This window comes from Hevea brasiliensis, chromosome 10 (assembly GCF_030052815.1).
Source record: "Hevea brasiliensis isolate MT/VB/25A 57/8 chromosome 10, ASM3005281v1, whole genome shotgun sequence".
Classification (NCBI taxonomy): domain Eukaryota; kingdom Viridiplantae; phylum Streptophyta; class Magnoliopsida; order Malpighiales; family Euphorbiaceae; genus Hevea; species Hevea brasiliensis.
The window spans coordinates 4,481,674-4,553,762 of NC_079502.1; the positions used below are offsets into that span (position 1 = coordinate 4,481,674).

At 33.4% G+C, this 72,089-nt stretch overlaps 3 protein-coding genes, 1 non-coding gene and 3 pseudogenes across 4 annotated transcripts in view; 4 read left to right on the forward strand and 3 right to left on the reverse strand.

Moving 5' to 3' along the window:
- The first annotated feature begins 8,316 nt into the window (after nt 1-8,316).
- LOC131169605 (high affinity nitrate transporter 2.5-like) lies at nt 8,317-23,324 on the forward strand (annotated as a pseudogene).
- Nucleotides 15,118-15,225, forward strand: LOC131170108 (small nucleolar RNA R71). The gene has a single exon (XR_009141051.1). It is a non-coding gene; the product is annotated as a small nucleolar RNA R71 (small nucleolar RNA).
- A 9,551-nt stretch (nt 23,325-32,875) lies between the features above and the next one.
- On the reverse strand, nt 32,876-35,503 carry LOC110631678 (polygalacturonase At1g48100-like). Its single transcript, XM_058128696.1, has 8 exons — nt 35,192-35,503; nt 34,980-35,108; nt 34,598-34,765; nt 34,467-34,502; nt 34,138-34,345; nt 33,573-33,654; nt 33,377-33,485; nt 32,876-33,280 (listed from the first exon to the last, which is right to left on the reverse strand). Exons 1-8 carry the CDS (start codon nt 35,450-35,452, stop codon nt 32,876-32,878), a joined length of 1,398 nt encoding a protein of 465 aa, XP_057984679.1. The 5' UTR covers nt 35,453-35,503.
- A 1,629-nt stretch (nt 35,504-37,132) lies between these two features.
- On the forward strand, nt 37,133-38,518 carry LOC110631650 (high affinity nitrate transporter 2.5-like; annotated as a pseudogene).
- Nucleotides 38,519-46,560: 8,042 nt separating this feature from the next.
- Nucleotides 46,561-49,118, reverse strand: LOC131169465 (polygalacturonase At1g48100-like). The gene is made up of 8 exons (XM_058128697.1): nt 48,858-49,118; nt 48,646-48,774; nt 48,264-48,431; nt 48,133-48,168; nt 47,807-48,014; nt 47,258-47,339; nt 47,062-47,170; nt 46,561-46,965 (listed from the first exon to the last, which is right to left on the reverse strand). The coding sequence occupies exons 1-8, from the start codon at nt 49,116-49,118 to the stop codon at nt 46,561-46,563; spliced, it is 1,398 nt and encodes a 465-aa protein (XP_057984680.1).
- Nucleotides 49,119-62,315: 13,197 nt separating this feature from the next.
- Nucleotides 62,316-64,188, forward strand: LOC131169466 (high affinity nitrate transporter 2.5-like; annotated as a pseudogene).
- Nucleotides 64,189-69,983: 5,795 nt separating this feature from the next.
- The window catches only part of LOC131169467 (polygalacturonase At1g48100-like), a 2,581-nt gene continuing 475 nt past the window's right edge, over nt 69,984-72,089 (reverse strand). Inside the window, exons 3-8 of the mRNA XM_058128698.1 lie at nt 71,710-71,877; nt 71,579-71,614; nt 71,254-71,461; nt 70,681-70,762; nt 70,485-70,593; nt 69,984-70,388 (exon numbers count right to left, since the gene is read on the reverse strand). Of these exons, the coding sequence (XP_057984681.1) occupies nt 69,984-70,388; nt 70,485-70,593; nt 70,681-70,762; nt 71,254-71,461; nt 71,579-71,614; nt 71,710-71,877 (1,008 nt within the window). The remainder of the gene's footprint in view (nt 70,389-70,484; nt 70,594-70,680; nt 70,763-71,253; nt 71,462-71,578; nt 71,615-71,709; nt 71,878-72,089) is intronic.

The window sequence follows — 72,089 nt, forward strand, 5'->3', positions numbered from 1 at the left end:
TTATTAAGTCTCTCATACCATGCTCTAGGAGCTTGCTTTAATCCATAGAGAGCTTTAGTAAGCTTATAAACATGATTTGGAAAATGAGGGTCTTCAAAACCAGGAGGTTGAGCCACTTAAACTTTTTCATCAATATATCCATTTAAGAATGCACTTTTAACAACCATTTGATAAAGCATGAAATTCTTAAAACATGCAAATGCACACAACATTCTAATAGCTTCAATTCTAGTAACCGGAGCAAAGGTTTCATCAAAATCAATACTTTCCTCTTGGTTGTATCCTTTAGCTTCTAGTCTAGCTTTATTTCTAATTACATGTCCTTTTTCATCCATCTTATTCCTAAATACCCATTTAGTTCCAATAACAGAGTGCTTTTTAGGTTTAGGAACAAGTGTCCACACTTTGTTTCTTTCAAATTGATTTAATGCCTCTTGCATAGCAAAAAGCCAATTTTCATCATTTTGAGCATCATCATATGTTTTGGGTTCAAATTGAGAAACAAAAGCAACATTACCAAAATATCTTCTAAGTTGAGCTCTTGTCATCATTCTTTGTGATGGACTATCAAGAATGTCATCTTTGGAATGATTTCTATGGTACCTCCATTCTTGTGGAATATCTTGATGTTGAGGTTTCTCAATTTGTAGTTCTTCCACATTTGGTTGGGAGTCTTCTTGAATTTCAACATTTGTGGAGCAAGGTAGTTCTTCTTCTTTGTCATTTTGATCATCCTCCACTAGTTGTTTTGAATCAAGCTCATCTTTATTTGAATTCTTTGAATTTAGAATCTGCTCAATTTCATCATCACAAGAATCTTTCCTTTGCAAGGAAGTGTTAGCATCATCAAAAAGTATATGTATTGATTCTTCCATGGTCAATGTTTTTCTATTGAAAATCATATATGCTTTGCTATTTGTTGAATAGCCTAGAAATATTCCTTCACAATATTTAGCATCAAATTTTTTGAGATTGCTGTCTTTGTTATTCAAAATGTAACATTTGCAACCAAAGACATGAAAATATGCAATATTGGGTTTTCTTCCTTTCCATAGTTCATAAGGAGTTTTCTTTAAAATAGCTCTAATAGAAACTCTGTTCAAAATGTAGCATGCTGTATTTACAGCTTCTGCCCAGAAATATTTTGGTAAATTGTTTTCATTCAGTATTGTTCTTGCCATTTCTTGCAAAGATCTGTTTTTCCTTTCAACAACTCCATTTTGTTGTGGAGTTCTAGGAGCTGAAAATGTATGATAAATACCATTTTGAGATCAGAAATTTTCAAACAAATTATTTTCAAATTCTTTTCCATGATCACTCCTCAAAGATGTAATGCAATATCCTTTTTCATTTTGAGTTCTTTTGCAAAAAGCTTCAAATATATCAAAGGTTTCATCTTTCTGAGCAAGAAAGAAAGTCCATGTGAATCTTGAAAAATCATAAACAATTACAAATGTATATGCCTTGCCTCCTAGACTTCTAGGTGTGATTGGACCAAAAAGATCAAGATGTAATAATTCCAATGGTCTAGACATAGTTACAACATTTTTTGATTTAAAAGATGATTTTGTATGATTACCAAGTGCACATGCTTTGCATTGAAATTCTTTTTCAAATCTTAACTTTGGAAGTCCTCTAACAAGGTTCCTTCTAGAGAGTTTAGCAAGTGTACTCATGCTAGCATGTCCTAATTTTCTATGCCATAACCATGCACTATCATCTGAAGTCATAAAGCATGTTTCATAATTTTCTTCAAGACCTATTAAATCAAGTAGGTAAATATTATCTATTCTAGCACCAGTAAACATAACATTGTTTCCATGAATCTCACAATGTGTAGAAGTAAAAATGACTTTAAAACCATTTTCACATAGTTGACTAACACTTAAAAGATTATACTTTAATCCTTGAACTAATGCAACATTCTCAATGTAAGGATTTTTACCAATAGTTCCACATCCAATAATTTTAGCTTTACTTTTATCACCAAATTTGACATAACCTTCTTCTTTTAAAGTAAGAGAGGAAAACTTGCCTTTATTTCCTGTCATGTGCCTAGAGCAGCCACTATCAATGTACCAATGTTCTGTTTCCAAAGATACTCCTTAGCGGACACAAATCGATTAATCGTTCTTAGGTACCCAAGCAACTTTGGGTCCTTGTGTGTTAGTAATATTAGGTAGGGTTCCTTTAGGCACCCATACTTTCTTTGCCTTAAAGGTTTCTTTCCTAATAGGACAAGCATTAATCATATGACCTTTATGATTACAATAAAAGCATGTAATACTTGGTTGAGAAAAGGATGTAGCTTTAACAAAAAATTGTTTGTATTTTCCATATTTCATAAATCCATCATAACCAATTCCAAATTTTTCATTTGTGGATCTTTGATTCCCAAGAAGTATATCAAGTGTTTCTTTTCCTTTTGTAAATTTAGTTAAATCTCTTGTCAAAGATTCAATTTTTGCTTTAAGAATTCTGTTTTTCTCAAGAAGTTGTTCACACACTTCTTTTGATCTTTGTAGCTCATCATTAACTTCCTTAAATAATTTCATTTGTGATTTGTAAAATTCATTTTCCTTTGAAGCCATACTCAAGGAAATATTTTCTAATCTTAAAACACAATTTTCATGAACCAAAATTTTGCATTTATTTTTAAAAGTTCTATATTTATCATATGTCTTTATAAATGCAAGTTCTAATTCATCAATATTTGAAAGTTCAAGATTTACCTCATTTTCACTATCTTCGATGTGTGAGCTTTCACCTTTTTCTTCAATTGTGATGCGTCCCAACCGCAAGTGCACGGGTCGTACAAGTAGTATAGAAAAATATCGATCCCACGAGGAGTTGTGTTAATGATTGAATTTTCGATATAAAAGTTGACTAAATTGAGGTATTTATGAAATTAAAATAATGAATTAATGGGTAATGGAGTATGAAATCTAAATGTGCAAATTTAATATTCTATTCAACAATGTATTAATTAAACTAAAATTGCATCAAATAGAAATAAGCAAGTTCAAATATGGCAATATTTAAAATGGTAAGCAATTAATTTCGATTAGAAATTAACAATGGTAAAAAGGTGATTTCGGAGTTCGGGATTTCATATTCGAGCTATTTTGGGATTTTAAATTGGTTATCCAATCTTATGAAACTTATGGGTTTTAAGGAGATTAATTCTTAAATCCTTTGAATTCCCTTTCGAGTGAGACAAAGAGTGCCTTAATCAAACTAATCCTACTTTCGTGGAGTTAGAATTAATTAAGACCCATTAAGTTCCTTAATTAATCTGTGAATCCTCTTAATCCTTAGCCTATTTCTAGGTCTAAGTTAATTAAGTCCAATTTCTTGATTATCTATCACAAGGCCTTCTCCTTTCGGTGCTTCAACCATGGATTAAGAACATTACTCAATGGGATCCTACATTAAGCATGTCATTAAGCATACAAGAAATGAATAAAACTCATTAAGACCACAAAATATGGATTACCCAATCAAAATCCACAAAATATCTCAAATATTACAACCCTTACTCCAGAATCAAAAGTAAACTACTCACTATCCATAATGCTTACAAGATTTGATGAGTTTAAATGGAAATAAAGCTTTAATCTAAGCTAAGAAGTAAGAAATTAAACACTAGAAATGTAAAAAAATGTAAAGGAAGGAAGAAATCTGCAAATCTTAGTTGAAAATGGTGTGGAAGGTGAAAATGACTCCTCAAATTCTGCTTAGCCTCCTCCTTTTCTTCTTTGCTCCTTGTCTCCCCCTTTTAAATGGGAAAATGAGACTATATATAGCATTTTTCTGACATGGAGCCCTAAAATAGTATGTTCTAGGAGGAATTATTTGAGGGAATCTCCTGCCAGCTCATTAATGAACTCTTCAAGGGACTGCATAAGTGGACTGCATAAGTTATGCAGTCCCTTATGCGCTTCACTGGTTCTGGGTCACTTATGCGAAGCTGCATGACTTGGTGCATAGGTTATGCACAATTTCGTGAATGTGCATAAGGGAGGCGAGAATGTGCATAGGCTATGCAGTCTCCTTATGCACATTTCGGTTGGTTCTGGAACAGTGATCTTTCTCCTTATGCAGATCTGCATAGCTTATGCGGCAAGTTATGCACAGTTTGGTCAATGCATATTTCAGCTTGAAAACTTGTTTTTGACATCTTTGGGCTGTGGAAGGCACTCCTCAATGGCAAAATTCTCTTCAGTCCTTCAAAAACACCATTTTTCCTACAAAACAAAGTAAAAATTACAAATTAATCCAAAATTGACAATTATGGAAAACTAACTAAATAACTAATGAAATTAGCTAAAAGTGACTAATAATCAAATAAAATAGCTATGAAATTAGACCTAAATGACTATGCAAAATGTGTGCATCAAATACCCCCAAACTCAAGCTTTTGCTTGTCCTCAAGCAAACTTTAAAATGTGGTGCAAAGTTTTTAGGGGTGCCTTATCCAAAGAGTTATGAAAATCACTCATTAAGGTAACTTAACACACCTTTAGCCATACCAACAATCCATATACCCATCCTTCAAAATGCAAAGAATTTAATGCTTATCCAAGCTTTCACCGCTTAGCCATCAAGTCAATTATCATTCAAATCCCCAAACCAACCAATCAAAAGAGAGAGTCATGCTCAAAAGGAATTCTAGAACAATCAATAGTCAAAGTGTCTCTATATAGAATGATGGAATTGAATGAATGAATGAATAGTTCTCCAATCCCATAGGCAAATTCCCTACCCCTATCTCCACTAATGTAGCAAGTACTTTCAAGAGATCAAAGGTCTTTTTATGGATGTAATGGGGCCATGGGATTCAAAAAGAGGCTAAGAAGAAAAATGGGTAAAAAGTATTCAAAGCATGAGAATATGTTGCAATTTTGAAACATAAGGTACACTTTATTATATATATATATATATATATATATATATATATATATATATATATATATATATATATTTTTTTTTATATATGTGGGAGAGAGAAATACACAAGTGCTAGCATAGTTTACAAAACACATAAAAATGGAGGGACATTTTGATACTTTAACTTGTATTTTGCATTTTCTTTTGATGATTGTCCCTAAAATTGCCACCCCCAAACTCATTTCTTTTAATACTTTGGGTGGATTTCTTTCATTTTGAATGACAATGGTGAAAAGCACATATACTAGCACTTTTACAAGGTGACAAGCATTTCTTCTCCCTTTTATTGTATATTTTTTTTCTTTTCTTCTTTTTTTAATTTTTTTTTATGTACCTAATATTATGAATAATTATTCTCATGAAAAGGGTTGGAGTGTTTGGTTCATTGGCTAGGTAGCAATAAGGGTTTCAAGAAAAATTAGGGATAAAAAGGCTCAAAGGGGTTTTCAAAGGTCAATTTTAATTGGGAAAAAGGGCCAAAGGTTTAAAATGAGAAGGTTTAAATCAAAGAATGCCTAATCATCTCTCTTTTCAAGTATAAGCTGATATTTCGCCTTGAAAGGTTTAGAAAATTTGTTCTAGGATTGGGGAGACATCATTTGACTACCTTATATCCAATAATTCCCTCTAAACACTTCCATCTCCAAATGACTAGTTGGGTGGCTTTTTGGCTAAGAAGATATAGGCAAGGGATAGACACTTCAAAACCTTGCACCTTTTAGGAAACTTTCAATCCACAAACCCAACTAAAAGGTGAGTCAAATCACTCTCATAGGCACATTTTCAATACTCAAGGGATTTGGCAAAAGATTTTAATGCATGGTGCATGATTCCTAAAATGAGTAATGCATGAACTAAATGGAAGGAGTCTATTTGTATGCAATTTGTACAATTTCTAAGTGATGTATAATGTGTGTGTAAATGTGTAATGAATATGTATGTATGGATGTATATGTAAAATATTTACAATATATGTAAATGAAATGGGATGGGATGCTCTTATACTCAAATGTGAAAAATAAAGCTAAAAATCAAAATGTGCACCCCCAAACTCAAAATTGGACATTGTCCTCAATGTCTCATGCAATGTGTTATCAAAAGTCAAAGTAAATGGTAATTACCAGGAATTGTAAAGATTAAGAGCAAAAAGAAAGAGTTACCTGGTATGTAGCAGATGAGAATTCAAGATAAAGGGATGCATAAGAAAGCGCACGAGTTATGCAGAGTTAAGTCTTTGTCGAGCATGTGCATAGGTAAGGTGCATAAGCCATGCGGTCTTTGCATAAGAGGCAATATATATTTCATAGGCTATTCATGACAGTTGCATAAGGGAAATACAACACATGCGATTCTGAAGTAGCAGAAGGAGTTGCACAGGCTATGCAAAAGTTGTGCATGAGGAAATTCATAGCTGTGCAGTGTATACAAAAGCTGCTGCATGGGAATTGGCAAGGGGAAATGTACAACCGGCAGTAAAAGTATGGAAATATATATAGAGTATGGGCAGATATGTACAAAAGGGCAATAAGTGCAATAAAAATCAAAGAAGACTAATGTAATAGCTATCCAATAAAACTTCAAAAGAAACAGAATTTAAAACAAACTAATTCAGAACAAACAAAGATAATCCAAAACAAACTATAAATGTTTGAACATATTTACAAAGAAAAGGTCCTACAAGATTGAACAAAAGTAAAATAAACACTAATCTATGTCTATTGTTTTTCCTTTGTCCAAGGATGTTGCTAAGGGGCTGGTGGCTGCTGCCGGCTGTCGAAATGATGGTGCTGGAGGAGGTGATGGAGGTGGGGGTGGCATGCCCAAAAAGATCATGAGTTGCTTCACCATTTCCTTCAGTTCTTTTTGTTTGTCCCTGGTTTCCATGACAAGGTCAAATAGCTGATCATGACGATCCTTTAGTGTATCAAGACCACTGTCAAGCTTCCTATCCACAAAGTAGATATCATCACTAAGCCTGTCAAGGTAGGTGAATAAGGCTTTAGTGTTGAATGCAGGAGGTGCTGTGGATGAGGTAGGTTCAGCTGTAGGAGGTATGGGAGCAGGGTAGCTGGAATGTCCCTGAGTAGGGTGAGGGTGGGGTAGGTGTAGTAGGGTCTTTGTGGGGTGGTGTGAAAGGTTGGGTTTCTGGTTGTGCAATAGGCTCAGTTTCTGCTGCAGGGTGGCCAGTATCAAAATATGATAAATGGAACCCTGTTTTGGTTAAGTGTGCAGTATCAAAATAGGAAGTGTCCTCGAGTGCTGGTATTGAGTGCTCTGCAGGATTAAAACCAAAATGCTTGGCTATGACAGTAATGAGTCCACCCAAAACAATGTCACCAATGGATTTGGTGGCAATATGCAGCACATGTTCACAAAAGAAGTAACCAGGAGATACCTTAACTTTGTGAAATGCACACCATAACATAAATAGTTCAGATTTGCCCACAGCACCAGAACTAGTCCCTCTGCCCAATATGGTGCTAGCCATCAGCCTATGAATAAACCTAAGTGCAGGGTCAAGGATTTGGGATGTTTTGGATCTACCAGCAGAGAAAGTTTGAGGTTGGTTTGTTATGATTCTCCAAAATTGGGCAGGATTCCAAATGCCCTTGTTGGCTACCTCTACTCCAGTATGTGGTACTCTAAAGAACCCATCAAGTGCGAAACCAAAAATGCCATGAAATTGGTCTAATGACAGTTCTCTATTTTGCCCCAAGCATCTAAATGTCATGATTGGTTTATGGTCTACATCATGCAAGTTGAGGGTGGCAGAGAATGAAGAAATAAACTCCAAAACTAGAATTGGATAAACTACCTCTTGCTTATGCACAAATTCTGTCCAACCCATACCGTCAAGAAATGAAACTACATTGTCAAATAAACCAAGAGATTGTAGAGCATCAGCAGATATATACCTAGTAGGTTGTACCCTTCTATCTTTGAGTCTCTTGAAAGCGGCTTTTTGGATTGTATCAGGGAGAGGCCAAGGTAGCTTTGATACAAATGGGGTTCTTTGAAATTGTCTTTTTCTTTGGAAGAAGGTGTAGAGGCTGGAGCTTTTGGCTTTTTAGGAGGTGGTTCGAAAATGGGGTGGGTGGGTCTTTGCGTTTGGACAGAGGTGGAGCTGTGGACATGGGTCGCCGCAGTTTGGATCAGATTTTGCGTTTGTATGTGGTTGGTGGAGGTGGTGGGGGTGTCGTTTGTGGTGGAGGATTGGGCGTGGGATGTATCGATGACAATGGAGAGACTTCGAGAGGAGAGGCGGGGCGGGAATGTGGAGGGGAATCCATAGCCGATGGAGAAGAGAAAGGGGGAAATGAAAAAGTAGGGGGATTTAGGGTTTCGTGATGAGAGCTGGAGTAGAAGATGGGAGATAGACGCAGAGAATGCCGGAAGGAATGGAGGTTGAAGGGCGGTCGTGGGGTGAAGAGTCGGGAAGTGGAGGTGGTGGGAATTTTCTTTGCCGAAAATGAATTTGAATCGGGTTTGTAGGAGACTGCATAAGGGGAAAATGATTTATGCATAACCTGTGCACTCTTTTGTACATGTTTTAAAATGATTTAAACTTCAGAGAAATGCTTATGCACAAGTGCATAGGTTATGCACTGTCCTTATGCATGTTTCGGTGATCCTTGAAATGTTGAGGAGCGAAGTCATGCGGGAGTGCATAAGTTATGCACTCCCCTTATGCATCTCTCGGCAGAAGTGGTTTTTCAGAAAATTGGGTCATGCAGAAGTGCATAGGTTATGCACTCTGCTCATGCACTGTTCGGCAATTTTTGGAATTTTGGTTGGTGGTCATGCAGATGTGCATAAGCTATGCACTCTGCTTATGCACTCTGCGGTAGGTTTTGAAATTCAGAATTTTGGTTATGCAGAAGTGCATAGGCTATGCACATTGCTTATGCAGGTCTCGGCAACTTTTGGGATTTTCTGATTTCTGGTTATGCAGAAGTGCATAGGTTATGCACTCTGCTTATGCACCCCTCGGCAAGGTTGTATTTTTGGAGTTCTTGGTTATGCAGAGGTGCATAACTTATGCACCTTCCTTATGCACCCCTCGGCAAGGTTGAATTTTCTGGGTTGTTGGTCATGCAGAAGTGCATAGGTTATGCACTCTGCTTATGCAACCTTCGGCAGAATTGGAGCTTTGGATTTTTGGTTATGCAGGAGTGCATAAGTCATGCACTCTCCTTATGCAAGTCTCGGCAGAGAGAGAAAATGAAGGATTTGAAGTTATGCAAATGTGCATAAGTCATGCACTCACCTTATGCAAGTTTTGACAGATATGAAATTTGACAAAATAAGGTTATGCAGAGTTGCATAAGCTATGCACTCTCCTTATGCACTTGCAATAAAGGTGAAAAATGGCAAGAATTTTGGTTATGCAGGATTGCATAAGCTATGCAGTTGCTTATGCACAAGTTAGCAAGATCAAGAATGCAATAGAACATGGATTGCAAGTGTGAAAAATACCCTAGAATGAGGAAATATAATTCCATGAAGCATAAACCATGAGAAGTTTCAACAAAAACACATCAATATATACAAAGTATATCAAAAAGGCCTCACACAAGCATGTAAAAATGGATCCAACATAAAAGACCTTTGAGAACTATGCCATTTTAAGACAAATTCTGCAAATCAACATTTAGCACATAAAACTCCATAAAAATCTGCATGAAGTTGCATCTAACCACAAATGAGAAATGAACTCTCCAAGATTTGCCAAGAAAATGCAACATTTCTACCTTGAATCCTACAACCCCAAAGGAGCTCGAATCTGCAAAAATGACCAACTGACCACCATAATATCATTATAAGCACAAATATTAGAAAATTACCCACCCAACCTCACCAAAAACACAAGTGATCTGCTGCAGATTCTATTTTTCTGCTCTGCAGAATGTACTTTTCCTCTGCAATAACCAGATTGCAGCTTTCAGCAGTTCACCAACCTTCCTCCATTTAAATACATCCAACCTCATCAAAAACATGAGCCATTTGCTGCAGACACCCTTTTTTTTTTTGCTGCAGAATGTATATTTCCTCTACATAAACCAGATTGCAGCTCCTGCACAGGTTATGCAGCAAAAACTTATCAGTTCTTTTGAAGGACAAAATTTTTCAAGTTAAGAATTACTTTCCCAACAGTTCACCAGCCTTTCTTCATTGAATTACATCTACAAGAGACAAAATTTAACAATGTCAAAATTTTAAATTTGGGGAGATTTAAGATAAAAACAAAATTAATGAAAATGAAAGTAAATCAACAAAAGCAAAATAAAAGGACTTGGGATGCCTCCCAAGAGGGCTAATTTATAGTCCTTAGCTGGACTCTTCATGAATTTTACTGAAAAGAGGTGAGGGATTGGAGAGCTTGTAACAGCTTGCTCCTAGTATTGGGTCTCCAGTTATGTAATGCTTCAATCTATGCCCATTGACCTTAAAATTCCCAGAATTTTTACTCCAAATTTCTATTGCTCCATAAGGGAAAACCTTAGAAACTCTATATGGACCAGTCCACCTTGACTTGAGTTTTCCAGGGAACAATTTCAATCTTGAGTTGAACAACAAAACTGAATCACCTTCTTTGAATTCCTTTTTCCTCAGATGCTTATCATGCCAAACTTTAGTTCTTTCTTTGTAAATACGGGCACTTTCATAAGCATCCATCCTCAATTCCTCAAGCTCATTAAGTTGTAACAACCTTTTCTCACCAGCTTGCTTAAGATCAAAATTCAAGGTCTGAATGGCCCAATATGCTCTATGTTCTAGCTCCACAGGTAAATGACAAGACTTACCATACACCAACCTAAAGGGAGTAGTTCCTATAGGGGTTTTGTAGGCAGTCCTATATGCCCATAGAGCATCATCTAGTTTGATAAACCAATCTTTCCTAGAATTGTTCACTGTTTTCTCCAAAATATGCTTGAGCTCTCTGTTAGAAATTTCAACTTGTCCTGAAGTTTGAGGATGGTATGGGGTAGCTATCTTGTGCACTACACCATACTTCCTCATTAAGCTCTCAAATTGCTTATTACAAAAATGGGAACCCCCATCACTAATTATAGCCCTAGGAGCTCCAAATCTGCTCAAGACAAATTTCTTCAAAAATTTTACTACCACTCTAGCATCATTAGTTGGAGTTGCAATAGCTTCCACCCACTTTGACACATAGTCAACCCCAACTAAGATGTATCTATTACCATATGAAGGAGGGAATGGCCCCATAAAATCTATTCCCCAAACATCAAATAATTCCACTTCAAGAATATTATTTAGGGGCATTTGATCTCTTTTTGACAAATTTCCACTCCTTTGACATTTATCACAATTCAACACAAATTTCCTCACATCCTTAAAAAGATTTGGCCAAAAGAAACCAGCTTGCAAAATTTTACTAGCTGTCTTAGAGATTCCAAAATGACCTCCATAATCAGAAGCATGGCAATGATGCAAAATACTCTGGACTTCCTCTTCAGGAATACATCTTCTAATTAGACCATCACAACATCTCCTAAAGAGTAAAGGGTCATCCCATCTATAAAATTTCACCTCATGCAAGAACTTTTTCTTTTGTTGCCATGTCATACCTAGAGGTAAAATTCCACAAGATAGATAATTCACAAAGTCTGCATACCAAGGTAGTTTAGCAACAAGAGAGAAAAGTTGTTCATCCAAGAAAAACTCATCAATAGGGATTTCATCCAATTCTTCACCATCCAATTTCAACCTACTAAGATTATCAGCAACTACATTTTCAGCTCCTTTCTTATCTCTAATCTCTAAATCAAATTCTTGTAATATCAGAATCCACCTAATGAGCCTCGGTTTGGCCTCCTTTTTACGGAGCAAATACCTGATGGCTGCATGATCTGAAAATATAACCACCTTTGAGTCAATAATGTAAGGTCTAAACTTTTCCAATGCAAAGACAATTGCCAAAAATTCCTTTTCAGTTGTTGCGTAATTTGTTTGAGCCTCATCCAGTGTTCTACTAGCATAATAAATAGCATAAGCCTTTTTGTCCTTTCTTTGACCAAGAACAGCCCCAATTGCATAGTTGCTAGCATCACACATAATTTCAAAAGGTAGGCTCCAATCAGGTGGTTGCATGATTGGTGCAGTGATAAGAGCTTGCTTCAACCTGCAAAAGGCATCCAAACACTCTTGGTCAAATTCAAATGGTGTGTCATTACTTAACAAATTAGACAAAGGTTTAGCTATTTTAGAAAAATCCTTAATAAAGCGTCTCAGAAACCGGCGTGTCCTAGGAAACTTGAATTCCCTTGACATTGGTAGGAGGAGCCATCTTCTCTATCACTTCAACTTTGGCTTTATCAACCTCTATTCCTCTATTAGACACCAAATGTCCAAGCACTATCCCTTCCTGAACCATGAAATGACACTTTTCCCAGTTTAACACAAGGTCGATTCGCACATCATTGCAAAATTTTAGAAAGGTTAGCCAAGCATATATCAAATGAAGATCCATAAAGCAGAAAAATCGTCCATAAAAACCTCCATTATGTCTTCAATGAAATCGAGAAGATTGCCATCATGCACCTCTGAAAAGTGGTGGTGCATTACACAACCCAAATGGCATCCTTCTATAAGCAAAGGTTCCATATGGACAAGTAAAAGTGGTTTCTCTTGATCATTTGGATGGATAGGGATTTGAAAAAAACCTGAATATCCATCTAAATAGCAAAAGTAAGAATGCCTAGCTAGTCTTTCCAACATTTGATCAATGAAGGGAAGTGGAAAGTGATCTTTTCTAGTGGCAACATTTAATTTTCTGTAATCTATGCACATTCGCCAACTAGTCACTCTACTGGTGTGAATTAATTCATTATTTTCATTTTTGACAAGCTGTCATTCCACCTTTTTTGGGACAACATGTACTGGGCTCACCCAAGTACTGTCTGAGATGGGATATATGATCCCTGCATCAAGCAACTTCAAAATTTCCTTTTTAACAACTTCTTTCATATTTGGGTTCAACCTCCTTTGATGTTCAATAGATGGTTTACAATTTTCTTCCAAACTGATTCTATGCATGCAAAAGTGTGGGCTTATTCCCTTAATGTCATCTATGGTGTATCCCAAAACTTTCCTAAATTGTCTCAACACTCTTAACAACTTATCAGCCTCTAAAGTACTCAAATTTGCATTTACAATTCTTTGGATAAGTGTTATTAGTGCCAAGAAATTCATACCTGAGCTGAGAAGGAAGTTGCTTAAGTTCTACCTTAGGTGCATCTTCTTCCTTGAATGATGGTTGCTTAAATTCTGCTTTTTCCTTTTGTGTGAGTTGAAAAACTGGAGCAGAAATGAATGGTGGACTTCCCTCTAAGTGTTGAGCATATGCAGCTACATGAGGGTTGTTATAATCTATGCCTCCTCCATGAACTAAACAATTTTCAAGTGGATCTTCTGGATATTTCTTTCTGAAGTGTTCTTCAACTAGCTCATCAATGATATCAACTCTCAAGCAAGTATCAGCTTCAGAATGATGCTTCTTCATAGAGTTATTAATATTGAAAATTAATTGCTCTTCACCAACTCTAAGAGTAAGCTTTTCTCCTTTCACATCAATCAATGCTCCTGCTGTAGCTAGAAAGGGTCTCCCCAAGATAATTGGAATATTAGAATCTTCCTCCATGTCCAAGATGACAAAGTCAACAGGTATGTAGAACTTTCCAACCTTCAGGGGCACATTCTCCAAAATCCCTTCAGGATACTTGATTGTTCTGTCAGCTAACTGAAGAGAAATGTGGGTTGGCTTTAGATCTCCCATGTTGAGCTTCTCATAGATAGAAAGGGGCATAAGGCTAACACTAGCCCCTAAATCACATAGAGCTTTTGTAGAACAAGACTCTCCAATGTGGCATGGAATTGAAAAACTCCCTGGATCCTTAAGCTTTGGAGGAAGTTTCCTTTGGAGGATAGCACTACATTCTTCTGTCAAAGCTACAGTTTCATCATCTTCAAGTTTTCTCTTGTTTGAGAGAATTTCTTTCAAGAATTTTGCATAAGAGGGCATTTGTGAAAGAGCATCAACAAAAGGCACATTTATGTAAAGTTTCTTCAAAACCTCTAAGAACTTCCCAAATTGCCTATCAAGCTTGGCTTTGTGAAATCTTTGTGGAAAGGGAAGTTGTGGCTTGTAGGGCTCAGGAGGTATATACTTCTCTTCTTTTTCTTCAAATTTCTCCTTACATTTTTCTGCACTCTCTTGTTTTTCACTCCCATCAGTTCCTTTTTCATTTTCTCTCTTCTCACTGTTTTCACTCTTCTCATCATTTATAACTTTTCCACTTCTTAAAGTAATAGCTTGACACTGCTCTCTCGGATTTTCTGGTTGACTTGGAAGCTTTCCAAAAGACTTAGCACTTGAGGAGGATGCTTGTTGTGCAATCTGGTTTTCCAAAGATTCATTGTGTGTTTGCATCTCTGCTCCACCTTGCTTTCACCTCTCTCATCTCCTCATCATGCTTATTTTGGTTGGCAAGAATCTGTTGCAATAAAGCTTCAGTGGTGGAATTTCGTTCTTGCTGTTTTGGTGGAGAGTTCATATTTTTCTGCTGAAAATTAGGCAATGGTTGCCTATTTTGCTGATATGGAACTTGACTCTGCTGTTGTGGTTGAAAATTCTGATTTTGAACTTGATTTTGCTGATTTCCCCATGAAAAGTTGGGATGATTCCTCCAATTTGGATTGTAAGTTTGAGAATAAGGATTCCCCATTTGCTTGTTTCCATAATTACCAACGTATGCTGCTTGTTCTCCATAGTCTACTCCACAGCTGGTTGTTTCCTCTGCATAAGCCACTTGTTGTGAACTTCCAGCTGATGATGTTGAACTAACCAACATACTCAAATCTTCCATCTTCTTAGCAAGGACATTTGTAAGTGCATCAAACTTTGCATTAATCATGTTGAATGGATCAAGATCATACATTCCAGCAGCTTGCCTTTTCTGAGTTGGAGCTGGTCCTCTTGGACTACTCCAAAGATGAGTATTCTTTGCAATTTTCTCCAATAGCTCATAAGCTTCATCTTCATGCTTAATAATAAATTCTCCTCCTGTTTGAGCATCAATAATTCCTCTGATTGCAGGAGTGACATTGGTGTAAAAATTCTGATTTATCATCCATTTTGGAATGGCATGATGTGGGCATAATCTTTCCAATTCTTTCCATCTCATCCATGACTCATAAAGAGTCTCATCTTCTCTTGGTCTGAAAGCTGTCATTTGATTCCTCAACTCTTGAGTTTTTCCAGGTGGAAAATATTGTGCAAGAAATGCATCAGTGAGTTGCTCCCAATTTGTAATGGAGTTGTGAGGTAAAGAATCAAGCCAATCCAATGCTCTATCTTTCAAAGAGAATGGGAATAGCTTCAATCTTGCTGCATCATCAGACACTCCAGGTTGTTTTTGCATGTCGCAAATCATAGCAAACTTCTTCAGGTGTGTGTGTGGATTTTCAGAAGGATGTCCTCCAAATTGAGAGTTTTGAATCATTTGAAGAACTCCAAAATCCATCTTGTAACTGTTTGCATCAATCCTTGGTCTTGCTATGCTCTCTCTCAAATCATCAAAACGTGGAAAAGCATGGTCCATCATACTTCCCCTAGGCACGTTTGCATTAACAACTTCTTCCCCTTGGGCTTCATTTTCATTGTTTTGACCATTTCCAGCATTACCAACACCAATTCTAATTCTTTCATCAGCCATATCTGCTTCTAATTCAGTTTCTCTCGAAGCTTCCTTCCTTCTTCTGGTTTCTTTCTTGTTGGCCTTACAAAATTTCTCAATTTCAGGATTGAACAGTAAGGTTGTATCACTTGAGCTTCTAGCTCTTCTCATAAAAGATTAAAGTACCTGAAAAAGAACAAACAAACACAAAATGAAAAGATAACAAAGATAAAACTAAAAACAACTAAAATAATCAAGAATTCAATCTTAAACAAACAACTCCCCGGCAACGGCGCCAAAAACTTGATGCGTCCCAACCGCAAGTGCACGGGTCGTACAAGTAGTATAGAAAAATATCGATCCCACGAGGAGTTGTGTTAATGATTGAATTTTCGATATAAAAGTTGACTAAATTGAGGTATTTATGAAATTAAAATAATGAATTAATGGGTAATGGAGTATGAAATCTAAATGTGCAAATTTAATATTCTATTCAACAATGTATTAATTAAACTAAAATTGCATCAAATAGAAATAAGCAAGTTCAAATATGGCAATATTTAAAATGGTAAGCAATTAATTTCGATTAGAAATTAACAATGGTAAAAAGGTGATTCCGGAGTTCGGGATTTCATATTCGAGCTATTTTGGGATTTTAAATTGGTTATCCAATCTTATGAAACTTATGGGTTTTAAGGAGATTAATTCTTAAATCCTTTGAATTCCCTTTCGAGTGAGACAAAGAGTGCCTTAATCAAACTAATCCTACTTTCGTGGAGTTAGAATTAATTAAGACCCATTAAGTTCCTTAATTAATCATGAATCCTCTTAATCCTTAGCCTATTTCTAGGTCTAAGTTAATTAAGTCCAATTTCTTGATTATCTATCACAAGGCCTTCTCCTTTCGATTGCTTCAACCATGGATTAAGAACATTACTCAATGGGATCCTACATTAAGCATGTCATTAAGCATACAAGAAATGAATAAAACTCATTAAGACCACAAAATATGGATTACCCAATCAAAATCCACAAAATATCTCAAATATTACAACCCTTACTCCAGAATCAAAAGTAAACTACTCACTATCCATAATGCTTACAAGATTTGATGAGTTTAAATGGAAATAAAGCTTTAATCTAAGCTAAGAAGTAAGAAATTAAACACTAGAAATGTAAAAAAATGTAAAGGAAGGAAGAAATCTGCAAATCTTAGTTGAAAATGGTGTGGAAGGTGAAAATGACTCCTCAAATTCTGCTTAGCCTCCTCCTTTTCTTCTTTGCTCCTTGTCTCCCCCTTTTAAATGGGAAAATGAGACTATATATAGCATTTTTCTGACATGGAGCCCTAAAATAGTATGTTCTAGGAGGAATTATTTGAGGGAATCTCCCGACTCATTAATGAACTCTTCAAGGGATCGCATAAGTGGATCGCATAAGTTATGCGATCCCTTATCTGATTCAGTTCTGGGTCACTTATGCGAAGCTGCATGACTTGGTGCATAGGTTATGCACAATTTCGTGAATGTGCATAAGGGAGGCGAGAATGTGCATAGGCTATGCAGTCTCCTTATGCACATTTCGGCTGGTTCTGGAACAGTGATCTTTCTCCTTATGCAGATCTGCATAGCTTATGCGGCAAGTTATGCACAGTTTGGTCAATGCATATTTCAGCTTGAAAACTTTTTTTTGACATCTTTGGGCTGTGGAAGGCACTCCTCAATGGCAAAATTCTCTTCAGTCCTTCAAAAACACCATTTTTCCTACAAAACAAAGTAAAAATTACAAATTAATCCAAAATTGACAATTATGGAAAACTAACTAAATAACTAATGAAATTAGCTAAAAGTGACTAATAATCAAATAAAATAGCTATGAAATTAGACCTAAATGACTATGCAAAATGTGTGCATCAAATTGCCATCATATAAGTGTTTGCAGCTTCTTTGTCACTTGTTTCATTATTTGATGAAGAGTCACTATCACTCCATGTTGCTGCCATTGCTTTTTTGCTTTTATCCTTTCTAAACTTGTTTTTCTTTTTCAATGTAGGACACTTTGGCATGATGTGGCCTGGTTTGTTACACTCATAACAAACTATTTCACTTGAATGATTTGGAGTCTTTGGAGCATATTTCTTTGTGAACTTCTTGTATTTGCTTCCACCTTTTCTAAATGCTCTTTTGAATCTTTTGACTATCATAGCCATATCTTCAACATCATCACTTGAAGCACTTGAATCATCACTTGAACTAACTTTAAGAGCAACATTTTTCTTTTTCTCATCTACCTTTTTAGATATGAAAGCTATACCTTTCTTTTTCTTTTGATCACTTTCTTTCTCATCTTTCTTATAGATCATCTCATGTGCAATGAGGGAACCAATTAGCTCATCATAGGTGTATTTTCTGAAATCCTTGGTGTCTTGAATAACAGTGGTCTTTGCTTCCCATGACTTTGGAAGAGATCTCAAAATTTTCTTTATGAGTTCTTGTTCCTCAAATCTCTTTCCAAGAGCTTTAAGAAGATTGACAAGATCTGTAAATCTGGTACTCATTTCAGCAATAGTTTCACCAGGTTTCATCTCAAATAACTCATAATCACGGATGAGGAGGTTTGCCTTTGACTCTTTCACCACATCAGTCCCTTCATATGTGACTTCTAGTTTGTCCCATATTTCTTTTGCAGTTTGACATCCTGAAATACGATTATACTCATTAATATCAAGAGCACAATGAGGAATGTTAATAGCCTTGGCATTTGTAGAAATTTTCTTCTAATCATTATCATCAAATTCAACTTCAGCTTTAGGAATTTGTACAGTTCCTTCACTGGTTTTATAAGGAATATAAGGACCATCTTTAATTATTCTCCAAGCATCAATGTCAACAGATTGTATAAAGTTTCTCATTCTAGTTTTCCAAAAGGAATAATTTGTGCCATTAAAAAGTGGTGGTCTAGTGATGGAATAACCTTCAGCTAAGGGGGTAGGTATACCAACTGAGTCTCTAGATGAACTAGCCATGTGTATGGATCACTCTAAGGGGTTTAATCCTCAAGCAAGAGAGACAAGCTCTGATACCAAATTGATGTCCCAAAATATGTCCAAGAGGAGGGTGAATTGGACTCTAAAAATAATTTTCGGTTCTTGCTCAAAACCTTTGAAAATTGCAGCTAGGTTCAACTCAATTGACTAATGTGAAATATGAACAACACAGCTCTATTGACAAGTTGATTGAAAGTTAGGCTATATGTAATCAGTATACTGATCTAACAAATTATAGTAGCATTCAGTGGAGATATCAGTAATCTGAAAAATTTTTAAAACAACAACCAGAGCAGTATACCAGATATATTAATTGACAGCAAATCAAATAACATGTAGATTATATCAGATATCAGCAGATTTAGCAGTAAACTGATTTTCTCAGTTTGCAGCAAGGTTAACAGCAAACAATATCAACTTTCATATCAACAAAAGCATATCAATCATAAAGTTAAAATGCATAAATGTAAAGAGCAAGGGTTGAGAAAATGAACACTGAAATTTTATAGTGGTTCGGCTTAACTAGCCTACATCCACTCTCTCAAAGATCCCACTTTGAGTCTTCACTTCACTATTCTTCTCTTTCAAAGGCAAGAGACAAAAAGCCTTTTACAAATCTTTTCACCAAAGCTTTTACAAGTAGCTTCACACTTCAACCAAGTGTTATCTCAAACACTTTTCACAATCAAGCTTTAATATGTGCTTGAATGACCTCTCATAAATGATAATAATGTGTTTAAAACTCACTCTCACTCAATACAACAGAATCTATAAAGAAGAGATGAGTAGGTAAGCCAATGATGAGCAATAAAAACACTTTGAACACTTTGAATGAAAGCTTTTATGATTTTGAACAGTGGAGAGACTTTCATTAAGTGCAAAATGGCCAAAGGTAGGTGTATTTATAGCTTTGGAACGTTTTTGACCGTTTGAGAACTCATTTGAACGTTACAATTACGAATTTCAAGAAAATAGCCGTTATTTTGTCTTTTTCTGAGATGTTGTGCAGAGTTGAGACAGTTAGCATACTGGAGAAAATAGCAAACCAGTTAGCATACTAAACAAGTAGCAAACCAGTTAGCATACCAGGAAAACTTTTCTGCATAACTTTCAAAACTATAAAACTTTACACCAAATCATAGTCAAATACTTTTAGGCCAATAATGATATTTAAGAGAAAAATCTTTTGAGAGATTGAAAATAAGTATCAATGACTTCTACACCTCAATTCTTTTCACAAGCAATCCTAAAAAATAAAACTAACTTCTATACTATATGTACCTTCAAATTTGATTTTCAATGTAGCCTTGGAAGGTAACATTTTCTTCTTTTATCTTCTTTGATTCATCCTATGTTATCTTTAGAATGTCATCCTTTCTTCAAAAGCACGAATCCATCATAAAATCCTTGTGTCTTTTCCTTCTGTTCTTTTGAGAAGCACAACACTTAAAACAATGTTAGTTTGATTCTAGTTGAGTTTTGGTATCATCAAAATCTATGCTCCTTTGAGCTTGTGGGGTCAACATGTTATATTTAAAATATTTTATATTTTTAAATATGCATCATGTAAAAATCATTTTATAATATTATATTGTTATTTTGCAATAGTTATATTTTATAAAATAGAATAATTAATGATCAATCTTATTTAATAAATTAAGTCTAACATTTTTAGTTTGAAATAAGATCTATATATAAAAAACATTGACGTGATATATAAGAGTTATGAAGATTTTATTTAATAAAAAAATTATAGATAATTTCTTTTTGTATAATTAACATTTTCTTTATTTATGAAAAAAGGCTAGCTTTCTCTTTTTTTTTTTTCAATCAAATTATATTTATATAATCCTAATTTTATTAAAAATTTAATTTTAATATTACTCAACATTTTTTTTAAATTACTCAACATCTTACACGTTAAAATCGTGAAAGAGAAAATTTCTTTTTTTTTTAATAAGAGATAATTTCCTTTTAATTACTCAAATTTTATTTTAATTTTTTATTATATTTTTTAAAAATTTAAATTATATTATATTTTGGAGAGTTAATATATAAAAATTATAATATAATATTTTAAATTAATTAAATAAAATTAGTTTCAAACGATTTAAATTATTATTTCACTAAATCTAGCTTTTAAGATAGCATTAACAAGAACTAGAAAGGTAGATAAAAACCAACAATTTTTTATTATAATCGAAAAATCAAATTATATATATTCTAATTAATTGAGTCTATTTAATTTGATTAATTTTTTTAAGAATTTCAATTTTTTAGTTCAATTTGATCATATTTCCAAATTAATTAAAATTTTTTTTTAACTGAACTGAATGATTAAAGGGTTTTTCTTTTTTCTAACTCACTGATTACTCAGAGTTTAGCATTCGAAGGCCTAAACTTTTCGTTATAGGTCTTTACTCCATTCAAACTAGCAAGTTCATACACAGAATTAAATAAACAAATAAAAAAAAATTTCCATTCAATTTAATTTTATGTAGCTAGTCAGTTCGGTTAATTATAATAAAACGATTTAGTTTTTGATTTCCCTAGCTACTCAGTTCGGTCTTTGCATATTTTCCCTTCTTCTTTATTGACTACATCCTAGTTTGATAGATAGAAAGCAGAAAAGGTTCCAATCATTACACATGGTACTTTAAGGCATCTTTACCAGGAGCCAGTCACTCTCATCTTCTTTCCTGCACAAAGAGGAACAAGCATTAATCAATTACTGTTAGCTTGGAGGAAAAAAAGAGAGAGAGCCCAAAATTTTATTAGCTTAAAAGATTCCTCTTCTTTTAGCCCCACCAAAGCATAGGCACATTGAAGTGGAAACTACTGGGACGGGATTTCAGACTCAAAAATTTGCTCTTCCTGTGGACTCAGAGCACAAGGCAACTGAATTCCGGTTATTCTCTATAGCAGCTCCTCACATGCGGGCATTTCATTTGTCTTGGGCGTCTTTCTTCTCTTGTTTTGTGTCCACTTTTGCTGCTCCACCTCTCCTTCCCATAATACGTGACAACCTCAATCTCACAGCCACAGACATTGGCAATGCAGGTATTGCATCCGTCTCTGGTGCTGTCTTTGCGAGAATTGCCATGGGGACTGCCTGTGACCTTTTTGGACCCCGTATTGCCTCTGCTTCACTGACACTCCTTACAGCACCGGCGGTCTACTTCACTTCCGTTGTCTCATCACCTGTTTCCTTTCTCCTCGTACGTTTTTTCATGGGCTTCTCCCTTGCCACTTTTGTCTCAACTCAATTCTGGATGAGCTCCATGTTTTCAGCCCCAGTAGTTGGCCCCGCTAATGGCGTTGCCGGTGGCTGGGGCAACCTTGGTGGTGGAGCAACACAGCTGATTATGCCCCTTGTGTTTGGCCTAATCCGCGACATCGGAGCAGAAGAAATTTACAGCTTGGGGAATTGCATTTTTCGTCCCTGCCCTGTTTCAAATGTTATCAGCATTTGCAGTATTGATCTTTGGCCAGGATCTGCCAGATGGGAACTTCAGGAGGCTACAGAAATCAGGGGATAAAGCCAAAGATAAATTCTCAAACGTCTTCTATCATGGGGTTACAAATTACCGAGGGTGGATCCTGGCATTAACTTACGGGTACTGTTTTGGGGTGGAGCTGACAATTGACAATATAATAGCAGAATATTTTTACGATAGATTTGATCTGAAACTACACACAGCAGGAATTATTGCAGCAAGTTTTGGATCAGCAGATATAGTTTCTAGACCAGCTGGAGGACTGATTTCAGATGTAGTGGCAACGAGGTTTGGAATGAGGGGTAGGTTGTGGGCTTCGTGGATAGTGCAGACATTAGGAGGTGTACTCTGCATCATTCTTGGACGAGTGGGATCCTTAACTCCTTCCATCGCAGTGATGATTGCTTTCTCTTTCTTCTGCCAAGCGGCATGTGGGCTAACGTTTGGTGTGGTTCCTTTTGTCTCTAGGAGGTAATTAAGATTTCTACTCCCACTTAATCCCATTTCTATCTCACAGAGTTTAAATTCTAATAATACAACCATGTCTCATTCTTCAGGTCATTAGGGCTAATATCTGGTATTACAGGAGGTGGTGGAAGTGTGGGTGCAGTTCTTACACAGCTAATTTTCTTCAAAGGATCCAGATACTCCAAAGAAAGGGGCATAACACTCATGGGTATCATGATTATATGCTGCACTCTACCAATATGTCTAATATACTTCCCACAATGGGGTGGAATGTTTTGTGGACCATCATCTAAAAAGATTGCTACAGAAGAAGACTACTACATGTCTGAATGGAATTCAAAGGAGAAGGAGCAAGGATTACATCAGGCAAGCTTAAAATTTGCTGATAACAGTAGAAGTGAAAGAGGAAGTGAAAGAGACAGAAGAGTAGACTCTGAAACTAGGCCACCTAATCAGACCTCATCTACAAACGTCGAGTCTATGTGCTCCAGTTTCTCAAATATGAGCTTAGCAAGTAAAGGTAATGTCCATCTGTGATATTCAAGTTCCAGATTGCAAACTGTAAAAGCATTTGATATGTAGCCTAAATCATCTCGAAGACCTTATGCGTCCATATTTTCTATTAAGGCAAGCACTTAGGCTCTTCTTTCTTCCAAGCCATATTGCAGTGTTAACAAAAACTTTTTGCATGGGTATCTGAAACTTTTCATTCCTTTAATCCAGACATGGATGGTTTTCCCTTAGATGAAGAGGGTGAATTAAATTAAATAGACATGAAGGCTGATCCATGGCTGACATTTAAAGAGAGAAGAAACTATCATCTATTAACTAGTCATTGCATCTGGTTTCATAACAATATTCTTCTCATTAGCATCGTTATCCCTTGAATTGAAAGACAATAGACCTGTCAACTCACACTCCTCCCTTAGGTATAGATTCTGTCTGCCACTGGTTGGGTATGCCAAAGAAGATATCTAAGATAGTGAAATACAAAAGCAAATTGATTTTAGGCACTATCAGATATAAATATTAGCCAAAAAGCATGTAAATACAAAGCAAGTTACAGTCTCTTACATTGGAATGAATCATATTTAAAACTGAATGCAACAAAAATGCAGATCCCATGGTCTATCTATAGAGAGATTATATTCTAATTAACCTCTGTTAAGATCCCACATTGTTGCTAAACAACTTGTTAGAGGTTAATAACTCCTTAGACACTTTCCTTTTATAAATTGATTTTCAATGGTGAATTCTACCTAGAGGATCATCCTCATGTGTTGGCCCATGAGATACTTTATTATTAAAGATTTTAGCTAATAGGATTGAAATATATATATATTTTTTCTTAGATGATTAAGAGGCCAGTTAATCCCACATACATACAATGAAAGAAATCATCATAATGGTATATAGTCTATGCATATAAAATTAATTAAATCAATGGGATTGCTTTACATTGGACAAATTACTATTTAGTCTCTATATTGTATTTTGTTTTCGTTAAACTGTTTAGCCCCTTCGTTAATTTTTTTTGTTAATCAATATTGGTTAAACTACTATTTAGTTCATCTATTTTAGTGAAATTAATTATTAGTTTCTATATTTTAAAAAATACATTAGTTAGTATCTATAATTTGACTCTATTAATTATTTGTCACATAATTATTTTTTATACCTAAATTATTCTAATCCTCTCCCACTTAATCTTCTCTTATCCACTATTATTTCTCTCTCATATTTCTTCTCTTCTACATCCATATTCTTCTTCCCCTCATCCTCTATTTGTTTTTATTTGTTGATAAAAATGGTACAAGACTACACAGAAAAATTTATCAACTTTCTTGAATTTCTAAGTAATTAAAAAAAAATTATTTTCCAGTAAAGAAAACACAAAAATGATATTTAAGGAATTGGAAATTTAAAAAAAAAATTATAAATTTATATTTAGTTTTCATATAACAAAATTTCTATTTTTATCTAATAATATATATTTTAAAATATATGAATCAATTAATTAATTTCACTAAAATAGAGAGATTAAATAGTAGTATTTTTCAAAATATAGAATCAACTAATTAAATTTCTTAAAATAAAGAAACTAAATAATAGTTTGAATAATGAAAAATAAGAAATTTAATAGAATGACTAAATAGTTTAACAAAAGCAAAGCATGAGAATTAAATAGTATATTTTTCAAAATATAAAAATTAAATAATTAATTTTAATAAAATACAGAAATTAATTAATAATATTCCCATACATTTATTTAACCACAATATCTCAAACACCTTTTCTTTTTTTTTTTTTCCCGAAGAATGTCTCAAACACTTGACAACTACTCTTGAAAATCTAAATAATAAACTAAAGCTAAAAAAAACCTAGCCAAGGTACATATTATTCAAGAGGCATTTGGATTACTAATGCAAATCTTCATATACAGTAATTAACTAGTAACTAACAACTTAATGATGAGTTTCACAAAATTGAAACATGTCAGGAGTCACGTAGCTGGAGAAAATCGTAGGAATTTCCTGATCGTGTCCACCAAAACAATCTTTAGTCCATACTCTGAAAATACCACCGCATCCTTGGACCCTTTGAATGTCTTGACCAAACGAAGACTCAGTCCAACAAAAACCCGCATTAAGCACGGTTTCTGCACAGTTCCCAAGGTCAGGGATTTGATAGGCTGGGACTTGAGGAGGTGGCAGTGAGATTCCAGGATTTGTTGGGAGTTGAGGCATTGATGGTGAGAATGGGACTGGATTTTGAATTGCTGGTGCGGTAGGGCTGGGGACGAAAGGGTTTGGCAAATTGGATTGGCATTGGCATATGCATGTGCAATATCTACCATTTGAACCTCGCCCCATCTGAACCCATCTTACCTTATATGGGCACCCAGAACAATAAGCAGAACAGCCACAATCTGCATTTGTGGCTTCTGAACTACCACTAACTTGTGCTACTTGTGACACATGAATTTTAAAGGGAAAGTATCTCTTATTCCTTTGATTATGTAATGGGTGGGAGCGAGTCTGTCACTTGTCGAACAATATGAATTTAATATACATATTAGTTTTATTATATAAATTTTACTCACAGTATTAGTATACTGCGTGTTTGCGGGGAAAAAAAAATAATGTTGGTAAGGGGGCGTGTCTGCTGGGCGGTGCGTGCTTGTTCAACAACCACCAAATCCACCACCGCATTCACCATATAAAATAGCCATTCAATTAAATGGAGTTTGTAAGTAGAAATTTTCAGTAAAAGTTCCGTTGCTTTAATTACTATACTTTTTATATGTTATAAAAAAATTGAAATCGTTTAAGATTTTTTTTTGTCGAAGATAAATATACACATAAAAATTCAGAAAAGAAATACGCTTCTTAGTAAAATTATAATCAATTTCATTAATATATCATCTAAGATAAGAAATAAAGAAAAAAAATAAATATAAATTCAAATATATTATAAGATAAAGTAACCAAAATGCCTAAAACATCTAACAACTAATTAAAATCTAAATAATATACTAATAAAATAATATTGATTAAGATAGCTAAGATCTTAATAGCTAAGATCTTAATATTTAGGCATTCGTCTCCAAATATATATACTAATAAAGAAATATTAATTGACTAATGTTGAGTTGAGCAATATTGAACCAAAGCAGGAGGTACCCAGTGGGACACGATGCTTGGAATTCTCTCATCTCCACCAAAGCAATCGTCAGCCCATTGCTTAAACACACTGCAACATCCTTGAGCCATTGAAACATTTTGAAAAACAGTACCCAAGGAAGCTTCAGCCCAACAAAAGCCCAAATTAACCGCAGATGCTGCACAGGCTGGAGACAACGCTAACGGTGCACTTGGGACTCGAGGGGTTGATGGTGCTGGTAGGTTGGGGCTAGGGAAAGAAGGGTTTGATGGGCATTGGCATACACATGTGCATTGACTTTCGATTGAACCTCTCCCAATTTGAAACGTCCTTATTTCATAAGGGCACCCAAAACAAGAAGCAATGCAGCCACAATCACCTCCAGATGCAGCCTCTGAAAGCCTTGCTAAGCACACAAGCACAAGAACAAATATCAACCCAATTGAAGACCTCATCTTTCTTTTTGCTACAATATGTCTTCTTGCATATATTTTAGTGTGATTTTGTTTTTGTTGAGCAGCTAGCTCGGCTATTTATAGCATACCCACCACAAATTTTGAATTTATCTCAATAACCTAAGATTGAATTTTATTTTAATTTTTTCACTGTCTAATATGATATATTTCTACTATAACTTAATTACGATATTTGAATCATACAAGAAAACTATATGTGATACAAATTTATTATTTAATATTTTCAAGCAGAAAATTAATTTACAATTGCAATTCTACGACCCAATTTACTATTAATATAAAATAAAATCGTATATTTAATAAATAAATTTTATTATATATTTTATATTTTGACATCGTGTTATCATGAATTAATTTTATATTAAGAAAAAATTGTTATGCAAACAAAGTCCTTCATAGTATCTACTTACATTCTCTCTCTTTATTTAATATAATTAATTAATTTTTATTTATAAACATTTAAATACTTTAATTTAATTTCTTTCATAAAATGTTAGTCGGATGAGATAAGATAATCATGTTATTTACAATATTAGCACTCATTAAAATAAGAACCAATTCAATTAAATATTAGATTGGCTGACTGCATGTTCACATAGGTATTTTTAAATTATTTTATTATTGTAGTATTAATATATTAAAATTTTATTTTTTATAATTATATTTAATTAATCTGATTTATTCGAATTGACTAAAAAAATTGAAACTACTTGGATTAAACTAGGAAACCAAGCTAGCTTTTAAACTTATATTTAGTTTTTTATTTTATTTTTTTATCATTAATATGTTATTTTAAAAAAAAAATTTAAGCATGTAGAAAGGTTTCTTTTACCTATGATAGAGTTAATTTAATTGAATATATATATATATATATATAATGACATGTGCTGAGTGTTGTTTATATTCAAGTTCAACTCTTTTATATGTAATTTTTTTAATTAATTTTTTATATATAATATAATATTATTATAATATATTAATTTTTAATATTTAATTAAATTTAATTATTTATTATCATAATTTAATTACCGTAATATGTCAATTTTTAGCGTTTTTTATTTATTCAAAATTAGAACTTTCATTAGTTACAATTGGACTATAACTCTGGAAGTCTAATTTTGGATTTCACCAACAAATTTTAGTAAAATAATTATAAAATTAATTTAAATAATAAAATTTAAAATAAATTAATTTTTAATAATCAATTAAATTAAGTCCTTCATTATTATAATATTAAATTATTATGAATATTTTTAACAATCCCATTATTCCTTTTTTTTTCCACTTTTATTAACTAGTTTTTGTTAAACGTGTGTTGCACGTACATGCTTGTGATTTAATTTATTTATATATAATTTTATATTAATTTGTTGTATATAATATAATATCACCATAATGTATTTATTTCCATTGATCAATTAAATTTCGCCCTTTATTATTATAATATCAAATTATCATTATTATACTTTACTCTAATTTTATGATATTTTTATTATATTTAAAATATTTTGTATTTTTAAATATGCATCATGTAAAAATCATTTTATAATATTATATTGTTATTTTGTAATAGTTATATTTAATAAAATAGAATAATTAATGATCAATCTTATTTAATAAATTAAGTCTAACATTTTTAGTTTGAAATAAGATCTATATATAAAAAACATTGACGTGATATATAAGAGTTATGAAGATTTTATTTAATAAAAAAATTATAGATAATTTCTTTTTGTATAATTAACATTTTCTTTATTTATGAAAAAAGGCTGGCTTTCTCTTTTTTTTTTTCAATCAAATTATATTTATATAATCCTAATTTTATTAAAATTTTAATTTTAATGTTACTCAACATTTTTTTTAAATTACTCAACATCTTACACGTTAAAATTGTGAAAGAGAAAATTTCTTTTTTTTTTAATAGGAGATCATTTCCTTTTAATTACTCAAATTTTATTTTTATTTTTTATTATATTTTTTAAAAATTTAAATTATAATATATTTTGGAGAGTTAATATATAAAAATTATAATATAATATTTTAAATTAATTAAATAAAATTAGTTTCAAACGATTTAAATTATTATTTCACTAAATCTAGTTCATATAAATAATATTGTGTAAAATAGAATCCAAGATCATGTAGAACTATGAAAAAATAATAAATTAATATTAAGTGAAATAGAAATTAAATAAATATATCAAAAATTAATATTAATATTTTAAATAAAATAAAATAATTTTTTATTCTTATTATAATAAATTAGTTTGGGTATTTTTTACAATCTTAACATTCTCCCTTCTTCCCATTTTCATCTATAATATCTATCTGTCATATATATATGAATGAATGAGAGGTAAACTGTCACGACCCAACCTATGGGCCGGACCGGCACTAGGACCTGGGCCAGCCTAAAGCCCCCCGATGCCCGTAGTAAGTCTAACTATTCCTCAACCCAACTCTAAGGTCTATTTAGGCCCAATTTCAAGAATTCAACCGGACAGAGTCCGGCCATAAAATGGACCTTTCAACGAGGAGTTTTTGACTCACCCGACCTGTAAACGCAATATATAATCAATTGGGGAGCTCAGCTCACCCTCCACATACTCAAATGTCATAAAAATAAATGGGAGTTCAGCTCCCTCATCCAGTCCAACATACATGCATATAATAAGTTTACAGGTCTAACATGGTAATTATATTACAGACCCAAATCAAATGAATATTTCTAACACATGCGGAATTCTATAAGTTAACAGAATTATACAAACATGAATAGACAACCTGCGAAGGAGAAAAGCAAGTTAACCACAACAATAATCCTCCTGTAGCCTGAAAAAATATTGAACAGGAGTGAGCGTTCGACTCAGAGAGTAAAATATTAATTTTAACCATAATCTTTATAGCTATCTAAAGCTAATGCACCATGTGAAGTGCAATGCAACATCGTTATAAATTTCATACAAATCACATCAAAAAGGCAATTTGAAGCACTCACACACCCAATACTGTCAAACAATACATATATGGGAGTTGATCCCCTATACAGCCCTCTTAATCCAACCTGTGCCAGCAAAGAACTCAAGCTGAATTTTCGCTTAATAAACCAAATCGGGGTCCCAGCGAAGAACTCAAGCCGTGTCTATCCCGAAGGACCGGGTCCCAGTGAAGATCTCAAGCCGTGTCTACCCGTCCTGTCCATAGCCAACACTATACCACACGCACGCCAACTCACGCACACTGCTCCAAATTACCACAATAACATCCATGGCACTTTAATAATTATGAATACAACATAAAATATGCCTAGTATTTAACTACATAGATACATATTTATAAGTGATGCATGGGCATGCTTGAACATATAATAATATCGAAATTACAATTAAAATTAATATTTTACTCACAGACTCAACCGAAGTCACTGTGGCGGCTGGGCGGAGGAGGAAGGCTGTCCCGACTCACCTGACAATTTTTATTACAATTATTTAATACAATTGACTCAATATAAACCAAGAAAAGACCAAATACGTCCTAATTCGTGCCGAAAATCTGGCAGAGTCTCCCCTATACCTAGGACTTACCAAACCTGCAAAAAGGCTTAAAACACACTTTTATATCCACAAACCATATATCCATAACTCAATCACATCACACAGCCCCTCTTGGGCCCATCCAAACAATCATCAATCACAACATGTAAAATTACAGTTTAGTCCTCATAATTTAACCCTCTTGCAAAAACTACCCAAATGAGTTCTAAAAATTCTAAAACTTTGCCTTGCAGTCCTTAGCATCATTACTAAGCTAATGCAAAAGGAATTATAATTTTTTGATCTACCACAAATATTTTATGAATTTTTAATCTCATTCAAGCACTAGAAAATTAAGAAAAAGTGAGGTTCGGGTTTACCTATGTTGATTCCGACTCCGGGGACGCACTCAGGATGTCTGACAACGGTGGGGTAGCCAAAATCTCGATCCAATTCCAAGACTTTTTCGGTAGCCGGTCTGTCTGGCCGGAATTTCACAGATCCGGGCAACCGTCGAATTTCTACGAATTGAAGGTACCTACACGAAGCCCACAATACGGGGGTTAGTATATAATTTTTACAAAATTTTCTAAGCTCATTTAATGCTTGAAAAAATACTACGAAATTTCGTGAGACCCACCGAAAAACGGTGTCGTAAAATTTTGAAATTTATATTGCCGCGAAGCTCTCAACGAGTGGAGCGCTCTGGTACTCTCGGTTTTCTCGTGGGGTTCACGGTTTGCGAGAAATTTAGCCCAAAAATCGAAATGGGTTAAAACTTCCCGGACAAATATTGGGCAAACCGCTCGATGGATTTTGTTGTTCTTAGTGTCTATGGAAAGCTCTCGAGGTGTAGATGATGTTTGACACAAGACCCGGCTCAATCGGTGGCCGGATCGGCCGGATTTTGACTGGGAAACTGAAGCGGCGCACTGCGCGTAAGGTGGTCTTCGCGTGCGTTTTCCCGGCGTTTCAGGTGGCGGCCGGCGAGGAGGGAAGGGCAAGTCGGCGCGCCGGCGAGGTGGGGAGGCTGGGGCGATGGCTAGTCGGCATGGGGAGGAGGGAGGAGAGAGAAAACGGGAGAGAAAGGAAGAGAGAAGGGACGCACGGGGATGGGAGAAGAAGAAAAAGAAAGGTCGGTCTGATTCGATCGGTCCGATCAGGTCTGGTTCGATTCGGGATATAAAATTTTAAATTTTTACTCTGCCTTGTGATCGAAAATGAGGCCCAAAAATTTCGAAAAAATTCTAGAAAACTCAGAAAAATTCGTAGACTTCAAATATATTTTTAGTTTTGCCGCGTGGTCTTTAAATTAATTTTTAAAAATCATCAAAGTTTTATATTTTCGGGAAATCAAACCCGATTTCTAAAATCAGAAAAATTTTAAATAGTTTCCTAAAATTTAAATAAAATAAAATATTAATATTACTCACAAAATAATAAATTTAAAAATTTGGGGTATTACAAACTTATAAATCATCAAAATACTTACTTTTAAAAATTATTTACAATATTATAAAAATACAAATAAACGGAATTATAAAAAATAAAGAAACATGATTATTATATAACGTATATTTTAATAGGATTAAATTTTAAATTAAAATAATTTGTATATTATAATAAAGTAATAAATTTTAATAATTAATTAAAAATCAGCCTCCATAAAACATTGTTAGTTCAATCTTATATATATATATATATATAAACATAACACTTTTTTAAAACTTTTTTTTAATGTGAATTTAAGATTTCTTAGTAAAATTTATGCTTTCTTAAAAAATATATAAATTTATAATTTCTTAGTTATTTTTCATAAAATTGATAATTTTTTTGAAAAAATTTCCAAACACAATTGTTTTTAAGAAATATGAATTTCTTTTTCAAAAGTTTATTTTGAACTAAGTAGAAATTACATATAAGTAGATTAAGAATTTTAAATTTATAATAATTTTAAAATTAATTTGAATAATAATAAAATTATATAATTATAAATAATATAAACGTTGAAACGTGTTGTTGGCATTCCCAATGTTCCCCTTCTCACTTCTATATAGTATATAGATTTAATGCATTCCCAATGTTCCTCTTCCTACTTTTATATAGTATATAGATTTAATTAAATAGTACCCATGCTTTAATATATAGTATGTAGTACACTTCTATTCTTTTATTAATTCTTTTTAACAAAAATGGTTAAAATTTTTTAAAAACAATAAAAAGCACAATTTTAAAAAAAAAAAAAAATTGATGATTTTATTTTTTTTTATAAAATTTTTATTTTAAATTACAATAAAAAATTTAATTAAGAAGTTAAGTACAAATAGAGCTATATAATATATGTAATTTGCAACTTCTTTCGTTAGTTAATGTATAAAAAAGAAAAATATTGGTATTATCTTTTAAACAACAACTAAATTAAATTTATTAATTAAAAGAACTATTACAATCATCCCCTTCCCACATTAAAAAAAATTTGCAGAAGGGAAGCATCTAACAGAAAAGTCACAATTAACTATAATTTAAGAGTCATGAGTAGCTAGCACACATGCTCGTGCGAAGACCTTGATGTTCTCTTAAAAAAGCCACCATCCCTTCTTAAGCAATAATCTATACTTGAAGGAACAAGGGGTGCTTGCGATTTCCCATAAGAGTTCCAACACAAAGCCTGCTTGAAACTTGTGTATCCTTGAGAGGGTTTCAACTGAATATTAATCAGATCAACATCTATGCATGGCACATTACTGCTGCAAGCTAAATAAATAGGTTGCACTGTGTAACTCCCAATTATTTGATCATATCTAACACCAGAAATTGCTACAGCTTCTGTTTGGTTCTTGCAGATATGCTTGTCACAATAGAATTGATCTATTATTATGGGGTACTTGACGTTTGATACTTGGATGTTGGAAAATGATATGTTCTTCACCAATCCAATCCCTCCCTGCTAGATCCAAATTCTTTAGCTAAAAAATAGAATTATGCAGTAATTAATTATTTATTAGTTTTGATCAATATCAGAAGCATTTATTTTAGGTACCTGCCATGTCTTTATTCTAGCTCCAGCTAGAGTATTTTGCAGTGAGACTTTCTCCACAATGATATTGGAGACACATGCAACACTTTTATCCTTCCCAAGTCCTCCTACACTGAAATTATATATAAGAAAATAAAATATTATTCAATTGATGTTGATCAATATGAGAATTAAATTCTTTGTAATTAATAAAATCTACCTTATACCATGTCCTGGACCACAGTTGATATGATGAACATGGATGTTGGAGCAACCAGTTTGTATGGATATACAGTCATCTCCTGCCAAAAGTGAGAGTCCAATAATATATTAGCATCGGAATTCAGAAGCCATATCCTATATATATATATATATATATATATATATATATATATTTGGCTATACCTGCAGGCTAGCCTACTTGCTAATAATTAAAACAAGGGCCAGAGAATACACTAAACTGAAAAGTTGGCTGTATTGGAACTTTTTGTTCATGCTTGTCTCAAAAGTTAGTTTAGTGACAGTTATACCGTTTAAAATTTAATTGAACCTAACATATTTTCCTCACAAACAGATAACCTTTTTATTTTCTTTTATTGCTTTTTTCGTATGTGGCAGAAGTAGATTGCTTTTTCTGTGCAATTCTAGCGTGCCATGCACCATTGAGTCAATACCCAACTCAAGTTATGTGATCGAACATTAGCCACCTATTGAAGCATGATCTAATATGTTCTAAATTCATCTTATATGATATAATTAACATAAGTGAATTTCTTGGTTCTTACCAGATCCAATACTAGAATGCTGAATTTCTACATCTTGTGTGTTCTGCAGGTGAATTCCATCGGTATTGGGGCTATTCTCAGGTGATGAAATGGTTATATTGTTAACCTTGATCCTCTTTGAATTGTCAAATTTCAGATGGCATTGTGGGCTATTTACAATTTCAATGTCTCGAACTGTGACATTATAGCTAGCATAAAATCTCAAAGCCTTCAAAGAAGAGGAAATTAATTCATAACGTTCCAATTATCAGTAGACATAGTCAGACAAAATTAAAACTGTGATCATAAAATAAAAGCAACAAAAACAAAACTTGGAAGAAATGGCTTACTGTTGGTCTCATATCAGGAATGTGCTTGGATTTCTTCTGCAGAAATACATCACAAAACAGCTTTAGCATTTTTCCTATTTCTTTTTTACTTTTTATTTTCCAAATGTTTGAAGAATATATAATTGCCAAACCTGAATAAAATAGACACTAGAGGGACTCCACCAATCGAAGCCTTGACCATTGACAGTGCCAGTACCTTGAATAGTGAAGTCATGCACCCACTTGAAGTTAAGCCATTGAAACAGGCTGGATTTAGGCCATGAACCCGCTTCTGGAGGAGCTAAGAGAGTTCCATCAATCTGTAATTGGCATGGAATTCCACTTACATTACATCAGCTTGGTGTGTAAATCATTTTATTATAAAGATATGTAAATATTAATACATGACTTCAATGTACAATTAAATCAAGGTTAAAAAAAGCCTGACAAAGAATATACCCCTTTGCCCTGTTGCATTTCTTTATTCAAGTGTAGTAGTCAGTGAGATCAGCTAAAAAAGAAGAGAGAGCAAACCTGAAGAACAAGGTGAGGCACACATGGACCTTGAAGAGTTATGGGCTTGACAAGGAACTTGAATTCTGCTGGGATTTCTACTGTAGCTCCAGGGACCTCACAGGCAGCTTTCCATGCAGATAGAAGGGCCTGTTTGGTTCAACATTTCACCAAATTATAATGTAGCAAAGGTAGGAGGAGAAAGAATTGTTGAACTTTTGGCCATTACATACCTTAGAATCATCAGAAACTCCATCACCCTTGGCTCCAAATGACAAAATATTGAAAAAGCTCGATTGGGTAGGATATGAAACACGGTGAGGAAGAGGGGCTGGTGCTGGGCCTGGAATATTAGCTGAACCTTTGAGATGCTTACTGGGTTTGCTCTTCTTGCTGTGTTGCTTTCTTGCGTCCACAATGATGGCTAACATAGTAAAGGCAGCCATTATGACAAATATGAAAAATAGAAGAGATATACTCTTGTTTCTCTTCATCTTCACAATCCTTTTCTTCTCCTTTCCTGGAATATGGTCTCCTGGAGAATTAATGAGAACTAGTCTGGCTCTGGTTGAGATTGTGGAGTGAGCCGTTATGCATGGTTATATAATGGTATAATTTGCGAGCAAGCTTAGAGTATTTAATAATAAGATTATATTAACACTTTTTATCTATTTGTGGTTTTCTTTATTGCCATCAAGTGTACAAGAACTTTTTTTTTGTGGTAGAAGAGCGTACAAGAACTTTAGTGTATTTTAGGAGAAATTATAAAATAAAATGGTGATTCTATATAAAATGTTTATATAAAATGACAAGCCAATAAAATATAAATAAGTATATATAAATAAGTCCCATTAAATAATAACTGTTTGATGGTGAATTTAAAAAAAATAATTACTTAATTATTTTAAATATTTGTTTATATCTGATTGATTTGTCATTTCATGTAAACTCCCTACATAAAATGAAATATTTAATGTAGACAAATATTTTTGTTCATGGAATGACAAGTCAATGAAATATGGACAAGTGTATAAAAATAGGTTCATTAAATAATAATTTTTTGATGGTGAATTTAAAAAAAAAATAATTACTCAATCATTTTAAATATTTGTCTATCTTTGATTAGTTTGTCATTCCATGTAAATTATCTGTATAAAATGACGACTTCACAATATAATTATTCAATCAGGTGTTTAGTTTATGTATAAGTAGAAATCATAAGTAGATTAATATTTAATTTAGTATATAAGTTAAAAAAATACTTAAAATAATTCAGAAATTATATATAAAAATATCTTATTTATGACTATTCTATTTGTTTTAAAACTATTCTTTAACCAAATAAAAGACTATATTATACTAATAATTTTTAAAAATATAAACATTATCTTATTTTAATAACAATCGCACTTAATTAAATATTCTTTTTGTAATTTTAATAAATTATATTACTTTTAAGCACTTTTTAATCAAATAGTTAAATTATTTAAAAATTATTTTTAAATAATTTTACCAAACAGTTAACTATTTACTTTTAATTTGACTTATAAATTTAAAAATATATTTTAAATTAAAATTTAAAAGTAAGAAACTAAACCAAATATTTTGTCACGACCCAACCTATGGGCCGGACCGGCACTAGGACCTGGGCCAGGCTAAAGCCCCCGAGGCCCATAGTAAGCCTAACTATTCATTAACCCAACTCTAAGGCCCATTTGGGCCTAAATTCAAGAAACCAACCGGAAAGAGTACGGCCATAAAGTGGACCTTTCAACGGGGAGTTTTTTACTCACCCGACCTGTAAACAAAATATATCATCAATTGGGGAGCTCAGCTCACTCTCCACATACTCATATCAGCATCAAAAAATAAATGGGAGCTCAGCTTCCTCATCCAATCCATCCAACATGCATATAAAATTTTACAAGTCCACATGATAATTTATATTACAGACCCGAATAATTTAAATATCTCTAACACATGCGGAAATTCTAGAAGTTTATAGAATTACACAAATACTGATAAACTACCTGTGAGGGAGAAAAGCAGGTTAACCTAAAAAATATATCCTCCTGTGGCCTGAAAAATATTGAACAGGAGTGAGCGTTCGACTCAGAGAGTAAAATATCAATTTTAACTATAATCTCTATAACTATCTAGAACTAATGCAACCTGTAGAGTGAAATGCAACATCAACAACATATGGGATGAGCTCCATGTTTTCAGCCCCAGTAGTTGGCACCGCTAATGGCGTTGCAGGTGGCTGGGGCAACCTTGGTGGTGGAGCAACACAGCTGATTATGCCCCTTGTGTTTGGCCTAATCCGCGACATCGGAGCAGAAGAAATTTACAGCTTGGGGAATTGCATTTTTCGTCCCTGCCCTGTTTCAAATGTTATCAGCATTTGCAGTATTGATCTTTGGCCAGGATCTGCCAGATGGGAACTTCAGGAGGCTACAGAAATCAGGGGATAAAGCCAAAGATAAATTCTCAAACGTCTTCTATCATGGGGTTAAAAATTACAGAGGGTGGATCCTGGCATTAACTTACGGGTACTGTTTTGGGGTGGAGCTGACAATTGACAATATAATAGCAGAATATTTTTACGATAGATTTGATCTGAAACTACACACAGCAGGAATTATTGCAGCAAGTTTCGGATTAGCAAATATCGTTTCTAGACCAGCTGGAGGACTGATTTCAGATGTAGTGGCAACGAGGTTTGCAATGAGGGGTAGGTTGTGGGCTTTGTGGATAGTGCAGACATTAGGAGGTGTACTCTGCTTCATTCTTGGACGAGTGGGATCCTTAACTGCATCCATCGCAGTGATGATTGCTTTCTCTTTCTTCTGCCAAGCGGCATGTGGGCTAACGTTTGGTGTGGTTCCTTTTGTCTCTAGGAGGTAATTAAGATTTCTACTCCCACTTAATCCCATTTCTATCTCACAGAGTTTAAATTCTAATAATACAACCATGTCTCATTCTTCAGGTCATTAGGGCTAATATCTGGTATGACAGGAGGTGGTGGAAATGTGGGTGCAGTTCTTACACAGCTAATTTTCTTCAAAGGATCCAGATACTCCAAAGAAAGGGGCATAACACTCATGGGTATCATGATTATGTGCTGCACTCTACCAAAATGTCTGATATACTTCCCACAATGGGGTGGAATGTTTTGTGGACCATCATCTAAAAAGATTGCTACAGAAGAAGACTATTACATGTGTGAATGGAATTCAAAGGAGAAGGAGCAAGGATTACATCAGGCAAGCTTAAAATTTGCTGATAACAGTAGAAGTGAAAGAGGAAGTGAAAGAGACAGAAGAGCAGACTCTGAAACCAGGCCACCTAATCAGACCTCATCTACAAACGTCTAGTCTATGTACTCCAGTTTCTCAAATATGAGCTTAGCAAGTAAAGGTAATGTCCATCTGTGATATTCAAGTTCCAGATTGCAAACTGTAAAAGCATTTGATATGTAGCCTAAATCATCTCGAAGACCTTATGCGTCCATATTTTCTATTAAGGCAAGCACTTAGGCTCTTCTTTCTTCCAAGCCATATTGCAGCGTTAACAAAAACTTTTTGCATGGGTATCTGAAACTTTTCATTCCTTTAATCCAGACATGGATGGTTTTCTCTTAGATGAAGAAGGTGAATTAAATTAAATAGACATGAAGGCTGATCCATGGCTGACATTTAAAGAGAGAAGAAACTATCATCTATTAACTAGTCATTGCATCTGGTTTCATAACAATATTCTTCTCATTAGCATCGTTATCCCTTGAATTGAAAGACAATAGACCTGCCAACTCACACTCCTCCCTTAGGTATAGATTCTATGTCTGCCACTGGTTGGGTATGCCAAAGAAGATATCTAAGAAAGTGAAATACAAAAGCAAATTGATTTTAGGCACTATCAGATATAAATATTAGCCAAAAAGCATGTAAATACAAAGCAAGTTACAGTCTCTTACATTGGAATGAATCATATTTAAAACTCAATGCAACAAAAATGCTGATCCCATGGTCTATCTATAGAGAGATTATATTCTAATTAACCTCTATTACGATCCCACATTGTTGCTAAACAACTTGTTAGAGGTTAATAACTCCTTAGACACTTTCCTTTTATAAATTGATTTTCAATGGTGAATTCTACCTAGAGGGTCATGCTCCTGTGTTGGCCCATGAGATACTTTATTATTAAAGATTTTAGCTAATAGGATTGAAATATATATATTTTTTTCTTAGATGATTAAGAGGCCAGTTAAGCCCACATAAATACAATGAAAGAAATCATCATAATGGTATTTTGCTTTCGTTAAACTGTTTAGCCCCTCCGTTAATTTTTTTTGTTAGTCAATATTAGTTAAACTACTATTTAGTTCATCTATTTTAGTGAAATTAATTAGTTAGTTTCTATATTTTAAAAAATTCATTAGTTAGTCCCTATAATCCCTATTATTTGACTCTATTAATTATTTAGTCACATAATTATTTTTTATACCTAAATTATTCTAATCCTCTCCCACTTAATCTTCTCTTATCCACTATTATTTCTCTATCATATTTCTTCTCTTCTACATCCATATTCTTCTTCCCCTCATCCTCTATTTGTTTTTATCTGTTGATAAAAATGGTACAAGACTACACAGAAAAATTTATCAACTTTCTTGAATTTCTAAGTAATTAAGAAAAATTATTTTCCAGTAAAGAAAACACAAAAATGATATTTAAGGAATTGGAAATTTAAAAAAAAAAATTATAAATTTATATTTAGTCTCCACATAACAAAATTTCTATTTTTATCTAATAATATATTTTTTAAAATATATAAACTAATTAATTAATTTCACTAAAATAGAGAGATTAAATAATAATATTTTTCAAAATATAGAATCAACTAATTAAATTTCTTAAAATAAAGAAACAAAATAGTAGTTTGAATAATATGAATAACAAAAAATTTAATAGAATGACTAAATAGTTTAACAGAAGCAAAGCATGAGGACTAAATAGTATATTTTTCAAAATATAGGAATCAAATAATTAGTTTTAATAAAATACAAAGATTAATCAGTAATTTTCCCTTACATTTATTTAACCACAATATCTCAAACACTTTTTTTTTTCGAAGAATGCCTCAAACGCTTGACAACTACTCTTGGAAATCTAAATTGTAACACCCCAAAATTTTATTAATTATGAGTATTTTTGATATTTAAATTTTATTTAAATTTTAAAAATATATTTGGAGTCGTATTTTTTTTTTTTTTTTTGGAATTTTTTTTTTTTTTTGGACCTTTTTTAGGGTCGATAAAAAAAAAAAAAAAAAATCCTTTCCTTTTTTCTTCTCGCGCGTCTCTCTCTTCTTTTTCCGCATTAAATGAGAGCTTAAAAAAAAAAAAAAATTTATGTACTAACCCCGTGTTATGGGCTGGTTATAGTTATATTCTCAAAAATTAAATTGACCGGGGTTGGAAATTCGAGTTCGGCACTGCAGGCCAAAAAAAGTCTCCGAAATTGATTTTGCCTTGATCCCCATTGTCCCCCCCCCAGCGAGTCCCCCGGCGGTCGGAATCGGAATAAAACCTAACCTTTTTTTTTTTTTTTTTCTTTTATTTAAATAAAAAAAAAAAAAAAAAAAATAAAATTAAAAATTTTAGAAAAATTACGATTCTTTCTTTTATAATGCAATAATATAATATAGGAGAGGAGGGTTTTATAAAAATGATCAATAATAAGGACTAAATTGAAATTTTTGTATTGTTGATGTGCGTTTTAGCCCTTTTTGCGAGTTTAGTAGGTAGGTAGTAGGGGGAGACTGATTTTTTTTCGACTTACGGCGTAATTGGTCTTTTTTTTTTTTTTGTTGTATTGTGTTGTGTAAATATTAATTTTAATTATAATTTCGATATTATATATATATTCATGCCCATGCATCACTTATATGAATATATTTATGTAGTTAAACTCTAGGCACGATTTATGTTGCATTTCATAATTAATGTGTGCCATGATGTTGTTGTTGTATTAATTTGCGCGCGGCGTGCGTTGGCGTCGTGTGTGGTGTGGGTGGACTATGGATTTTGATGCTATGATGTGAATATGATGTTAATGTTGCATTTCACTCTACAAGTTTGCATTAGTTTGATAGTTATAGAGATTATAGTTAAGATTGATATTGTTTATCCATGTTTGTGTAATTTTAATTACTCCTAGAATTTCATGTGTGTTAGCAAATTTATTTGAATTTGTTTTATCATGTTGGACTGTAAACTTAAATATGTTATGCATGTTGATGGATTGGATGAGGAGTGAACTCCCATTTATTTTATGTTGATGAGTATGTGGACTAAATAATAAACTAAAGCTAATAAGAACCTAGACAAGGTACATATTATTCAAGAGGCATTTGGATTACTAATGCTAATCTTCATATACACTAATTAACTAGTAACTAACAACTTAATGATGAGTTTCACAAAATTGAAACAAGTCAGGAGTCACGTAGCTGGAGAAAATCGTAAGAATTTCCTAATCATGTCCACCAAAACAATCTTTAGTCCATACTCTGAAAATACCACCGCAACCTTGGACCCGTGGAATGTCTTGACCAAACGAAGACTCGACTCAGTCCAACAAAAACCCTCATTAAGCACGGTTTCTGCACAGTTCCAAGGTCAGGGATTTGATAGGCTGGGACTTGAGGAGGTGGCAGTGAGATTTCAGGATTTGTTGGGAGTTGAGGCGTTGATGGTGAGAATGGAACTGGATTTTGAATTGCTGGTGCGGTAGGGCTGGGGACGAAAGGGTTTGGCAAATTGGATTGGCATTGGCGTATACATGTGCAATATCTATCATTTGAACCTCGCCCCATCTGAACCCATCTTACCTCATATGGGCACCCAGAACAATAAGCAGAATAGCCACAATCTGCATTTGTGGCTTCTGAACTACCACTAACTCTTGCTACTTGTGACACATGAATTTTAAAGGGAAAGTATCTCTTCTTCCTTTGATTATGTAATGGGTGGGAACGAGTCTGTCACTTGTTGAACAATATGAATTTAATATACATATTAGTTTTATTATATAAATTTTACTCACAGTATTGGTATACTGCTTGTTTGTGGGGCAAAAAAAATATAATGTGGGTGACCGTGGGCGTGGGGTACTGGGGATTAAAGTGTCTGCTGGGCGGTGCATGCTTGTTCAACAACCACCAACACCACCACCGCATTCACCATAAAAAAAGGGGGTGCATATATAAAATAGCCATTCAATTAAATGGAGTTTGTAAGTAGAAATTTTCAGTAAAAGTTCCGTTGCTTTAATTACTATACTTTTTATATGTTATAAAAAAATTGAAATCGTTTGAGGTTTTTTTTTGTCGAAGATAAATATACACATAAAAATTCAGAAAAGAAATATGTTTCTTAGTAAAATTATGATCAATTTCATTAATATATCATCTAAGATAAGAAATAAAGAAAAAAAAATATAAATTCAAATATATTATAAGATAAAGTGACCAAAATGCCTAAAACATCTAACAACTAATTAAAATCTAAATAATATACTAATAAAATAATATTGATTAAGATAGCTAAGATCCTAATATTGAGGCATTCGTCTTCAAATATATATACTAATAAAGAAATACTAATTGACTAATGTTGAGTTGAGCAATATTGAACCAAAGCAGGAGGTACCCAGTGAGAGACAATGCTAGGAATTCTCTCATCTCCACCAAAGCAATCGTCAGCCCATTGCTTAAACACACTGCAACATCCTTGAGCCATTGGAACATTTTGAAAAGCAGTACCTAAGGAAGCTTCAGCCCAACAAAAGCCCAAATTAACCGCAGATGCTGCGCAGGCTGGAGACAATGCTAATGGTACACTTGGGACTCGAGGGGTTGATGGTGCTGGTAGGTTGGGGCTAGGGAAAGAAGGGTTTGATGGGCATTGGCATACACATGTGCATTGACTCCCGATTGAACCTCTCCCAATTTGAAACGTCCTTATTTCATAAGGGCACCCAAAACAAGAAGCAGTGCAGCCACAATCATCTCCAGATGCAGCCTCTGAAAGCCTTGCTAAGCACACAAGCACGAGAACAAATATCAACCCAATTGAAGACCCCATCTTTCTTTTTGCTACAATATATCTTCTTGCATATATTTTAGTGTGATTTTGTTTTTGTTGAGCAGCTAGCTCGGCTATTTATAGCATACCCATCACATATTTTGAATTTATCACAATAACCAAGATTGAATTGTATTTTAATTCTTTTACCGTTTAATATGATGAATTTCTACCATAATTTAATTATAATATTTGAATCACAAAGGGAAACTATATGTGGTACAAACTTATCATTTAATATTTTCAAGCAGAAAATTAATTTGTAATTATAATTCTACGACCCAATTTACTATTAATATAAGATAAAATTATATATTTAATAAATAAATTCTATTATATATTTTATATTTTGACATCGTGTTATCATGAATTAATTTTATAATAAGATCAAATTGTTATGCAAACAAAGTCCTTCATAGTATCTACTTACGTTCTCTCTCTTTCTTTAATATAATTAATTATTTTATATTTATAAACATTTAAATACTTTAATTTAATTTCTTTGATAAAACGTTAATCGGATGAGATAAGATAATCATGTTATTTACAATATTAGGACTCATTAAAACAAGAACCAATTCAATTAAATATTAGATTGACTGACTGCATGTTCACATAGGTATTTTTAAATTCATTTATTATTGTAGTATTAATATATTAAAATTTTAATTTTTATAATTATATTTAATTAATCTGATTTATTCGAATTGACTAAAAAAAATTTAAACTAGTTGGATTAAACTAGGAAACCAAGCTAGCCTTTTAAAATTCAATTTAGTTTTTTATTTTATTTTTTTTTATCATTAATATGTTATTTAAAAAAAAAAATTTAAGCATGTAGAAAGGTTTATTTTACCTATGATAGAGTTAATTTAATTGATATATATATATATATATTCAAGTTTATATTCAAGTTCAACTCTTTTATATGTAATTTTTTTTATTAATTTTTTTTATATATAATATAATATTATTATAATATATTAATTTTTAATATTTAATTAAATTTAATTATTTATTATCATAATTTAATTACCATAATATGTCAATTTTTAGCATTTTTTATTTATTCAAAATTAGAACTTTCATTAGTTACAATTGGACTATAACTCTGGAAGTCTAATTTTGGATTTCACCAACAAATTTTAGTAAAATAATTATAAAATTAATTTAAATAATAAAATTTAAAATAAATTAATTTTTAATAACCAATTAAATTAAGTCCTTCATTATTATAATATTAAATTATTATGAATATTTTTGACCATTCCATTATTCCTTTTTTTCCACTTTTATTAATTAGTTTTTGTTAAACGTATGTAATTTATTTATATATAATTTTATAATAATTTGTTGTATATAGTATAATATCACCATAATGTATTTATTTCCATTGATCAATTAAGTTTAGCCCTTTATTATTATAATATCAAATTATCATTACTATACTTTACTCTAATTTTAAAATATTTTTGTTATATTTAAAATATTTTGTATTTTTAAATATGCATCATGTAAAAATCATTTTATAATATTATATTATTATTTTGTAATAGTTATATTTTATAAAATAGAATAATTAATGATCAATCTTATTTAATAAATTAAGTCTAACATTTTTAGTTTGAAATAAGATGTATATATAAAAAACATTGACGTGATATATAAGAGTTATGAAGATTTTATTTAATAAAAAAATTATAGTTAATTTCTTTTTGTATAATTAACATTTTCTTTATTTATGAAAAAAGGCTGGCTTTCTCTTTTTTTTTTTCAATCAAATTATATTTATATAATCCTAATTTTATTAAAATTTTAATTTTAATATTACTCAACATTTTTTTTTAAATTACTCAACATCTTACACGATAAAATTGTGAAAGAGAAAATTTCCTTTTTTTTTTAATAAGAGATAATTTCCTTTTAATTACTCAAATTTTATTTTTATTTTTTATTATATTTTTTAAAAATTTAAATTATATTATATTTTGGAGAGTTAATATATAAAAATTATAATATAATATTTTAAATTAATTAAATAAAATTAGTTTCAAACGATTTAAATTATTATTTACTAAATCTAGTTCATATAAATAATATTGTGTAAAATAGAATTCAAGTTCATGTAGAACTATGAAAAAATAATAAATTAATATTAAGTGAAATAGAAATTAAATAAATATATCAAAAATTAATATTAATATTTTAAATAAAATAAAATAATTTTTTTATTGTTATTATAATAAATTAGTTTGGGTATTTTTTACAATCTTAACATTCTCTCTTCTTCCCATTTTTATCTATAATATCTATCTGTCATATATATATATATATATATATATATGAATGAATGAATGAATGAATGAATGAGAGGCAAACTTATAAATCATCAAAATACTTACTTTTTAAAATTATTTACAATATTATAAAAATACAAATAAAAGGAATTATAAAAAATAAAGAAACATGATTATTATATACCGTATATTTTAATAGGATTAAATTTTAAATTAAAATAATTTGTATATTATAATAAAGTAATAAATTTTAATAATTAATTAAAAATCAGCCTCCATAAAACGTTGTTAGTTCAATCCTATATATATATATATATAAACATAACACTTATTTAAAACTTTTTTTTAATGTGAATTTAAGATTTCTTAGTAAAATTTATGCTTTCTTAAAAAATATATAAATTTATAATTTCTTAGTTAATTATTTTTCATAAAATTGATAATTTTTTTTGAAAAAATTTCCAAACACAATTGTTTTTAAGAAATATGAATTTCTTTTTCAAAAGTTTATTTTTAATTAAGTAGAAGTTACATATAAGTAGGTTAAGAATTTTAAATTTATAATAATTTCAAAATTAATTTGAATAATAATAAAATTATATAATTATAAATAATATAAATGATGAAGCGTATTGTTGGCATTCCCAATGTTCCCCTTCCCACTTCTATATAGTATATAGATTTAATGCATTCTCAATGTTCCTTTTCTTTCTTTTATATAGTATATAGATTTAATTAAATAGTACCCATGCTTTAATATATAGTATGTAGTACACTTCTATTCTTTTATTAATTCTTTTTAACAAAAATGGTTAAAAAATTTTTAAAAAAATAAAAAGCACAATTTAAAAAAAAAAGAATTAATGATTTTATTTATTTTTTTATAAAATTTTTATTTTAAATTACAATAAAAAATTTAATTAAGAAGTTAAGTACAAATAGAGCTATATAAATATGTAATTTGCAACTTCTTTCGTTAGTTAATGTATAAAAAAGAAAAATATTAGTATTATCTTTTAAACAACAACTAAATTAAATTTATTAATTAAAAGAACTATTACAATCATCGCCTTCCCACATTAAAAAAAATTTGCAGAAGGGAAGCATCTAACAGAAAAGTCACAATTAACTATAATTTAAGAGTCATGAGTAGCTAGCACACATGCTCGTGCGAAGACCTTGATGTTCTCTTAACAAAGCCACCATCCCTTCTTAAGCAATAATCTATACTTGAAGGAACAAGGAGTGCTTGCGATTTCCCATAAGAGTTCCAACACAAAGCCTGCTTGAAACTTGTGTATCCTTGAGAGGGTTTCAACTGAATATTAATCAGATCAACATCTATGCATGGCACATTACTGCTGCAAGCTAAATAAATAGGTTGCACTGTGTAACTCCCAATTATTTGATCATATCTAACACCAGAAATTGCTACAGCTTCTGTTTGGTTCTTGCAGATATGCTTGTCACAATAGAATTGATCTATTATTATGGGATACTTGACGTTTGATACTTGGATGTTGGAAAATGATATGTTCTTCACCAATCCAATCCCTCCCTGCTAGATCCAAATTCTTTAGCAAAACAATAGAATTATGCAGTAATTAATTATTTATTAGTTTTGATAAATATCAGAAGCATTTATTTTAGGTACCTGCCATGTCTTTATTCTAGCTCCAGCTAGAGTATTTTGCAGTGAGACTTTCTCCACAATGATATTGGAGACACATGCAACACTTTGATCCTTCCCAAGTCCTCCTACACTGAAATTTTATATAAGAAAATAAAATATTATTCAATTGATGTTGATCAATATGAGAATTAAATTCTTTGTAATTAATAAAATCTACCTTATACCATGTCCTGGACCACAGTTGATATGATGAACATGGATGTTGGAGCAACCAGTTTGTATGGATATACAGTCATCTCCTGCCAAAAGTGAGAATCCAATAATATATTAGCATCAGAATTCAGAAACCATATCCTATATATATATATATATATATTTGGCTATACCTGCAGGCTAGCCTACTTGCTAATAATTAAAACAAGGGCCAGAGAATACACTAAACTGAAAAGTTGGCTGTATTGGAACTTTTTGTTCATGCTTGTCTCAAAAGTTAGTTTAGTGACAGTTATACCGTTTAAAATATAATTGAACCTAACATATTTTCCTCACAAACAGATAACCTTTTTGTTTTCTTTTATTGCTTTTTTCGTATGTGGCAGAAGTAGATTGCTTTTTCTGTGCAATTCTAGCGTGCCATGCACCATTGAGTCAATACCCAACTCAAGTTATGTGATCGAACATCAGCCACCTATTGAAGCATGACCTAATATGTTCTAAATTCATCTTATATGATATAATTAACATAAGTGAATTTCTTGGTTCTTACCAGATCCAATACTAGAATGCTGAATTTCTACATCTTGTGTGTTCTGCAGGTGAATTCCATCGGTATTGGGGCTATTCTCAGGTGATGAAATGGTTATATTGTTAACCTTGATCCTCTTTGAATTGTCAAATTTCAGATGGCATTGTGGGCTATTTACAATTTCAATGTCTCGAACTGTGACATTATAGCTAGCATAAAATCTCAAAGCCTTCAAAGAAGAGGAAAATTAATTCATAACGTTCCAATTATCAGTAGACATAGACAAAATTAAAACTGTGATCATAAAATAAAAGCAACAAAAACAAAACTTGGAAGAAATGTCTTACTGTTGGTTTCATATCAGGAATGTGCTTGGATTTCTTCTGCAGAAATACATCACAAAACAGCTTTAGCATTTTTCCTATTTCTTTTTTACTTTTTATTTTCCAAATGTTTGAAGAATATATAATTGCCAAACCTGAATAAAATAGACACTAGAGGGACTCCACCAATCGAAGCCTTGACCATTGACAGTGCCAGTACCTTGAATAGTGAAGTCATGCACCCACTTGAAGTTAAGCCATTGAAACAGGCTGGATTTAGGCCATGAACCCGCTTCTGGAGGAGCTAAGAGAGTTCCATCAATCTGTAATTGGCATGGAATTCCACTTACATTACATCAGCTTGGTGTGTAAATCATTTTATTATAAAGATATGTAAATATTAATACATGACTTCAATGTACAATTAAATCAAGGTTAAAAAAAGCCTGACAAAGAATACACCCCTTTGCCCTGTTGCATTTCTTTATTCAAGTGTAGTAGTCAGTGAGATCAGCTAAAAAAGAAGAGAGAGCAAACCTGAAGAACAAGGTGAGGCACACATGGACCTAGAAGAGTTATGGGCTTGACAAGGAACTTGAATTCTGCTGGGATTTCTACTGTAGCTCCAGGGACCTCACAGGCGGCTTTCCATGCAGATAGAAGGGCCTGATTGGTTCAATATTTCAACAAATTATAATATAGCAAAGGTAGGAGGAAAAAGAATTGTTGAACTTTTGGCCATTACGTACCTTAGAATCATCAGAAACTCCATCACCCTTGGCTCCAAATGACAAAATATTGAAAAAGCTCGATTGGGTAGGATAAGAACCACGGTGAGGAAGAGGGGCTGGTGCTGGGCCTGGAATATTAGCTGAACCTTTGAGATGCTTACTGGGTTTGCTCTTCTTGCTGTGTTGCTTTCTTGCGTCCACAATGATGGCAAAAATAGTGAAGGCAGCCATTATAACAAATATGAAAAATAGAAGAGATACACTCTTGTTTCTCTTCATCTTCACAATCCTTTTCTTCTCCTTTCCTGGAATATGGTCTCCTGGAGAATTAATGATAACTAGTCTGGCTCTGGTTGAGATTGTGGAGTGAGCCGTTATGCATGGTTATATAATGTTATAATTTGCGAGCAAGCTTAGAGTATTTAATAATAAAATTATATTAACACTTTTTATCTATTTGCTGTTTTCTATTGCCATCAAGTGTACAAGAACTTTTTTTTTTTTGTGGTAGAAGAGCGTACAAGAACTTTAGTGTATTTGAGGAGAAATTATAAAATAAAATAGTGATTCCATATAAAATGTCTATATAAAATGACAAGCCAATAAAATATAAATAAGTATATATAAATAAGTCCCATTAAATAATAATTGTCTGATGGTGAATTTAAAAAAATAATTACTTAATCATTTTAAATATTTGTCTATAGATGATTGATTTGTTATTTCACATAAACTCTCTACATAAAATGAAATATTTAATGTAGACAAATATTTGTGTTCATGGAATGACAAGCCAATGAAATATGGACAAGTGCATAGAAATAGGTTCATTAAATAATAATTTTTTAATGGTAAATTTAAAAAAAAAAAATACTCAATCATTTTAAATATTTATCTATATTTGATTAGTTTGTCATTCCATGTAAATTATTTATATGAAATCACGACTCCACAATATAATTATTCAATCAGGTGTTTAGTTTGACTCAGTTAATTTTACTTATAAGTAGATTAATATTTGATTTAGTGTATAAGTTAAAAAAATACTTAAAATAATTCAGAAATCATATATAAAAATATCTTATTTATGACTATTCTATTTATTTTAAAATTATTCTTTAACTAAATAAAAGACTATATTATGTTAATAATTTTTAAAAATATAAATATTATATTATTTTAATAACTACCTCACTTAATTAACTATTCATTTTGTAATTTTAATAAAATATATTACTTTTAAGCACTTTTTAATCAAATAGTTAAATTATTTAAAAATTATTTTAAAATAATTTTATCAAACAATTAACTATTTACTTTTAATTTAACTTATAAATTTAAAAATATATTTTAAATTAAAATTTAAAAGTAAGTAACTAAACCAAATATTTTTTTTACTAAACTTCTCTGTCTCAAATTAAAATTTATGGTACACAAAAGTTATAACACATGCATGCCGTATGGGAAATCCCAATAAACGAAAATAAAAACTATTTAGCATTAATAATGTTAATAATTTTTTAATCTATAAAACATATAAGTGCCCCCATAAACATATAAGTGCTCCCATAAAATTAAGAGCTTGAATTTTATTAACGCCTTTTATAATTAGCGATATGTAAATTTCATTGTAATTCCTCAATAAAGTTAGTAACATACCCTAATCTCTTAAATCGAAACCCTCACCTAAACTTTCTTTCAACTAAAAAAATTCTAATGATTTATGTAACACCCCTAATTTTTAAATTTATTATTTTTGGGTAAATATTGATATTTTATTTTATTTGAATTTTAGGAAATTATTTGAAATTTTTTGGATTTTAGAAATCGGGTTTGATTTTTCGAAAATAAAAACTTTGATGATTTTTAAAAATTAATTTAAAGACCACGTGACAAAAACTAAAAATATATTTGGGGTCTAAGTATTTTTCTGAGTTTTCTAGAATTTTTTCGGAATTTTTGGACCTCGTTTTCGGTCACAAGGTAGAGTAAAAATTTAAAATTTTGTATCTTGAATCGGACCGACCAAATCGAACTGGACCGGATTGGACCGATCGAATCGGACCGATTTCTTCTTCCTTTTTATTTCTCCCCGCCCGTGTCCCGACCTCTCCTTCTCTCTCTCCCATTTTCTCTCTCCTCCCTCCTCCCCTCGCCGGCCAGTCACCACCCAGCCCTCCCCACCTCGCCGGCGCGGCACCCCAGCCTCCCCCCATCACCGGTCGCCGCCTGGAATGCTTGGAAACCGCGCGCGAAGCCTTACGATGCGCAGCGGGCTGCTTCGTCTTCCCGGCCGAAATCCGGCCGATCTGGCCACCAAATAGGCCGGGTCTTGTGTCAAACAATATCTAAACCTCGAAAGCTTTCCATAGACACTAAGAACACCAAAATCCATCGAGCGGTTTGTCCAATTTTGTCCGGGAAGTTTTAGCCCATTTTGATTTTTGGGCTAGATTTTTCTCGCAAACCGTGAACCCCACGAGGAAACCGAGAGTACCAGAGTGCTCCACTTGTCGAGAGCTTTGCGGCAATATAAATATCTAAATTTTCCGACACCATTTTTCGGTGGGTCTCACGAAACTTCGTAGTATTTTTCCGAGTATTAAATGAGCTTAGAAAATTTCGTAAAATTTATGTACTAACCCCCATGTTGTGGGCTTCTTGTAGGTATCTTCAATTCGCGGAAATTCGACAGTTGTCCGGGTCAATGAATTTTCGACCAGACAGACCGGCTATCGAAAAAGTCTTGGAATTGGATCAAGATTTTGGCTACCCCACCATTGTCAGACGCCCCGAGCGCGTTCCCGAGATCAGAATTGGCATAGGTAAACCCAAACCTTACTTTTTCATAATTTTCTAGTGCTTAAATGGGATTAAAAATCCATAACATATTTGTGGTAGCTCAGAAAATTATGATTCTTTTTGCATTAGCCTAGTAATATTGCTAAGGACCGCGGGGCAAATTTTTAGAGTTTATTTGGGTAGTTTTTGCAAAAAATGTCAATTATAAGGACTAAACTGTAATTTTACATATTGTAATTGATGACTATTTGGATGGGCCCAAGAGGGGCTGTGTGATATGATTGAGTTGTGGGTGTATGGTTGGTGGATACAGAAGTGTGTTTTAAACCCATTTGCAGGTTGGGTAGGTCCTAGGTATAGGGGAGACTCTGTCGGATTTTCGGCACGACTTAGGACGTATTTGGTCTTTCCTTGGTTTGTATTGAGTCAATTGTATTAAATAATTGTAATAAAATTATTAGGTGAGTCGGGACAGCCTTCTTCCTCCGCCCAGCTGCCACAGTGACTGCTGTTAAGTCTGTGAGTAAAATATTAATTTTAATTGTAATTTTGATATTATTATATGTTCAAGCATGCCCATGCATCACTTATATGCATATATCTATGTAGTTAAACTCTAGGCACGTTTTATGTTGCATTCACAACTGTTAAAGTGCCATGGATATTGTTGTGGTAATTTAGAGCAGTGTGCGTGCGTTGGTGTGCGTGTGATATGGTGTTGACTATGGATAGGACGGGTAGACACGGCTTGAGATCTTCGCTGGGACCCGGTCTTTCGGGGTAGACACGGCTTGAGTTCTTCGCTGGGACCCCAATTTGGTTTATTAAGTGAAAGTCCGGCTTGAGTTCTTCGCTGGCACAGGTTGGATTTAAGAGAGCTGTATAGGGGATCAGCTCCCATATATTTATGATTTGACATTACTGGGTGTGTGAGTGCTCCAAATTACCTTTTTGCTGTTATGATGTGAAAATATTATTGATGTTGCATTTCACTCTACAGGGTGCATTAGCTTTAGATAGTTATAGAGATTATGGTTAAAATTGATATTTTACTCTCTAAGTCGAACGCTCACTCCTGTTCAATATTTTTCCAGGCCACAGGAGGATATTTTTGAGGTTAACCTGCTTTTCTCCCTCGCAGGTCTTTTATTAATATTTGTATAAACCTGTTAACTCTTAGAATTTTAATATGTGTTAGAAATATTTATTTGAATTGGGTCTGTAATATAAATTGTCATTTTGAACCTGTAAACTTATTATTTTATGCATGTGTGTTGGGCTGGATGAGGGAGCTGAGCTCCCATTTATTTTTATGTTGTTATGAGTATGTGGAGGGTGAGCTGAGCTCCCCAATTGATTATATATTGTGTTTACAGTCGGGTGAGTCAAAAACTCCCCATTGAAAGGTCCATTTTATGGCTGGACTCTGTTCGGTTGAATTCTTGAAATTGGGCCCAAATGGGTCTTAGAGTTGAGTTAAGGAATAGTTAGGCTTACTACGGGCCTCAGGGGCTTTAGGCTGGCCCAGGTCCTAGTGTCGGTCCGGCCCATAGGTTGGGTCGTGACAAATGTGGTATCAGAGCTTAGGCTCCAGATTCATAGGGAATAATTATTTAAAGTGTTGGGAAGAGTCTACTAGGAGTCACATGTGGAAAATAGGGTCCACATTCATCTTGCATTGTCATCTTTGCTTCTAGTTTATGCTTCATATAATTGTGTGTAATATGAGTCTATAGAGCTATGTAACATGCTGTTTTGAATATTGTGGGCTAATGCTGCTGAATTTCAGGAAAATACATAGAAGCAGGAGAGCTGCCACTGCACCAGAACCAGATGTGCTTGACGAGGTGTTGGCACAGGATGAGGCGCTTGCCCGAGGAGGCGGGGTAGGAGGCCTAGAGCTGCTCAAGTAGAAGAGCAGCTGCCATCAGTTCAGGATCAGTCTTTTATGGCACAGGGTCCCATGGACCCCATGGCAGCTACTTTAGCTGGGTTGCAGAGAACCATCAATATGATGGCACAGTATATGGTCCACCCTCCACAGTAGCAGCAGTCCACCGCACCAAGAGGGGAACCTTATAAACAGATAATCAATTTCAAGAAGTTAGTGCCTGGTACTTATGATATGTCAGACGATGCATATCGATTCTTGGATTCTTGCAGACAGGCAGGAACAGAGTTGCAGTTGACTGATAGAAGACTTATAGAGTGTAGCAGCATGTCATGGGGCTATGCCTAGACAATGGATGAATGATTACATATTACCTCGAATGGAAGGTTTGTCGTGGACTCAGTTTGTGGAACTGTTCATCAACTGGTTTGTACCAGAAAGTTTCAGAGATCAAAAGCAGTGGGCCTTTGAGGCCTTAAGGCAGAATGGCAGGTCTGTAGATGAATATGCTATAGAATTTCTGAAACTGAGCAGGTATGCCCCTACAGCAGTAGCTACAGAAACTATAAAGGTGAAGAGCTTCCTAAAGGAGCTCGACAGGAGGTATGCAAACCTGGCCATGATGTCTGATCAGTCTTTTGATGTGGTGGTTGATCGAGCCAGACAGATTGAGATTAGCTATGCTGTGGATGACAGTGGAAGGGCAAAGAAAAATAGAGCAAAGGGTTCTTCAGGTGTTCCCCACATGGGTGCTCCGGATAATGGTGGCTAGAGTCATTACAGAGGAAGAAGTAGGAACAAGAAGAGTGATTTTAGACACAAACCTCGAGGGTTCAGGCCAGGGTACGGATCCAGTAGTGGTCATAGTTCGGGGTACAGCAGTTCCGGGTCTGGTTCAGGATCCTCCTTTGCACCTTGTGCACAGTGCGGAAGAGGACATTCAGGACCTTGTATGATGGGTTCAGGAGTATGCTTCAGGTGTGGCCAACCAGATCACTTTGCTAGGAAATGCCTCGTGTTCAGCGAGCCACAGATGGGGTCACAGGTTTTTGTTGCAAATATTCCTCGTTAGTTATATCCTGGTGCTTCCAGCATGGCAAGCAGTCAGTTCAGTGGCCAACAGGGCCGAGGACAAGGGGGACGTGGATTTGGAAGTAGATCAGGAGGTAAAAGTCAGTATCAGGGTTCTGCCACCCAAGGTAGGGGTCAAGCTCGGGTTTTCACCCTGACCCACCAGGATGCTAAGGCTTTCAATGTAGTTGTGTATTCTTCTAGTCTGTTTCTATGAGGCTCGTGTTTTGATAGATCCGGGTGCTACGCACTCATTTGTCTCTCCAGTGTTTGCCATGAGATTGGATGGGAACCCTACAACTTTAGAATGCCCTTTGTCTATAGCTACCCCACTTAGTGACAACATAGATGTATACATGGTTTTTTCGGGTAGCCCAGTAGTAGTGGATGGAAAGATCCTCCCAGTAGACTTGGTTCCTCTACCAGTAATGGATTTCGATATAATCTTGAGAATGGATTGGTTGGCAACTCATTATGCCACTTTAGACTGCAGGAACAAAAAGGTGTATTTCCACATACCTGGTGTGGAAGAGTTTAGCTTTGACGGTGACAGGAGCGTGGCTCCATATAATTTGGTGTCAGCAATTAGTACTAGAAAAATGTTTAGGCGTGGATGTCAAGGGTATTTGGCATTGGTGAGAGATACATCTGTAGAAGGTGTCAACATGGAAAATGTTCTTATTGTCAGAGAATTCATGGATGTCTTCCCTGAGGAGCTTCCGGGGTTGCCACCAGGAAGGGAAATAGAGTTCTGCATTGATGTTGTGCCGGGTACAAACCCCATATCAATGTCGCCTTACAGGATGGCACCAGCAGAATTGAAAGAGCTGAAGGAACAACTACAGGAGCTTTTGGACAAGGGTTTTATACGTCCGAGCATTTACCCTGGGGCACTCCTGTTCTATTCTTGAGAAAGAAAGATGGGTCCTTGAGGTTGTGTATCGATTATAGACAGCTGAACAAGGTGACTGTGAAGAACAAGTATCCACTTTCTCTGATCGATGATCTGTTTGATTAGCTCCAAGGAGCTAGATTCTTTTCCAAGATAGACCTGCGATCAGGCTACCATCAGTTGAGAATCAGGAATGAGGATGTGTCCAAAATAGCATTCAGGACAAGATATGGTCATTATGAGTTTTTGGTGATGTCTTTTGGACTCACTAATGCACCAGCAGCCTTCATGGACTTGATGAACAGAGTGTTCAGGCCATTCCTGGACCGTTTTGTCATCGTATTCATAGATGACATTTTGGTATACTCTCGGACCGAGGAAGAACATGTGTGACACTTGAGGATGGTGTTGCAGACTTTGAGGGAGCACCAGCTATATGCCAAATTTTCAAAATGTGAATTTTGGCTAGGAAGCTTCTCATTCTTGGGACACGTGGTTTCTAGTGAAGTCATTCAAGTAGATCCCAAGAAAATTGAAGCTATAACTGATTGGCTTAGGCCTACAACAGTCACTGAGGTGCAAAGTTTTCTGGGTCTAGCTGGCTATTATAGGCGTTTTGTGCAGGATTTTTCTAGGATAGCGGCTCCCCTAACTAAGTTAACTCGGAAGAATGTTCCATTCATTTGGACAGATGACTGTGAGGAGAGTTTCCAGAAGCTTAAGGAATGTCTAACCACCGCCCTGGTGTTGACACTACCGATGAGTGGTGAAGGATATACCGTGTACTGTGACGCCTCCAGAGTTGGCTTAGGGTGTGTTTTGATGCAGAATGGAAAAGTAGTGGCTTATGCTTCAAGGCAGCTGAAGAGGCATGAGCAGAACTACCCCACCCATGATTTGGAAATGGCGGCTGTAGTCTTTGCACTAAAAATCTGGAGACACTACTTGTATGGTGAAGTGTACGAGATATACACCGACCACAAGAGTTTGAAGTACATCTTCCAACAGAGGGATTTAAACTTGAGACAGAGGAGATGGATGGAGCTTCTGAAGGACTATGATTGCACCATCCAGTACCACCCTAGGAAGGCCAATGTAGTGGCAAATGCTTTGAGCAGAAAATCTTCTGGTAGCTTGGCGCACATATTAGCGAAAAAGAGACCGTTGATTCAGGAAGTACATGAGTTGATAGATCAAGGTTTAATCCTAGATCTTTCAGATGAGGGGGTATTGTTGGCTCATTTTTCAGTGAGACCAGACCTACGAGACAGAGTTAGAGTTTCCCAGCACAGAGGCCAACAATTGATGAAGATCATAGAAAGAGTACAGCAGGGTAAAGGTGATGAGTTTGGATTTGCCAATGATGGTGCCCTAGTGCAAGGTTCTAGGATATGTGTGCCCAATGTGGACAATCTCAGAAATGAAATCATGTAAGAGGCATACTATACACTGTACAATATCCACCCAGGCTCCACCAAGATGTAGCATGATGTGAAAGATAGCTATTGGTGGAATGGCATAAAGAGAGACATAGCAAACTTCGTGTCCAAGTGCTTGACTTGTCAGAAGGTGAAGTTTGAACACCAGAGACCGTCAGGGAAGCTGCAAGAGCTCCCTATCCCAGAATGGAAGTTGGAGATGATTACTATGGATTTTGTGACTGGGTTGCCTCGTACCACATGAGGATATGATTCGATATGGGTAATTGTAGACCGCCTAACTAAATCAGCTCACTTCTTGCCTGTGAAGACTACATATTCTGTGGCACAGTACGCTCGACTCTACATTCGAGAAATAGTCAGATTGCATGGAGTTCCTGCTTCCATAACATTTGACAGAGGGCCCCAGTTCACTTCTCGATTTTGGAGGAAGTTGCAGGAGGCACTTGGCACACAGTTGAACTTTAGTACTGCTTTCCACCCTCAGACAGACGGACAGTCTGAAAGGACAATCCAAACACTAGAAGACATGCTTCGCATGAGTGTTTTGGATTTTGGAGGTCAATGGGATGATCAGCTAGCTTTGGTGGAGTTTGCCTACAACAACAGTTACCATTCCAACATAGGGATGGCACCCAATGAGGCACTATATGGAAGAAAGTGTAGGTCTCCTCTGTGTTGGACAGAAATGGGAGAAGCGAAGGTGCATGATGTAGACCTAGTGCAGTACACTTCAGAGATAGTTCCTTTAATCAGGGAATGATTGAAAGCTTTTTGAGGCAGAAGAGTTATGCAGACCCTAGACGAAGGGATGTGGAGTTTGCAGTAGGCGACTACGTATTCCTGAAGGTTTCTCCGATGAAGGGAGTCATGAGATTTGAAAAGAAGGGCAAGTTGGCATCTCGGTATATTGGACCTTTTGAGGTTATTGATAGAGTTGGAGCAGTTGCCTACCGGTTGGAGCTACCACCTAACCTTTCTCATGTTCATCTTGTGTTTCACATCTCCAAGCTCAGGAAATACATACCTGATCCTTCTCATGTGCTACAGCCGGATGTAGTAGAACTGAAAGAAAACTTGACGTTTGAGGAGCAACCTGTAGCCATAGTGGACTACCAAGTGAGGCAGCTAAGATCAAAACAGATCCCTATGGTTAAGGTTTTGTGGAGGAGCCAGTTAGTAGAAGAGTGCACCTGGGAGTCAGAGCGGGACATGCGTAGCAAGTACCCTTATCTATTCAATGTGTAATCCTGTACTTTATTCTACCTTGTGTAAAATTCGAGGACGAATTTTCTGTAAGGGGGGAAGAATGTAACACCCCTAATTTTTAAATTTATTATTTTTGGGTAAATATTGATATTTTATTTTATTTGAATTTTAGAAAATTATTTGAAATTTTTCCGATTTTAGAAATCGGATTCGATTTTCCGAAAATATAAACTTTGATGATTTTTAAAAATTAATTTAAAAACCACGTGGCAAAAACTAAAAATATATTTGGGGTCTACGAATTTTTTTGAGTTTTCTAGAATTTTTTCAGAATTTTTGAACCTCGTTTTCGGTCCCAAGGCAGAGTAAAAATTCAAAATTTTGTATCTTGAATCGAACCAATCGAATCGAACCGGACTGGATCGGACCGATCGAATCGGACCGGTTTCTTCTTCCTTTTTCTTTCTCCCCGCGTGCGTCCCGACCTCTCCTTCTCTCTCTCCCATTTTCTCTCTCCTCCCTCCTCCCCTCGCCGGCCAGCCGCCACCCAGCCCTCCCCACCTCGCCGGCGCGCCACCCCAGCCTCCCCCCATTGCGGGCCGCCGCCTGGAACGCCGGGAAACCGTGCGCGAAGCCGTACGACGTGCAACGCACTGCTTCGTCTTCCAGGTAGAAATTCGGCCGATCTGGCCACCGATTGGGCCGAGTCTTGTGTAAAACAACATCTACACCTCGAGAGCTTTCCATAGATACCAAGAACACCAAAATCCATTGAGCGGTTTGTCCAATTTTTGTCTGGGAAGTTTTAGCCTATTTTGACTTTTGGGCTAGATTTCTCGCAAACCGTGAACCCCACGAGGAAATCGAGAGTACCAGAGCGCTCCACTCGTCGAGAGCTTCGCGGCAATATAAATTTTCAAAATTTTCGACATCGTTTTTCGATGGGTCCCATGAAACTTCGTAGTGTTTTTCCGAGCATTAAATGAGCTTAGAAAATTTCGTAAAATTTATGTACTAACCCCCGTGTTGTGGGCTACGTGTAGGTATCTTCAATTCGTGAAAATTCGATAGTTGTCTGGGTCTGTAAATTTCCGGCCAGACAGACCGGCTACTGAAAAAGTCTTGGAATTGGATCGAGATTTTAGCTACCCCACCGTTGTCAGACGCCCCGAGCGCGTTCCTGAGATTGGAATCGACATAGGTAAACCCGAACCTTGCTTTTTCGTAATTTTTTAGTGCTTAAATGGGATTCAAAATCCATAAAATATTCATGGTAGCTCAGAAAATTATGATTCTTTTTGCATTAGCCTAGTAATATTGCTAAGGACCACGGGCCAAATTTTTAGAATTTTTAGAGTTTATTTGGGTAGTTTTTGCAAAAAGGGTCAATTATAAGGACTAAACTGTAATTTTACATATTGTGATTGATGATTGTTTGGATGGGCCCAGGAGGGGGTGTGTGATATGATTGAGTTGTGGGTGTATGGTTGGTGGATATAGAAGTGTGTTTTAAACCCATTTGCAGGTTAGGTAGGTCCTAGGTATAGGAGAGACTCTGCCGGATTTTCGGCACGACTTATGACGTATTTGGTCTTTTCTTAGTTTGTATTGAGTCAATTGTATTAAATAATTGTAATAAAATTGTCAGGTGAGCCGGGACAGCCTTCTTCCTTTACCCAGCCGCCACAGTGACTACTATCAAGTCTGTGAGTAAAATATTAATTTTAATTGTAATTTCAATATTATTATATGTTCAAACATGCCCATGCATCACTTATATGCATATATCTATATAGTTAAACTCTAGGCACGTTTTATATTGCATTCACAACTGTTAAAGTGCCATGGATGTTGTTGTGGTAATTTGGAGCATTGTGCGTGCGTTGGTGTGCGTGTGATGTGGTGTTGACTATGGATAGGACGGGTAGACACGGCTTGAGATCTTCGCTGGGACCCGGTCCTTCGGGGTAGACACGGCTTGAGTTCTTCGCTGGGACCCCGATTTGGTTTATTAAGCGAAAGTCCGGCTTGAGTTCTTCGCTGGCACAGGTTGGATTTAAGAGAGTTGCATAGGGGATCAGCTCCCATATATTTATGATTTGACATTACTGGGTGTGTGAGTGCTCCAAATTACCTTTTTGCTGTTATGATGTGAAAATATTGCAATGTTGCATTTCACTCTACAGGGTGCATTAGTTTTAAATAGTTATAGAGATTATGGTTAAAATTGATATTTTACTCTTTGAGTCGAACGCTCACTCCTGTTCAATATTTTTCCAGGCCACAGGAGGATATTTTTGAGGTTAACCAGCTTTTCTCCCTCGCAGGTCGTTTATTAATGTTTGTATAAACCTGTTAACTCTTAGAATTTTCGCATGTGTTAGAAATATTTATTTGAATTGGGTCTGTAATATAAATTGTTATTTTGGACCTATAAACTTATTATTTTATGCATGTGTGTTGGGCTGGATGAGGGAGCTGAGCTCCTATTTATTTTTATGTTGTTATGAGTATGCAGAGGGTGAGCTGAGCTCCCCAATTGATTATATATTGTGTTTACATGTCGAGTGAGTCAAAAACTCCCCGTTGAAAGGTCAATTTTATGGCCGGACTCTGTTCGGTTGAATTCTTGAAATTGGGCCCAAATGGGCCTTAGAGATGAGTTAAGGAATAATTAGGCTTACTACGGGCCTTGAGGGTTTTAGGCTGGCCCAGGTCCTAGTGCCAGTTCGGCCCACAGGTTGGGTCGTGACAATTTAAATTTGTAATTTTTATTAAAATTTAAATTTGTGAAGCCTGAAAAGAATTTCAAAATCATTGAATTAAAATTAGCTAATAATTTTAATAAAGGCTACAAAAAATTTTAAAAATTAGATACAACTTTTTTATAAATCACATATAAATTGGATGAAGTATATATTTAAAAATTACAAATATAAATTATAATAAGCATGTCATTAAATTGATATATGTGGTCACTTATATATATATATATATAAAATAGAAAAAATGGTCAATTGGGATCCATATATATATAATAGAAAAAATGGTCAATTGGGATCCATCATTAGTGCATTATATATCTTGCATGACCTTGCTAAAGGCAAGCCATTATTGAGTTTGTAGTGGAAGGAGTAGCTAGCCGGACTAGATAAGTCATATACTATACTATATAATATAATACGGTTTGGATAATCTTACTTAATTAACTTCTCTAATTTCATATTCTAATTATTAAATGTAAAGGAAAGTAGTTAAGATGCCTTTGGATGGAAAGACGATATTACCCTTAACAAAATACTTGTTGAAGCATTTTTGCAAAGGGTTTATTAGTCCTTTGATCATATCAAATTAAATAACTAAATTAGGAAGTGTCCAAGCGGCCACAAGTTATTGTTAGACTTGTCACTTTAATGCATAATCCAACAACAAAACTGGAATGGAGGTTGGTGGTCTTAGGTTCTACTAAATTCCAGACAAAAGAAATTGGCCAATGGAGCAGTCACTCAGCTCAGTGAAAGCCATAATATATATAGATTCTAATTGCCTAATTTGTTTAATGCTAAATAAGAATTTATTCTGTTTAGTAATAGCTTTTAAGATAACGTTAATAAGAACTAGAGCGGTAGGTAAAGATCAACAATTTTTTATTACAATCGAAAAATCAAATTATATTGATGCTAATTAATTTAGTCTATTTAATTTGATTATTTTTTTTAAGAATTTCAATTTTTTAGTTCAATTTGATTATATTTCCAAATTAATTGAAAAAAAATTTTAACTGAACTGAATGTTTAAAGGATTTTTCTTTTCTCTAGCTCACTAATTCAGACTCAGAGTTTAGCATTCGAAGGCCTAAACTTTTCGGTATAGGTCTTTACTCCATTCAAACTAGCAAGTTCATACACAAAATTAAATAAAAAAAATAAAAAAAAATTCCATTCAATTTAATTTTATCTAGCTAGTCAGTTCGGTTAATTATAATAAAACTATTTAGTTTTTGATTTCCCTAGCTAGTCAGTTCGGTCTTTGCATATTTTCCCTTCTTCTTTATTGACTACATCCTAGTTTGATAGATAGAAAGCAGAAAAGGTTCCAATCATTACACATGGTACTTTAAGGCATCTTTACCAGGAGCCAGTCACTCTCATCTTCTTTCCTGCATAAAGAGGAACAGGCATTAATCAATTACTGTTAGCTTGGAGGAAAAAAAGAGAGAGAGCCCAAAATTTTATTAGCTTAAAAGATTCCTCTTCTTTTAGCCCCACCAAAGGATAGGCACATGGAAGTGGAAACTACTGGGACGGGATTTCAGACTCAAAAATTTGCTCTTCCTGTGGACTCAGAGCACAAGGCAACTGAATTCCGGTTATGCTCTATAGCAGCTCCCCACATGCGGGCATTTCATTTGTCTTGGGCGTCTTTCTTCTCTTGTTTTGTGTCCACTTTTGCTGCTCCACCTCTCCTTCCCATAATACGTGACAACCTCAATCTCACAGCCACAGACATTGGCAATGCAGGTATTGCATCCGTCTCTGGTGCTGTCTTTGCGAGAATTGCCGTGGGACTGCCTGTGACCTTTTTAGACCCCGTATTGCCTCTGCTTCACTGATACTCCTTACAGCACCAGCGGTCTACTTCACTTCCGTTGTCTCATCACCTGTTTCTTTTCTCCTCGTACGTTTTTTCATGGGCTTCTCCCTTGCCACTTTTGTCTCAACTCAATTCTGGATGAGCTCCATGTTTTCAGCCCCAGTAGTTGGCACCGCTAATGGCGTTGCAGGTGGCTGGGGCAACCTTGGTGGTGGAGCAACACAGCTGATTATGCCCCTTGTGTTTGGCCTAATCCGCGACATCGGAGCAGAAGAAATTTACAGCTTGGGGAATTGCATTTTTCGTCCCTGCCCTGTTTCAAATGTTATCAGCATTTGCAGTATTGATCTTTGGCCAGGATCTGCCAGATGGGAACTTCAGGAGGCTACAGAAATCAGGGGATAAAGCCAAAGATAAATTCTCAAACGTCTTCTATCATGGGGTTACAAATTACAGAGGGTGGATCCTGGCATTAACTTACGGGTACTGTTTTGGGGTGGAGCTGACAATTGACAATATAACAGCAGAATATTTTTACGATAGATTTGATCTGAAACTACACACAGCAGGAATTATTGCAGCAAGTTTTGGATTAGTAAATATCGTTTCTAGACCAGCTGGAGGACTGATTTCAGATGTACTGGCAACGAGGTTTGCAATGAGGAGGTGTACTCTGCATCATTCTTGGACGAGTGGGATCCTTAACTCCATCCATCGCAGTGATGATTGCTTTCTCTTTCTTCTGCCAGCGGCATGTGGGCTAACGTTTGGTGTGGTTCCTTTTGTCTCTAGGAGGTAATTAAGATTTCTACTCCCACTTAATCCCATTTCTATCTTACAAAGTTTAAATTCTAATAATACAACCATGTCTCATTCTTCAGGTCATTAGGGCTAATATCTGGTATGACAGGAGGTGGTGGAAGTGTGGGTGCAGTTCTTACACAGCTAATTTTCTTCAAAGGATCCAGATACTCCAAAGAAAGGGGCATAACACTCATGGGTCTCATGATTATATGCTGCACTCTACCAATATGTCCAATATACTTCCCACAATGGGGTGGAATGTTTTGTGGACTATCATCTAAAAAGATTGCTACAGAAGAAGACTATTACATGTCTGAATGGAATTCAAAGGAGAAGGAGCAAGGATTACATCAGGCAAGCTTAAAATTTGCTGATAACAGTAGAAGTGAAAGAGGAAGTGAAAGAGACAGAAGAGCAGACTCTGAAACCAGGCCACCTAATCAGACCTCATCTACAAACGTCTAGTCTATGTGCTCCAGTTTCTCAAATATGAGCTTAGCAAGTAAAGGTAATGTCCATCCGTGATATTCAAGTTCCAGATTGCAAACTGTAAAAGCATTTGATATGTAGCCTAAATCATCTCGAAGACCTTATGCGTCCATATTTTCTATTAAGGCAAGCACTTAGGCTCTTCTTTCTTCCAAGCCATATTGCAGTGTTAACAAAAACTTTTTGCTTGGGTATCTGAAACTTTTCATTCCTTTAATCCAGACATGGATGGTTTTCCCTTAGATGAAGAAGGTGAATTAAATTAAATAGACATGAAGGCTGATCCATGGCTGACATTTAAAGAGAGAAGAAACTATCATCTATTAACTAGTCATTGCATCGGGTTTCATAACAATATTCTTCTCATTAGCATCGTTATCCCTTGAATTGAAAGACAATAGACCTGCCAACTCACACTCCTCCCTTAGGTATAGATTCTATGTCTGCCACTGGTTGGGTATGCCAAAGAAGATATCTAAGAAAGTGAAATACAAAAGCAAATTGATTTTAGGCACTATCAGATATAAATATTAGCCAAAAAGCATGTAAATACAAAGCAAGTTACAGTCTCTTACATTGGAATGAATCATATTTAAAACTGAATGCAACAAAAATGCAGATCCCATGGTCTATCTATAGAGAGATTATATTCTAATTAACCTCTGTTACGATCCCACATTGTTGCTAAACAACTTGTTAGAGGTTAATAACTCCTTAGACACTTTCCTTTTATAAATTGATTTTCAATGGTGAATTCTACCTAGTGGGTCATCCTCATGTGTTGGCCCATGAGATACTTTATTATTAAAGATTTTAGCTAATAGGATTGAAATATATATATTTTTTTTCTTAGATGATTAAGAGGCCAGTTAATCCCACATACATACAATGAAAGAAATCATCATAATGGTATATATTCTATGCATATAAAATTAATTAAATCAATGGGATTGCTTTACATTGGACAAATTACTATTTAGTCTCTATATTGTATTTTACTTTCGTTAAACTGTTTAGCCCCTCCGTTAATTTTTTTTTGTTAGTCAATATTGGTTAAACTACTATTTAGTTCATCTATTTTAGTGAAATTAATTAGTTTGGCAAATTTTATTGGCATTGGCATGTGCATGTGCAATATCTACCATTTGAACCTCGCCCCATCCATCTTATCTCATATGGGCACCCAGAACAATAAGCAGAACAGCCACGATCTGCATTTGTGGCTACTGAACTACTACTAACTTGTGCTACTTGTGACAAATGAAGTTCAGAGGGAAAGTATCTCTTCTTCCTTTGATTATGTAATGGGTGGGAGCGAGTCTGTTACTTGTCGAACAATATGAATTTAATATACATATTAGTTTTATTATATAACTTTTACACACAGTATTGGTATACTGCTTGTTTACGGAAAAAAAAAATTTTTTTGGTAACCATGGGCGTGGGGTACTGGGGATTAAAGTGTCTGCTGGGCGGAGCATGCTTATTCAACCACCACCACCACCCACACCACCACTGCACCCACCGTAAAACGTAGAAAAGGGGGCGGATATATAAAATAGCCATTCAATTAAATGGAGTTTGTAAGTTGAAGTTTTCAATAAAAGTTCTGTTGTTTTAATTGCTATCCTTTTTATATGTTATAAAAAAAATTGAAATCATTTAAGTTTTTTTTTTCGAAAATAAATATGTATATAAAAATTCAAAGAAAGATCATGCTTCTCAATAAAATTATGACAATTTCATTAATAAATCATCTAAGTTAAGAAATAAAGAAAAAAATAAATATAAATTCAAATATATTATAAGATAAAGTTATCAAAATGCCTCAAACACCTAATAACTAATTAAAATCTAAATAATATACTAAAAAAATAATCTTGATTAAGATAGCTAAGATCCTAATATGGAGGCATTCGTCTTCAAATATATATACTAATAAAGAAATACTAATTGACTAATGTTGAGTTGAACAATATTGAACCAAAGCAGGAGGTACCCAGTGGGAGACGATGCTAGGAATTCTCTCATCTCCACCAAAGCAATCGTCAGCCCATTGCTTAAACACACTGCAACATCCTTGAGCCATTGGAACATTTTGAAAAGCAGTACCTAAGGAAGCTTCAGCCCAACAAAAGCCCAAATTAACCGCAGATGCTGCACAGGCTGGAGACAATGCTAATGGTACACTTGGGACTCGAGGGGTTGATGGTGCTGGTAGGTTGGGGCTAGGGAAAGAAGGGTTTGATGGGCATTGGCATACACATGTGCATTGACTCCCGATTGAACCTCTCCCAATTTGAAACGTCCTTATTTCATAAGGGCACCCAAAACAAGAAGCAGTGCAGCCACAATCATCTCCAGATGCAGCCTCTGAAAGCCTTGCTAAGCACACAAGCACAAGAACAAATATCAACCCAATTGAAGACCTCATCTTTCTTTTTGCTACAATATGTCTTCTTGCATATATTTTAGTGTGATTTTGTTTTTGTTGAGCAGCTAGCTCGGCTATTTATAGCATACCCATCACATATTTTGAATTTATCTCAATAACCCAAGATTGAATTTTATTTTAACTCTTTTACCGTTTAATATGATGAATTTCTACCATAACTTAATTATAATATTTGAATCACAAAGGGAAACTATATGTGGTACAAGCTTATCATTTAATATTTTCAAGCAGAAAATTAATTTACAATTGTAATTCTACGACCCAATTTACTATTAATATAAGATAAAATCATATATTTAATAAATAAATTCTATTATATATTTTATATTTTGACATCGTATTATCATAAATTAATTTTATAATAAGAAAAAATTGTTATGCAAATAAAGTCATTTACAGTATCTACTTACATTCTCTCTTTATTTAATATAATTAATTATTTATTATTTATAAACATTTAAATACTTTAATTTAATTTCTTTCATAAAATGTTAGTTGGATGAGATAAGATAATCATGTTATTTACAATATTAGCACTCATTAAAACAAGAACCAATTCAATTAAATATTAGATTGGCCGACTGCATGTTCACATAGGTATTTTTAAATTCTTTTATTATTGTAGTATTAATATATTAAAATTTTAATTTTTATAATTATATTTAATTAATCTGATTTATTCGAATTGACTAAAAAAAATTGATACTAGTTGGATTAAACTAGGAAACCAAGCTAGCCTTTTAAAATTCAATTTAGTTTTTTTATTTTATTTTTTTATCATTAATATGTTATTTAAAAAAAAATTAAGCATGTAGAAAGGTTTATTTTACCTATGATAGAGTTAATTTAATTGAATTTTATATACGTATATATATATATATATATATATATATATATATATATATATATATATATATATATATATATAATGACATGTGCTGAGTGTTGTTTATATTCAAGTTCAACTCTTTTATATGTAATTTTTTTATTAATCTTTTTATATAATATAATATTATTATAATATATTAATTTTTAATATTTAATTAAATTTAATTATTTATTATCATAATTTAATTACCATAATATGTCATTTTTTAGCATTTTTTATTTATTCAAAATTAGAACTTTCATTAGTTACAATTGGACTATAACTCTGGAAGTCTGATTTTGGATTTCACCAACAAATTTTAGTAAAATAATTATAAAATTAATTTTAATAATAAAATTTAAAATAAATTAATTTTTAATAACCAATTAAATTAAGTCCTTCATTATTATAATATTAAATTATTATGAATATTTTTTATCATTCCATTATTCCTTTTTTTTTCACTTTTATTAATTAGTTTTTGTTAAACGTATGTTGCACGTGCATATTTGTGATTTAATTTATTTATATATAATTTTATAATAATTTGTTGTATATAGTATAATATCACCATAATGTATTTATTTCCATTGATCAATTAAGTTTAGCCCTTTATTATTATAATATCAAATTATCATTACTATACTTTACTCTAATTTTAAAATATTTTGTTATATTTAAAATATTTTGTATTTTTAAATATGCATCATGTAAAAATCATTTTATAATATTATATTATTATTTTGTAATAGTTATATTTTATAAAATAGAATAATTAATGATCAATCTTATTTAATAAATTAAGTCTAACATTTTTAGTTTGAAATAAGATGTATATATAAAAAACATTGACGTGATATATAAGAGTTATGAAGATTTTATTTAATAAAAAAATTATAGTTAATTTCTTTTTGTATAATTAACATTTTCTTTATTTATGAAAAAAGGCTGGCTTTCTCTTTTTTTTTTTCAATCAAATTATATTTATATAATCCTAATTTTATTAAAATTTTAATTTTAATATTACTCAACATTTTTTTTTAAATTACTCAACATCTTACACGATAAAATTGTGAAAGAGAAAATTTCCTTTTTTTTTTAATAAGAGATAATTTCCTTTTAATTACTCAAATTTTATTTTTATTTTTTATTATATTTTTTAAAAATTTAAATTATATTATATTTTGGAGAGTTAATATATAAAAATTATAATATAATATTTTAAATTAATTAAATAAAATTAGTTTCAAACGATTTAAATTATTATTTACTAAATCTAGTTCATATAAATAATATTGTGTAAAATAGAATTCAAGTTCATGTAGAACTATGAAAAAATAATAAATTAATATTAAGTGAAATAGAAATTAAATAAATATATCAAAAATTAATATTAATATTTTAAATAAAATAAAATAATTTTTTTATTGTTATTATGAGAAATTAGTTTGGGTATTTTTTACAATCTTAACATTCTCCCTTCTTCCCATTTTTATCTATAATATCTATCTGTCATGTATATATATATATATATATGAATGAATGAGAGGCAAACTTATAAATCATCAAAATACTTATTTTTTAAAATTATTTAGAATATTATAAAAATACAAATAAAAGGAATTATAAAAAATAAAGAAACATGATTATTATATACCGTATATTTTAATAGGATTAAATTTTAAATTAAAATAATTTGTATATTATAATAAAGTAGTAAATTTTAATAATTAATTAAAAATCAACCTCCATAAAACACTGTTAGTTCAATCCTATATATATATATAAACATAACACTTATTTAAAACTTTTTTTAATGTGAATTCAAGATTTCTTAGTAAAATTTATGCTTTCTTAAAAAATATATAAATTTATAATTTCTTAGTTAATTATTTTTCATAAAATTGATAATTTTTTTTGAAAAAATTTCCAAACACAATTGTTTTTAAGAAATATGAATTTCTTTTTCAAAAGTTTATTTTGAATTAAGTAGAAGTTACATATAAGTAGGTTAAGAATTTTAAATTTATAATAATTTTAAAATTAATTTGAATAATAATAAAATTATATAATTATAAATAATATAAATGGTGAAGCGTATTGTTGGCATTCCTAATGTTCCCCTTCCCACTTCTATATAGTACATAGGTTTAATGCATTCCCAATGTTCCTCTTCCTACTTTTATATAGTATATACATTTAATTAAATAGTACCCATGCTTTAATATATAGTATGTAGTACACTTCTATTCTTTTATTAATTCTTTTTAACAAAAATGGTTAAAAAATTTTAAAAACAATAAAAAGCAAAATTTTTTTTTTAAAAAAATAAGAATTAATGATTTTATTTATTTTTTTTATAAAATTTTTATTTTAAATTACAATAAAAAATTTAATCAAGAAGTTAAGTATAAATAGAGCTATATAATATATGTAATTTGCAACTTCTTTCGTTAGTTAATGTATAAAAAAGAAAAATATTGGTATTATCTTTTAAACAACAACTAAATTAAATTTATTAATTAAAAGAACTATTACAATCATACGCCTTCCCACATTAAAAAAAATTTGCAGAAGGGAAGCATCTAACAGAAAAGTCACAATTAACTATAATTTAAGAGTCATGAGTAGCTAGCACACATGCTCGTGCGAAGACCTTGATGTTCTCTTAACAAAGCCACCATCCCTTCTTAAGCAATAATCTATACTTGAAGGAACAAGGAGTGCTTGCGATTTCCCATAAGAGTTCCAACACAAAGCCTGCTTGAAACTTGTGTATCCTTGAGAGGGTTTCAACTGAATATTAATCAGATCAACATCTATGCATGGCACATTACTGCTGCAAGCTAAATAAATAGGTTGCACTGTGTAACTCCCAATTATTTGATCATATCTAACACCAGAAATTGCTACAGCTTCTGTTTGGTTCTTGCAGATATGCTTGTCACAATAGAATTGATCTATTATTATGGGATACTTGACGTTTGATACTTGGATGTTGGAAAATGATATGTTCTTCACCAATCCAATCCCTCCCTGCTAGATCCAAATTCTTTAGCAAAACAATAGAATTATGCAGTAATTAATTATTTATTAGTTTTGATAAATATCAGAAGCATTTATTTTAGGTACCCTCCATGTCTTTATTCTAGCTCCAGCTAGAGTATTTTGCAGTGAGACTTTCTCCACAATGATATTGGAGACACATGCAACACTTTGATCCTTCCTAAGTCCTCCTACACTGAAATTATATATAAGAAAATAAAATATTATTCAATTGATGTTGATCAATATGAGAATTAAATTCTTTGTAATTAATAAAATCTACCTTATACCATGTCCTGGACCACAGTTGATATGATGAACATGGATGTTGGAGCAACCAGTTTGTATGGATATACAGTCATCTCCTGCCAAAAGTGAGAGTCCAATAATATATTAGCATCAGAATTCAGAAACCATATCCTATATATATATATATATATATATATATATATATATATATATATATTTGGCTATACCTGCAGGCTAGCCTACTTGCTAATAATTAAAACAAGGGCCAGAGAATACACTAAACTGAAAAGTTGGCTGTATTGGAACTTTTGTTTCATGCTTGTCTCAAAAGTTAGTTTAGTGACAGTTATACCGTTTAAAATATAATTGAACCTAACATATTTTCCTCACAAACAGATAACCTTTTTGTTTTCTTTTATTGCTTTTTTCGTATGTGGCAGAAGTAGATTGCTTTTTCTGTGCAATTCTAGCGTGCCATGCGCCATTGAGTCAATACCCAACTCAAGTTATGTGATCGAACATTAGCCACCTATTGAAGCATGACCTAATATGTTCTAAATTCATCTTATATGATATAATTAACATAAGTGAATTTCTTGGTTCTTACCAGATCCAATACTAGAATGCTGAATTTCTACATCTTGTGTGTTCTGCAGGTGAATTCCATCGGTATTGGGGCTATTCTCAGGTGATGAAATGGTTATATTGTTAACCTTGATCCTCTTTGAATTGTCAAATTTCAGATGGCATTGTGGGCTATTTACAATTTCAATGTCTCGAACTGTGACATTATAGCTAGCATAAAATCTCAAAGCCTTCAAAGAAGAGGAAAATTAATTCATAACGTTCCAATTATCAGTAGACATAGACAAAATTAAAACTGTGATCATAAAATAAAGCAACAAAAACAAAACTTGGAAGAAATGTCTTACTGTTGGTTTCATATCAGGAATGTGCTTGGATTTCTTCTGCAGAAATACATCACAAAACAGCTTTAGCATTTTTCCTATTTCTTTTTTACTTTTTATTTTCCAAATGTTTGAAGAATATATAATTGCCAAACCTGAATAAAATAGACACTAGAGGGACTCCACCAATCGAAGCCTTGACCATTGACAGTGCCAGTACCTTGAATAGTGAAGTCATGCACCCACTTGAAGTTAAGCCATTGAAACAGGCTGGATTTAGGCCATGAACCCGCTTCTGGAGGAGCTAAGAGAGTTCCATCAATCTGTAATTGGCATGGAATTCCACTTACATTACATCAGCTTGGTGTGTAAATCATTTTATTATAAAGATATGTAAATATTAATACATGACTTCAATGTACAATTAAATCAAGGTTAAAAAAAGCCTGACAAAGAATACACCCCTTTGCCCTGTTGCATTTCTTTATTCAAGTGTAGTAGTCAGTGAGATCAGCTAAAAAAGAAGAGAGAGCAA

Excerpts from the sequence above, each read along its gene's own strand:
- LOC110631678 (XM_058128696.1), bottom strand. The coding sequence starts at position 35,452 with ATGAAGAGAAACAAGAGTATATCTCTTCTATTTTTCATATTTGTCATA. Across the intron at positions 34,766-34,979 it reads TGCCTCACCTTGTTCTTCAG|ATTGATGGAACTCTCTTAGC; the intron begins GTTTGCTCTCTC and ends TGCCAATTACAG. Across the intron at positions 34,346-34,466 it reads TTCCTGATATGAGACCAACA|GCTTTGAGATTTTATGCTAG; the intron begins GTAAGCCATTTC and ends TCTTCTTTGAAG.
- LOC131169465 (XM_058128697.1), bottom strand. The coding sequence starts at position 49,118 with ATGAAGAGAAACAAGAGTGTATCTCTTCTATTTTTCATATTTGTTATA. Across the intron at positions 48,775-48,857 it reads GAGTTTCTGATGATTCTAAG|GCCCTTCTATCTGCATGGAA; the intron begins GTACGTAATGGC and ends TGAACCAATCAG. Across the intron at positions 48,432-48,645 it reads TGCCTCACCTTGTTCTTCAG|ATTGATGGAACTCTCTTAGC; the intron begins GTTTGCTCTCTC and ends TGCCAATTACAG.